This window comes from Lactuca serriola, chromosome 6 (genome assembly GCF_051521515.1).
Source record: "Lactuca serriola cultivar US96UC23 chromosome 6, Lser_US96UC23_V15, whole genome shotgun sequence".
In the NCBI taxonomy this organism is placed as follows: domain Eukaryota; kingdom Viridiplantae; phylum Streptophyta; class Magnoliopsida; order Asterales; family Asteraceae; genus Lactuca; species Lactuca serriola.
In genome coordinates, this window is record NC_136413.1 from 58,013,961 (window position 1) to 58,074,908 (window position 60,948).

General features: G+C 34.3%; 3 protein-coding genes and 1 pseudogene across 3 annotated transcripts; all 4 read left to right on the top strand.

Moving 5' to 3' along the window:
* The first annotated feature begins 11,599 nt into the window (after positions 1-11,599).
* On the top strand, positions 11,600-13,362 carry LOC145058560 (UPF0481 protein At3g47200 pseudogene; annotated as a pseudogene).
* An 18,436-nt stretch (positions 13,363-31,798) lies between these two features.
* On the top strand, positions 31,799-33,225 carry LOC145059794 (uncharacterized). The gene is made up of 2 exons (XM_079007578.1): positions 31,799-32,358; positions 32,460-33,225. Exons 1-2 carry the CDS (start codon positions 31,799-31,801, stop codon positions 33,223-33,225), a joined length of 1,326 nt encoding a protein of 441 aa, XP_078863704.1.
* Positions 33,226-41,806: 8,581 nt separating this feature from the next.
* Positions 41,807-43,463, top strand: LOC145058636 (UPF0481 protein At3g47200-like). Its single transcript, XM_079006522.1, has one exon. It carries the CDS (start codon positions 41,891-41,893, stop codon positions 43,256-43,258), a length of 1,368 nt encoding a protein of 455 aa, XP_078862648.1. The 5' UTR covers positions 41,807-41,890; the 3' UTR covers positions 43,259-43,463.
* A 3,914-nt stretch (positions 43,464-47,377) lies between these two features.
* Positions 47,378-47,938, top strand: LOC145059322 (uncharacterized). The gene is made up of 2 exons (XM_079007175.1): positions 47,378-47,535; positions 47,632-47,938. The coding sequence occupies exons 1-2, from the start codon at positions 47,440-47,442 to the stop codon at positions 47,749-47,751; spliced, it is 216 nt and encodes a 71-aa protein (XP_078863301.1). The 5' UTR covers positions 47,378-47,439; the 3' UTR covers positions 47,752-47,938.
* The last annotated feature ends 13,010 nt before the right edge of the window (positions 47,939-60,948 follow it).

Here is a 60,948-nt window from a genome sequence, read left to right on the forward strand (position 1 = left end):
TTGGTAAAGGTACAGTGGGAGCATCGAAGAGGGTCCGAGTGGACGTGGAAGCCGGAGGCGGAATTGCAGGAGCACTATCCAGGGTTGTTCACCGCAGTAGACTTCGAGGACGAAGTCTAGTTCAATTGGGGGAGAATTGTAATGCTCCAACTCTCAGGTGATAATTTTGTGGTTTTAATTTTCATAATTTCAAGGTCTACTCGACAAGTTGGATTCCCTCACTCGTCGAGTAGAAGCCGATTTGGGCAACGTGTTTAAGTGACCTACTCACCGAGTCCAAGATAGGACTCGATGAGTAGGAGATGGAGGATAAAACCCTAAATTCTGGGGTTTTTCACCCTATTTAAATGATCATAAGCCTCCTTTAGCCCCCTTATAGCCTCTTGAGAGTCCAACAAACCCTAATCCGTATATGTGCTTCATTCTTGTGTGTTTTAGCTTTGGAAGGTGGATTTTAGTGAGAAGAGCTTGGAGAGCAAGTGGCTAGAAGCAAGGAACATGTGGGGATCTGATATCTACCTTAGTTAGCATCTTTTAGAAGGTATTAAGTCGTTACCTTGACCTCATTTCCTTCTAGATCTCATTTGATTAAATATTAGGGCTTTTCTCGCATATTATGAAGCTATTCTTGGGTATGAGCTAAGATTTGAAGTTGTAACTTCAAATCTGAACTCTCTTTGGTCTCTAAGTCCTTAAAGCTTTCACCTTTAGCAAGTATGAACCTATCCTTAAGTGTAAAACTCCATTTCAAGCTTGGTTTTGACATTATAAGACCTTAGAGCCTTGCATGCACGTAAAGTTTACAACTTTACATGATAAACATGCCTTGGGAAGCTGGATATGTAATATGGAACATTAAAATGACTTAATAAGCATCTGAATGGATAATGGACTGAAGGGACGCGGCGATTTGCATGGTCAACTCAGCAAGTCCGATGAAGATTGTCGTGCATGGACTTTTGCATGGACTCGGCGAGTCAGCACGGTGACTCGGCGAGTCAACTAGGGTTTTTCCAACTTTTAGACATGCTTGGACTCAGCAAGTTGTAGGGAAAACTCGACGAGTCAGTAGGGGGATTTCACGACTACTTGAGTTCTAGAAGGACTCGATGAGTCAGTGTCTGCACTCGACGAGTCGGGTCAACATGGACTGTTGACCTTGACCGTTGACTTTGAATTTGACCAAGGGTTGACTAATTGACTTCTGGGGAATTTGGGGAAATTGGAAATTTACAAGTATGGTTCTATGGTGAATATAGGTGGTGGAGGTTGTAATGGTGATCCGAGAGTTTGAGCTTATCTTTCAAGTCGACACTTGCGAGGTGAGTTATCCCCACTATAAAAAGGGGGGGTCTAAGGCACCAAGGCCGTCCCATTAGATATGATATCCTAGCAGTGTGTAGTATGATGAGTATGTATAAGTTAGTGTTGCATGTTAGTTGCTATGCCAGTTAGGTAGATCTATAGGACTACCTGCAATATTATATGATTATTTGTATGTGCATTAGTTGTGTTATATGTCGACATATTATGAGGGATGGTTTGAGGTGATACTGCTTTGTGCGGTAACCAACAAACCCGGGAGCATTCCAGATACGAGCTGAGGGAGACTTGTATTGTGGGCTCGATGGCAATCCAGATGTGAGTTGTAGGCCCGGAAGGCAATCTAGACTCACACTGTGGGCCCAAGGGTAATCCAGTCTTTAAAGATGTGGACCAGTACATGTTGTTATTTATATATGTGTTGTGTGCAGTGTATCGGTATTTTGGGGGAAATCACTAAGCTTTCGGGCTTACACTTTTCAGTTTATTGTTTCAAGTACATCAGGGGATCGCGGCAAGGCAAAGGCATGATCGTACAACTCCTCATGTTTTGTTTATGTTTCTGGGAAAACTCTGACATTATACATTTTGAAAACAAGTTTGTAATGATATAATGGTTTTGAAATGTTTTTAAAAGTTTAAAATTGGCATGATTTTATGGGTGTTACAAAGAGTACCAGGGCGTCCCAGATAGACTGCAGGCCTAAGAGGCGCACTAGTTAGGCCGAAGGCCTAGAGAACGGTCCACATAGGCTGAAGGCACGGTGAGGCGTTCTAGTCATGCTGAAGGTTCTGTAAGCATTCCAGATAGTCTGTAGGCCGGTGCGGTGTTCCAGTCAGGCATAAGTCTCTATATGCATGTTGTGTGTTATTATGTTTATGTTTATGTGGTGGTACCTTGGGGGAACTTACTAAGCATTGGCTCACAATTTTGGGTTATGTTTAAGGTAATTCGGATGACCGCGAGATGGAGAAGGTGTGACCGTACACATCCTCTTGTTTATGACTTATGATTTTGGGTGACTCTGATGTTTGAAATGTTTTGAAAACTATGATTTGTAAACAATTTATGAATTTGGGTTGATTTTAAAAGTTTAAATTTCTTGTGATTTTAGGGATGTTACATACATGCTATGTTATGTGTATTTCAGTTTTTAAAAAGGAAGTTTTCTGCAAGTATTACATTGGTTATGGGATGATATACATATAAGAATGATTTATGGTTCTAATCCTATGGTCATAGTGTGAATTTTTTAGCTCAATAAAAAGAAGAGCCGGAAGAAAAGCGTAGAAACAAAGCAATAAACCCTAGTTGCTTTCACTCCTTCAGTTTTCAATGTAAATTCCAAAAAAGTTGTCATTGCTACTCAACTCCCGTCGTTGTTCTAGAATGATTTTTTTTTATGTTTATTTTGCTTCTATAAGATGAATTCTAAAAGTGAAGCCAATCTATGCCATCTAGTTTTAAAAAAGTTACTAATTTCATTAAAAGATTACGAAACTATTAGCTTGGCTAACGATATTCCCATCCAAAAGATAAAGTTCACAAATTTAATTTAATGAAAATTTTCTATAAGTTAAATTAATCAAATGTAAATCTTTTTTCAATGTATCATATTGTTTTTAGACAACTATCAAAATTTATTGTTTCATTTTCGGCTTTTTACCTTTTTTAATATATTTTATTTAAAAGGACTTTTTTGCCTTTTTTAATTTATTTAAACTTAATTTTAATATTTTTGAAATTTATTTAGATATTAATTTATTTTGTTCATCAACACACATACTCAAGAACATAACTCTACATCTGTGGGTTTGATCTTCAGACTCAAAGTATTTCAGTTTGATCTTCAACACACACAAACTCTGGATTTATGAGTTTGTTCTTCAACACGCATACACTCGTGAACACATACACACTCAAGAACACACTCAATGTAACATCTGCTATCTTGGATGAATCGAATTAGGGTTTTGGAGGGCTAAAGATTGGATTTGTTGAAAAAGGGGTCCTCACGACGTGAGGTATGGATGATCACGACGTGAGGAGGGCTACATGAAGACTCCATCCAGGACTAAGCTCACAAACGTGAGCAATAATAACTCACGACGTGAAGAACGCTGCAGCCCAAGCCCACGAAATTTTAGAGTTTCCCACGTATTTAAACCCTCTTAATTCGGTTTTAGGGTTCTTTTCTCAGCCTCCACCTTCCACTAACCCAGAAAACCCTAATCCTAACATATTTGGTGATTTTGGATCCATTTTTGGTGATTTCGTGGCTAGAAGAAAGAGAAGAAGAGGTCCTAGAGTGTTGGTTCAACAAGGAGGTTTCATCATCATCATCTTGTGTATATTTTAGACTATTGTAAGTATTCAAGACCCAATCTTTATGAGCTCAAATTTCTATATCTAAGTTCTAAGCTCTTTTTTGCATGGTTATGTTGGATTGCATGCTTGGGATCCATAAAGTTGGCAACTTTATGGAACAATGAGTCATTCTCCATGATTTAGTCTTATGGATTTGAAGTATGGTTATAAATTATGGATCTTTTTGAGTTTGGGGCCATTTCTTGTCATTTTGACCTAAGATGGGTTTAGGACATGCATGAGGCATACATGTCCATCAACTAATCATTTTTATTGGCATTTGGAGTCCTTTTTAGCTTCTGATAGAGTTGGGGTCGATAGCTTAATGGATTAAGGACTAATAAGTTAGATTTTTAGCCTCAGACTGTACTCACGATGTGAGACACAAGGTATCACAAAGTGAGGAGTGCTTGGTCCTATTTTTGGCTATTTGTTTGGGGCTCACGACATGAGAAAGGCTTCTCACGACGTGAGGGCAACTCGTTGAATTTCCTTTGACTGAGTTGGCTATGTTGAGTCGTGATGAGCTGGGATTTGACCTTGTGAGTTCTCACGACGTGACCAAGGTCTGACCACGACGTGAGATGTGGTTTTGGACCTTGTTGGGTCCTAGTTCTATGGCTTTGGGCCTCTTTGTGCTTAGGCCTATTTGGATCTTTTGGTTCCATTTTGGATATTGGATTTTCTAGTTTAGGCTCATGTTGAGTTTGGGACCAATAAGGATATTGGGCCATGTTGGGCTTTTGTTGCTATTGGTTTGGGCTTTGGATTTTGGGCCAAGTGAAGAGAGGGTAAAATGGACTTTTACCCTGAGTATTGGTCAGTCAAGCTAGGTTTTCAGATTTGGGTTGAGGACCAATCATTTATTTGATGTTGTTAGTGCGGGGAGTTTCCAGATCGGTCGTTCGAGCTTTTTCTGTGATATTTAGCAGCCGGAGGTGAGTCTTCTCACCATATCCATGGGTCGAAGGCACCAATTTCAGACCAATACTTGTTATGTGGGATGATAGTTGTCTTTATGATACTTGCTTGGAAGACCCCGGGGGTAGCCCATGACATTTGTATGGAAGACCATGGGGATAGCCCAAGACACTTGGATGTCAGACCATAGGGGCAACCTATGGCGTTTCAAGGAAAAACCATGGGGGTAGCCCATGGCACTTGGATGTCAAACCATAGGGGTAGCCCATGACATTTCAAAGAGAAGACCATTGAGGTAGACTATGGTATTTCAGGGAAAAGACCACGGGGGTAGCCCATGGCAATTATGTGTATGGTATGTTGTATTTTGGGGAACTCACTAAGCTTTGTGCTTACGATTTTCAGTTTATGTTTCATGTAATTTGGTTTTCAAAGGGAAGAGCACGAGATGATCGCAGGGCATACACCACTCGATTCCGCATTTTGTGATTTACTTTGATAATGATGATATATTGATAAAAATTTGATTACCTTGGTTTTATGAAGATGATATGATTTAATGGATTATTAATTCAAAAATGAAAAATTTTTATGGTTTTATTTTTTGGACATTACAAGTTAGTATCAAAGTCTTGGTTTGAGGGATATGGGTGAATCAAAGGTGACAAAGAGAGAAGATGGTCTCGTTTTCATTTTTGAAAATCCTCAAACCCTTCATGGATTTAATTTTTGATTCAATGGCTCTGAAAGAGAAAGAGGAGGTGAAGGCAGAGAGAGATATAGACAATGGAGAAGATGAAGGAGGAGGAGATATGTGGCGGAGATGGAGTTTTGGAAAGAAGCTGACGATGTAGAGTATGAAGGTGATGCTAGTGATGCAACGTTAAAGTGACGATGTGGAGGTTGAAGGCGACACCAATTATGCAGCGCATGAGTAGTGGTGTGCAGGTTGAAGGCGACACTGACACAAAGGTTTGGAGGGAGTGGTGGTTGTCGGTGGTTCTCAAATGAATATGTGTTTCTAAGAATTAAAAGATTATTTTGAAATTGAAAACAAAAAATAAAAATTAAAACACAATCAAATAGATGTGAAATAATAATTTGAGATCAATTATATAACAAATGAAACAACAACGACCAATCACGCAAGAAATAAAATCGTCATATGGACCAACGCTTAGTGTGTCTGATAGTTGTACTAAACCATAAAGACCATCTGCATGATTTTACATTGTTTCTAATTTAGATAATATCTAAATTTGATTATCAACTTAAAGTGCAAAATTTTCATGTTTTTACTAAAAATTGATTTCTATAACAAGTATGTCTAACTTTTATCAACCTTTAGTTGTAACTATTGTGTAATCAATTAAACCAAGCCTTGTTTTCATGTTTTATTTTGCTGTTTTTAGTTTTAAACGACAAAATCTCAAAAAAATCATTCATTGGATTATATCTACTAATTTAGGAACATTGTTAAACCATTTATTTAACTCTTTTAGAAGATTAAATGTATAAATATTAGTTTTTGGAATGTAAAGATGTTATTTCACACAAAAATATAAACTAAAAGAACTCATAAAATAACTTTCTTGGTAATATTATCAGAATTGATAACTTTACATCCAAATTTCAATTGTTTATTTATATAATGTAAATAAATAGTTATTTTTTGGGATAATGACTTAAAAGAGTAATATATTATTTGATTTGTACATATTTAGTCACTGACTTTTTTTTCGTCCACATTTACTCCTTCAACTTGTTAAACTGTACACATTTAGTCCTTATGACCGGCTACTCCAGGTTAGCCGTTAAAAATGACTTAATATGGTAATATATTTCTCATTTTGTACACATTTAGTTCTTAATATTTTTGTACACATTTAGTCCTTAATATTTTTTTGTTGCAAAATAAGTCATTTTTGTTTTTATACTCATTCAGTATTTATGAATGATTTCTTTAGGTTTTTCTCGCGATATCTTACGTGGGATAACCATATAGCGGTGAGATAGGTTGAGTTGGTCCTGATATATGATGTAGGCCAAGATACCCGGTACGGGTCGGTTGTAAGTCGTAGGCACAGAGGCTCAAGAAGAGCGGTTGGGTTAAGGCGGCATGCCGACAAATCCTGGGTATTCTAGTCCGATGACTGATTGGACATATTGCATGTTGGCATTCCAGTCCGATGACTGATTAGGCCAAGGTATTCCAATCTGATGAGTGTGGGCCCATTATGCATGATAATACGTTTGTTGTATCGGGTATTCAGAGGAAACTCACTAAACTTTGTGCTTACCCAGTTGTTTATGTTTTCAGGTTCTATCGTTGATCGTAGGAAGGCGAAGACATGAATCTACACACTCATCAACAGTATTGAGGATTTCATGTTTCTTATATTACTCTGATTTTCGATAAATGTATTTTGGAATAAACGCTTTTTCTTAATAATGGATTTATAAGCAAATATGAACCGATTTCTTGACCAAAGCTTTAGTTTTTTTGAAGAATAAAACCCCAAAAACGATTTTATGTTCGATTTTTGTCACACCCCCAAACCGAATTGGCGGAAACATTCGGGGGTGGATGACGTCATGTACAGTATCATAACTATGCATATAGTAAAACAAGCAACAACATCCATTGCATTAATAGAAAAGTTAAATACATGTGTGTTCTTTAGTAAAGTTTAAACGACACCAAAAATGTATAATCAAAATAATGACGAATCTTGAATCCACTCCGTCCTTCAAAAGCTGCATGGGTGTACTTGTCTACTGATTCCCTGAGAATACAAGTTATTTTGAAAGAGAATGTCAACATAAATGCTGGTGAGTTCATAAGTGTTTAGTGTCATTTATAGTAATTAAAAACTTTGAAATGTTTGTATTAAAAGCCTTGAAATGTTTGTAAAGTTTTCCCAGAAAATCCTATATTTCCTACTTATAATGAAAAGTGGCCTTCTACCCAAGGCCCGACTGTTTACATGTTTGTTCTCGTATAAAATGTAATGTTTGCATATATACTTGGAATAGTATGAAAAATATAGTAGTACTTTATATCTGTATAAAGTATGTGTTTCTCATTTATTACTATCTTTTATTAGGAAAAGTAGAATGTTTTAACCCAGTAGTACCACTTCTGAAATGTGAAATGGAAAAAAAATGAAGACTCATGGTCGTATTAAATGTATAATACGCTTTGGGGAGTCTTAATGCCTTTAAAACCGATATGGTTAATTAAAGATTTAAAATGTGATGTAGTTGTAACCATGCTGATTGACGGCTGAATACACGACGACCTTCCGACGTCGAAAATATTGAGGTGACATTTTGTCACCCTTTGGCCTTACCGGCTGGGACTGTAGCTAGCAGTCGAGGTATGGGAGTGTCTGTCCTGTATAGATCTATACACACAATGCCCTCTCTCCCTCTAGGAGACTTTGGTTACAAATGTGATACAACAATGTATTGTTGTATCATGAAGTAGTATTTCACATTCTAATTATCATGTTCTTTCAGTACTTGTATATATATATATATATATATATATATATATATATGTATATGTATATGTATATGTATATGTTCTTTCCTATTCTTGTATATGTATATGTATATGTTCTCTCCTGTTCTTGTATATGTATATGTATATGTTCTCTTCTGTTCTTTGTATATGTTTTCTAAACTATACCTATTATAGTTTTCTAGTATGTTTGTTTTGTTCTTGATTTATAGAAAAGACTTAATTATTCAGCTTAAACCATTGAGTTAAGTATAACTTTTAAAGATAAAATTTTATATTCCTATACGTATTTAACATGTATAAGTATGAGTTAATCGACAGTCGGGCTAGTGTATCCTACCCTAAGCCTACAACCAAACAAGGAACGGGAGTCAAGGTTATCAACAATAGTCCTAAGCCCATTAAAGCATACTTATACACTAATACATAAATGAATATTGTTTTGAAAGTAAAAGAGTTTGAAAAAGAGTTTAAAAGTAGTTTAAAATGGGTTTTACAATAAAGTCTGACAATGTTTTAAAAGTAGTTTGAAAATGAGTTTGAAACGAGATATTTGACAAGTATATAAATGTTTATACTAACACAAATTTAATTGTGTTTAACTTGTATTCCCCCTTAAAAGCATTTAAAATAGTTAAAAGGTTGATTGCAGGGGTATGAACTCACCTTTAGTGAGTGATTCAAATGTAAGATCGATTGTAGGATGTTAAGTGTCAAGTGAAGTCTTGAGCACAAACAGATCCTAATAATCATATAATGAAATATATATGGGTATAATTAGTATATAAGCAACTAATCATGCAAGGAAACCACCTTAGGGACTAGGAAACACTTGTATTGAAGTGTTATAATCACAAAGGATTGCATCAAAGGGGTTTACGGCCACAAAATGGTGTGTACGGCCTGTATGTGTATGGCCCTTGTGGTATATAGTCATGGAGTGTACGCCCATACACCCATGGAATAACTTGCAAAACGGGGTGTTTTATGGCTCTAACTAGCATCCACTTAGTGTTCAGGGTCCTATGTTGGGACATGGGGTGTGTTTGAGGCTAAATCATGGAATAAACAAGGGTTTACGGCCATATTAGGAGTGTACGGCCGTACACCCTTGGTGTTCATGCATTTGATGATGATTTAAGGCCAGAAATCAAGTATTTTTCAATCCCAACTAGAAGATATAAGGGATACTTACACTTTTGAGGGTCTCTATGGAGTTCATGACCACCAAGAACTAGTGTGTGTTCTTGGTGTTCTTAGTAAAAGGTGAGATTCTTGAAGATCTAGTCAAAAGAGGTAATTTCATGGATGAAATCATAGATCTTCATTAGATAAAGTAATATATCACTAATCAGTTGAAGGAATGCTTACATTCTTGAAGATTAAGGTGAAAAACTTGATGATAGTTGAGAGAGAATTCGAGTTCTTGAGTTGGAAGTATGAAAAGGGAGGGAAAAAGATGGGTTGGCATATATATGTGCATGAGTTCACGGCCATGACTGGTGTACGGCCGTACACTCCTCTTGAAGGAGTGTTTGGCCCGAATTCAACTTTTATGACTTAAGATAACTCATCCCTAAACCCAAACCTTGATTATACTAGGCTTATAACAATCAAACAGACTCTAAACAACGCTAAAAGATAATAGAAACGAGCTTGACTTGATTGAATTGAATATTATAAAAGATAGAAATTTCGGGTTGTCACAATTTTTGAAGAGCATACTGTATTTCCAGAAAGGAAATCGAAGATTTATGAGTGTGTGTTCGTGTTCATCTTTTTCTGTGTTCGTGTTCATCTTTTCAGATTTTGATTTTTAGATAATAAACATAATAACACATACGCATAAGATCTGGGTATGTATTCTTGAAAATCGAATGAAGATATATGAAGATTTGAAAATCGAATGAATATATCTAAAGATCTGAAAATCGATATGTGTGTTCTTGAACAAAAATCGTGTGTGTATGTATTGTTAAACGATGTGTGTTCTTAAACAAAAATCATGTTTTAATATGATTCAAGTTCCATTTGTGAAAATGAGATGTTACACATAAACATCAAAAACCCTACACACTTGATCAATGATTGTCTCACATTCATAAGTATTGAATGAGTACAAAAACAAAAATGACTTATTTTGAAACAAAAGAATATTAAGGACTAAATGTGTACAAAAATATTAAGGACTAAATGTATACAAAATGAGAAATATATTATCCTATTAAGTCATTTTTTCTGGCTAACCTGGAGTAACAGTCATAAGGACTGAATGTATACAGTTTAACAAGTTGAATTGGGTAAATATGAACGAAAAAAATTCAGTAACCAAATATATATACAAATCAAAAAATATATTACCCTTTTAAGTCATTAAACTTTTTTTTTTTGAAAATAACTTATAAACTAATAAACTAATGGTATCACAAGTTGATGGAAATATGTTTCTTAATTAAAGGGTAATGTTCACCCAAGTAGCATTACTTATTAGATGAAGAATACGTACACATGTACCTACCACTATTAAGACATGAAGAAAACTCATACATTGAGCCCACACAAAACTTGATAGTTGATTCTTATATTGTTTTACTCCGACAACATAATATTTGTATAATATTAATATAAACTAATAATATAACAATCAATTTGATTTTAAACATTTTATTTATATTAAAATATATTAAACTTTTATATGATAATTTGGATCCTTAATGTATATCAATTCTTTATTTTCTAACCCCTATAAATACTAACACAAACGTCAATAAAATACTCATGTGAAACGTTTAAATTCATCTTATCTTAGCAAGAGCATAAGTGGTAAGATGAAAAAACTGATATTAAAATTAGAAAAAATAATGTAGTGAAAACTTTGCTAAAAATTCAGACAATCGGTTATGATAAATTGTATTTACAAAACAAACTCTTATAACATAACTTCCTTTAAATTGTATTGTTTTGCGGTGCAGATTATGATTTTCGCAATCAATATGATAAGACAATAAATATTTTTTTTAAAAAAAAAATTATATTTCCACATAAATTTTTGTAGTCATCTGCAAATTTCACAGTCAACGATGGCAAAACGATATTTTTGTTAATTTTTTTTGCAAGCCAACAATATTTTTGAAGATGATGACATGCAAAATTTATAGCTATTTTGGTATTTTTCCTATTTTTGTAAGTATTTTGTAATAAAATATTAAACGAAGAAAAACTATTATGCTTTAATGACTATACTTAAAAGTGTTTTATAATGAACACACAAAAATGATAATATTAATGATTTTTCATTATTAACAAACAATTACATCAATTTGAGTATTATTTTAATATTTTGATTTATAAATAAACTCACAAAAATATCAACGACCATTCCATCTTGGAATTAATGTAATAATTATGTCTACGAAATTGCCAGTTTGAAGTATTCTATCGATTTGAGACCCCACGCGATTAAGCCTTCTTCTTTCATTGGTTTCTTCTTCCACTTGTTCTTATACAATGATCGGAACCCCAAAGGAAACTTCATGGAATCAACAACGAAAACCCTAAACTATTGACGTTTATCGACTTAATATCTTCATATATTCACCTTTTAATCACCTCCAATCGTTCACTTGTAAACACAGTTCAACCAAAAAAAAAAAAGATGAATCAAAATCTTGTTATCACAATAGACCAAGAGGTGAAGTTCATGAACACCCAAATGAAAAAACCACCAAAATTACTACACAAGTCAGCTGGAAATGACTCATGTTGCATATTCAGAGTCCCCCAGAGTCTTTTCGAGATCAACAGGGAAGCATATCAACCTCGAATCGTCTCAATCGGCCCATACCACCATGGAAACAAGCACCTTGAGATGATCGAAGAACATAAATGGAGGTACCTGAATGATTTGATCCAAAGAACAGGTAAGTCAATTGGATATTTCATGAAAATCATAGTGTCAAAGCAGGATGAAATTCGACAAAGCTACTCAGAATCTCTTGATCACTTTTCCGCCAATGATCTTGCTAAAATGATGGTGCTTGATGGGTTTTTCTTGATTGAATTGTTCAGAAAAGTTGGAAAGTTGGTTGAGACTGATACAGATGATCCAATTTTCAGAATGGTTTGGGTGTCTCCATTTTTGATGAGAGATCTTTTGAAAATCGAGAACCAAATCCCATTTGTTGTTCTCCAAAAGTTGTTTGATGTATCTAAAGATGGGTCTAAACCCGATGATCGCACACTTTCAACTTTAATCCTTGAGTTTTTCAATTACACAGTTGATAGAAAAAAAGAGATACTAAATGAACACAAGAATACCGAAGGGAAACATTTACTAGATTTTTTCCGAAAAAGTTTCATAAACCCTAAAGAACAAAACCCAGTTCCCACCTTTGACATATCCAAAAACTCTTCCCAAAAACTTATCCAAACCCCGACCAAACTCAAGATCAATAACTCTTACCTTAAACTTATCCCCCCAGCAAACAAACTCAAGATCGTTGGAGTTACGTTTAAGGCAAGTCATGAACCCGATAGCTTCTTGGACATTGAGTTCCGAAATGGTGTTCTTTCGATTCCTCAAATAAACATGGACGATTTTTACAGTTCGTTCTTTTTGAACTGTATTGCTTTCGAGCTGTGTTATTTTCATTGCTCCAAACATATTACAACTTACGTTGTGTTCATGGGATGTCTAATGAACACTTCAACTGACGTGGGTGTGCTTTCGGAAGACAAAATTATTGAGAATTATTTTGGAACGGATAAAGAGCTAGCGAAATTTTTCAAAAGTGTTGGAAAAGATGTAGCTTTTAATATAAAAGATAATTACTTGACAGGTTTGTTTGAGGAAATAAATGAGTATTGCGAGAATGGGTGGCATGTGCATTTGGCTGGGTTTAAGCATACGTATTTTGAGAGCCCATGGGCTGCAGTTTCAGCTTTCGCGGCCTTTTTGTTGCTTTGTTTTGCGGGTTTGCAAACATTTTATACTGTCTATCAGTATTATAAAGCTAAGAAAGGGTAGAGACGGGAGGGTGGTGTGAAGATGGCGATTGATTGGTGGATAATGTTGTAGTTTTAATAATGAACTTATATTTGTAATAAATTCATCGTATATGTGTTGGTTTCAACATATTTTCTATAGGTTGTAAGTTTCAAAGGCATGTTTGTATATGGCATTCTTGCTACGTTTAATGGTATTTACATGCTATATTTATGTGTATTTTAATTTTTTGAAAACGAAGCTTGTGGGATGTATCACGTTGGTTGTGCGCTTTATATATATATATATATATATATATATATATATATATATATATATATATATATATATATATATATATATATATATATATATATATATATATAGTGAATATACCCTTAAGGGTATATAAGATTAGGTACTCAAACTCACCATACTACGTCATTTTGTATTATATATACATTGTAATTGTCCAGTATTTCTTATAATTCAAATTCTTACTTGATTTACTTCTAAGATTTTATAAATTTCACATTTATCTTATTCTTACATAATTTTTATTTTCAACTATAATATATATAGCCTAGTAGGTGTTCGGCAAAAAAATGTGATGTAAGAGGAAGATAATAGTGAAAATTCGAAAATCTTGAAAGTAAATCAATTTAGGGATTGAAGTTTAAGAATATTATAATTAATATATCAAACAAAATGATGTATTATGGTGGGTTCGGGTACCTAAGCTTATATACTCTTAAAGGTATATTCACTTTTCCCATATATATATATATATATATATATATATATATATATATATATATATATATATATATATATATATATATATATATATATATATATATATATTATCCACCGGCCATTGAAAAAGTCAAATTAAATAACACAAGATCACCTACGTTCTCGGTCAATGGCAGCTGTTCAGCATCCCTCAATCTTCGTTCATCTCTGATTTAATTGAAATTTTGAATTGAACTCTCTTCAACAATCTATTTAAAAACCCTAGCACCCATTTCAGCTTTCATTGCCTCCTCTTCTTTCTCTCTCCTGTCATCCACGTTTTCTCTCAAAGCCCTGGGCAACAGGAAAGTGCAATGACAAATCTTACATCCTAGAGCATCCTTCGGTAAACTGATGTACCTTCCCCGCTTCTGTTCTTAAATTTGTGTGAGTTTCTTTTGTTTCGTTTGAGTTTTGGGTTGTTACTACTTATAAACCATGGTTGCTGATGTTATTTCCACCTACAGAACTTCCACAAAGACCGCCCTATTTTGTGTTTTGGGGGTTTTTTTGAAGACTATCGTCGACCATCACCGCTCCATTTCTAAGGAAGCATAACAACCACCACCAGTCTCTGCCACTGTCACCATTGATGTCTTCCGGTCATTGGTTCTAGGTAAGAACAAAAATATCAAACCTTAACCCTTTTCTACTCTTATTTCCCAACTCAAAATTTTTGTTACCGATGACATCATTAATCCGTCGTTCATTCTCCAGACGCCCCTCTCCAATCGGTTGAAGTTATACAATCCAGATAGTTAGTTTTCCTTTTGATTTGTTATTTTCTCTTTTCAATGATTTTTATCTGTTTCCCTTTATGTCAACTTCTAGATGTGTCGGTGGTGATGGTTATCTGGTAAATTAGAAAAAATGAATCAATGTGTTTTGAATGTGTAATATCTCCGGAATCTACGTTGTTTAGATTCTGGAAAGTGGTTAGTGTACTTTGTTTTTCTTCATCCACAAACGAGGTCTGATTTTTTTTTTTTCAAATCATTTGTGTGAACGACTAAATTACTGTATGAAATCCTTCATTATTGATAAAAAAAAAATTGGTTATTGCAGAGTTCCAAAGAAGTCATTAATTAACAAGCATCATAGCACCCTTACATGACGGTTGATTGAAAATGAATGTTCAAGAACAGAAATGGGAAGAAATTACAGTAAAAGGGTAATTTGGTCTTTCTTTTTTACTTTCAGTTTAGGTAACCCATCTTCTAAGTGTAGGTTTTAGCTTTTCTATGAAAATCTAAAAGGTTGGAATAGTGAGCTATTCTTGGGTGTGATTTGAGTTTAATAGACAATGTGAATATGAATGTAACGACCCAAATTTCACGTCAAAAAATGTCGTTTTAAAAACATTACTTTAGAAAATATTAATAGTTAAAAACATTGTTTGATCAAACCATACCAAAATGTAAACCATGTCTAAAAGTCAAATCATACAACCATCAAAATAACAGAGTATAAATCCCAGAGAATCTCGTAAGTGCGGAAAACAGTATGTGTGCATGATGTGCCGCTACCGCGCCGGCTCCTTCCCTTTCGACGAAGAGGTATCTGAAACCAAAACTGCAAACTGTAAGCACAAAGCTTAGTGAGTTCCCCCATTGTACCACATACCATACAAACAAATAACACGCATACTGCCAGACTATTCTAGGGTGCCTGACTACCCGGTACGGCCATTCTGGGGTGCCGACTACCCGTGTCAAGCCATTCTGGGGTGCTAACTACCCATGTCAAGCCATTCTGGGGTGCTGACTACCCATGTCAAGCCATTCTGGGGTGCTGACTACCCATCGGTCCTAACAACCGACCCTCGAGGACTAGTCCCCTCCTACTACCACTATCGCAAATAACATAACAGGTCGGCATGCAAACATATCATCACGTACTGTTAGACATTTATGGGGTGTCTGACTACCCTCCGGTCCTAACAACCGAACTCTACTATTATCACATATAACATATCAGATAGTAGCAACCTAGATGATATCACAAAGACAATCATCTAACATACGACTCCTACTGGTGGGCCGGCATTGTGGCCGTAGACCCACCGCTACTGGAAGGTAACTCAGCTCGAAGTAGCTGCTGATCTGAGCGGGAACTGACTGTCTACTGCTGCTCTGGAAATCCTCCGGCTGCAATTCCCACAACATACTCAATCAAACACTGCTAACTGTCCTTTGGGTAAAATGACCATTTTACCCCTGATCATGACCTAAGTCAAAATCAGAGTCAACTTCCAGTTGACCCGACTCGCCGAGTTGGCTTTCCAACTCGCCGAGTCCCTACCCAAACGTTTGCCCTGAATCCCGTTCCTACTTGTCGAGTTAGGCGACGACTCGACGAGTTCTCCTTCTTAACAGATACTCAAGTCCTTCATCCTACTCGCCGAGTTGTATGAACAACTCGTCGAGTTCATCTTCATCCGATGAACACTTATGCTAAGACTCGCCGAGTTGTAAGAACAACTCGCCGAGTCTGTTCTTGATCTAAGGAGACTGCCTTGAACTCGCCGAGTCAGGGCATTGACTCGCCGAGTTCCTCCATAGATGAGTTCAGCTTCCGACTCACTGAGTCACACCCCGTGACTCACTGCTCACTCGACACTACGAAACGGGGACAAACTCGGAGACTCGCGAACAGACTCGCCGAGTCATATGAACGACTCGCCGAGTCGTTTCCATGCACCCACTAAATACACAGATTTGCTCGATTCCAGTCCATGCCATTCACATATCTGGGCTTCTAGGACACGAATCACACGTAAAGTTTCCAACTTTACGTGTAGATATTCACCAATATGGATTTTAGGGTTCAAAAGGCCTCAAAAGGGTAGATCTAGGGTGAACAAGCAACATGGGTCCATAAAGCTAACAGATCTAAGCTCCTGGAGCTCAATCTTGCCTAGATCTAGAGGCCAATCCACTTATTACGCACCCTCAAGCATACACAATCTTGGAAATGGCTCAAAAAGGACTTCAATGGAGCTATAAGGGACAATAAGCTTAAAAACAGAGGGGAAACGAGCTATACCTTAGGGGAAATGTTGGAATGACACAGAGATGCTTGGCCTCCTTCTCCTCTTCTTGATTCCCTCTTCTTTTCCCTCAAAACTTCAAGAATACCACCAAAAACACTTCAAACTCACAAGGAAGCACGGTTAGAGAAAGATACAGGGCTCTGAGGGTGAATGGGGACGAGGTTGGGGCGGATAAGTTGTTTAAATAGGGTGCAAACCCCTGAAACTTAGGGTTTCATCCAACAGCTGTGACTCGCCGAGTCCAGGATATGGACTCGCCGAGTCGACAACTTAAACGTGTCCCGGGTCCCGCATCTACTCGGCGAGTCAGACCTGTGACTTGCCGAGTCCAAGGCTAAAAGAAGAGAAATACTCAAATAAGATTTACGTACCAGGAACCAGGTGCTACAATGAATTAGAATTAGGATTACTGTAAATGAAAGGGTGGTCGGGTTAGGAAGTCTGTAATTATTTTTAATCCGTAAAACTATAAAATCAAAGTTATCTTATTTGCTAAACTTTTGGTTCTCATGATTGTACAGCTCTTAAGTTGAACTCAAAATAATTACTCACATTTGGTGCCCTTCGTGTCTTAGATGGTCCTGAGGTGAAGATATACATGTATTGATTAACTTTAGATGAACTCAGGTAACTGTTTTTCTTTCATTTTTTCTTCTTTTAAAGTTTTCGAAATATACAAATATGCATTTAGTTAAAATAACCAACTATAGTATGGTATGTTTGTTTTATTATTTATGACATATTTTAGACTTTTTTACCTCAACTATAGTCTTCGGTGGCAAAGTATGGTGCAAGAACTTGGAATCGACACTACATTGATCACTTTGGCAATGTCCTAGATCATGTATAAATTATAATCCAAAGAAAATTGAAATAGCCTGAATTGAGTATGTTAAAATTATGCAAAAAACGGAAGCGTACAATTGCAAGTACATTGCTATTACGGTTATTCAAGTTTTAGCAACAATTCTAAAGATGGTTTTGGCAATGTCCGAGATCACTAGAAGTGCTTGCCTTCATCATAGAAAACCTTTTTTAATAGGTTTGAGTGAGAAATTTGTCGCAGAATGAAGAACAAATATTTTTAGACATGTTATAGGGGTTTCCCTAAAAAGGGAAAATAGGAGAAAAGAAATATATACTAGCTTTGAAAGAGATAAATCCGAAATACTCATAATTTGATCAAATTCATCAAGGAAAAATGTGGAAAGTAGGAAGTTTAAAGTTTAAAAGCAAAGCATTGGAAAAAGTTTAAATCTGGAATTTCAAGTTTGGATCTCAAGGGTAAATGTGGAAACTTAATTTGTTTGTTTCTAAGCTTATTATGATGCTAAAATATAGAATTTTTACTATCTATCATATGCATCTCTTTTATTTTGACTTCGTCCATGGCTTGTTGAAAATGTAATAATGAAGTTGTTAAATAAATGAAAATTATAAGAAAAAATGGCAGCTCGCTTCATTTGTTTCTGACAACTGATATCAGCAAATTTAGAAGCCTTCTTAAGGCATTTTTTGCAGGTCACAAATGTTGGTTCCAGCCTAAACTTCATATGCCTTCAACAGAATCACATGGTGAAGTCAAAAACCAAAATTCATTTAAAGGAGATGACAACATGGTGTTTTAAAGTGGTCGTATGTAACCTACTATAATTTATTTTTTAGGGATATATACAGTAAAGTCCCAATATTTTCATCGATTTGACAAGGAAGTCCTAAACTTTATTTTTTTTACAGTAAAGTCCAAATTACCGGCAGTTTTTGACACTTTTACCCCTTTTCCCCAGTTAGCCGGTAATTAGGACTTTTTTGTCAACAAAATAAAGTTTAAGACTTTCTTTTCAAATCGTCAATTAGGACTTTACTGTCAAAAAAATAAAGTTTAGGACTTTTTTGTCAAATCTTTGAAAATTTTGGGACTTTAGTGTATATATAATTTTTTTTGTTAGAAATTTAATGGTATGATACTCTTTAAGCATAAGAGTTATTGAAACATTCTCTAATCAGTTAAATCCTATTGAAATCCTTTACGTTTACTTCTTGTTAAATTGTTTTTTTAATCTCAACAAATCGACATTAAAAAAAATTGAGATAATCAAGAAAGAAAGAAAGAACCAGGGTTGTGTTGGCTTTTTGCAGTCTCAAAAATGGAGAAATAAGAAACCGAAAAAAACGAAATTGCCCTTCTTTCGCTTCTCCACATTCACACCCTTTTGACTAGGCATGTGCTGTTTGTGTTTGTACAAGAAAGTCCTAAACTTTATTTTTTTGACAAAAAAATCCTAATTACCGGCTAACCGGAAAAAAATGGTAAAAGTGTCAAAAACTGTCGGTTATTTGGACTTTACTGTCAAAAAAATAAAGTTTAGGACTTTCTTGTCAAATCGATGAAAATATTAGGACTTTATTGTATATATTCATATTTTTTATTTGTATTATTCTTTCGATAATCATAGCAACCTACTTTATTTTATTTGTTTACTATAGCATGCTATTTTAATTTATTTTTATTAAAAAGTAGAAGTGTGTTTTGTGCACTACACATGATTTTTGAAAGTAGGATGTTATAAGAAACAATTCAAAGTATGCTGCCGTTTATTGAACAAAACATGATTTATGAATCTGCTCATATATTTACTTCGCAATTTGTGTGTATGTAATATGTATTTTAGGGAGTTTTATGCTATGAGTATACCCTTAAGTTGAAACTAGATTTCCCCTGGATTTTTCTTAGTAATAATATCATATAATATTTTTATATTTTATATGAATTAACTATAGTCCAGAAAGTTTAGCAAGCATAAACAGTAAATAAATAATCAACTAATTTGAAATATTTTATTATTTTATATTTTACTCTGTATAATTTATAAACAAATAAATAAATATTATTTTTATCAAAGAAAAATATAAATGAATATTATATTTATGCTATAATTAATAAACTAGCAACAATTAAATTATATATCGTATTTTTTAATTACAATATAATTTATATATGGTTGTGTTTTATCAAAATATAAATTTCATAATGATGGGCCGGTCTTAATCTAGGATACCAAGTGTATAGGGTTTGATCTCATGTGGACCATTCTTTTTATAAAAGTCTAACATGATCTACAATAAAAAATATGACACATGCCGTCGAAAAAGCAAAAAGGAAAAGATGACAACATCATCAAATTCTAATCTAATTATTCGGGTAAGTATTAAAAATAAAAAATTCAAGAAATATATTTATTAGTCTTCATTGCACTTCACGTGGGATCAATGTTTTAAAGACCAGTTTTTTTAGTTGAGTTGGTATGGTGACCGGTTTCCGGTTTAACCGGTTCGACCACCGGGTCAACCGGTTTCTATAATTTTCATCTTTTTTTCTATTTTTCTACACATACATACATATATAAATCATGAATTTGACTTTTACTAGTTCAAACATTAAAAATATACATAAAAATAAGTTGTACATCTATCTAAATACAATAAAATAACATATAACTATAAGTTTTTGTGTTTTACGTCAATCCATATACGTAAAAAAGAAAATACAATATAATACCTAAACAAAATATAGTTTTAGATGAATACAAACACATCAAAAAACATTATAACATTTACCATATGTTTTTAGTTAGAAAAAACTAAATAGATTTAAAAAAAATCACCAAAATTTATTATGCAAATAATTCTTTTCCATGTGTTTTTATTCGGTTTAACCGGTTCAACTAGTTTATTTTGACCGGTTCAACCGGGTTTTCCTAAAAACTAGCCGATTCAATCCGGTTCAGAAATCGACATAAAACTGGTAATAGTTAAATCGTTCTCTCCCCCGGTTCACGGTCCAACCGGCCGGTTCAAACCGGTTTTTAAAACATTGCGTGGGATACATAAAAAGAAAATAGAAGATGTCAAATTCATATTTATGGACTTATTGTAAATGGAAGGTGGGGCAAAAAAAAACAAATTGGCAATAATGTTTGTGGCCTAATGCTTGTGTTATACATTTGACAGGAATCATAGAAGAAAAAAAAAAAGAATAGCCCCTATCATAAGAAAGGGAATAGTCCAACATTAAGCAATAGATAAACTATTTTATCATTTTATATAATAAATTATTTGTGAATGAATTATGTTTTCTATAATATAATATGTTTCACAAATCAACTATTAAAAAAAAACCTAACTGCTGAACAAAAATTAACCACCCCACACATATTTTTAACCTTGATCAACAACATTTATTTATACCAAACCAAAAATGTAAACGATATTTGTTGATATAATGCATTGTGTTATTTGGACTATAACATGTTTCTGAAAAGATATTTCTAGCAAAAAACAACTTTTCACTATAGCCGCATCGCAAATCGTCGACATCTCTTCCGTCGAAGGAATCAATCTACAACAATCAACTCTCTAAAGCCACCACTACAACAATCTACCGGTCTTAAAATCGTTTTCTAATTAAATTTCACTTCAAAAAAACCGAACATATTATAACTGAAATCAGTTTAATACAATGATTTCAAAAAATCGAAACCGGTTCACAATCGATATAAAAAACAAATTGTTTGTAGAAACTAATTTATGAAAAAATTATTCGCACCCGTCGTTTAACGCGGGTAAATGGCTAGTGTGTGTGTATATATATATATATATATATATATATATATATATATATATATATAGAGAGAGAGAGAGAGAGAGAGAGAGAGAGAGAAAATGATCATTTGAAAACTTAGAGTTTCCTGAGAACCCGAGAACTGAAGGTGGAACGTTGGATAAAAAAAAAGGAAGAGTCGAGATGCAAGGTGGCGTTTTTGTAAATAAGTAGACAAAAAAAGAGGGGTATCTTAATTAATTCAGTCAGGGGTATTATAGGAATAAAAGTATAACTAAATGATTTCTTAAATTTAATATCTGAGAAAATAAATTTTCATCTCTCTCTATCACCTCCCCGTTTTCCTCTCTCGCTCAAACGTACAATCCATCCTCCGACGACTCACCTTCGTCAAATAGCCTCCAACCTCCTCCATCATCAGGCGTCGATCACCTCCCTCCTCCCTTCACCGGCCACCTCTACCTCTGTCGATCGCCACACTCATTGATCTCACGTTGTTCATAGAAAAACTCCACTGAAGACGCTTTGATTTTGAATCGGTTTGTCCGTTATTATTGCACATCTGTTCTCCCTTGTTTCTCTATCATCATCGGATACTCCACTACGATCGAGATCTCTCTTCTTCCTCTGTCGTTGCACCTTCATTACCAGATATGTTTCTCCTACACATCGATCTGATTTGGTAAACGCCTTCACCGAGTCCCTTGACCCATTTCCCATATAAGCCAAATCTGAGACATGCAACGCTTCAAAACCACAGATCTATGGTCATAGGGCATGCTTAACACGTAAAGTTGCAAACTTTACGTGCATGCATGGCCCTATAAGCTCAACAATACAATTCCAAGCTCTTTAAGAGGTCATGCACTCAATGGGGTCCTCAATCACTTCAACCACAACAACTTTATGCTTCTAACATGTCCATAAGGTCTAGATCTGAAGTCCTTTCGGATCATTAAGCACAAACACATGGAGTTTGGTGTTTTAGGGCTTGAAAACCACCAAATTGGGACAAAATGGTATGTAATGTCCTAAAGATCAAGGTAGAAACTTTACTACCTGAATGGAAGCTTCTCCCAGTGTAGATTTCGGATCTACTCCCTCTCTTGCACTCTTCAATCTCCTATTTTCTTCTTCTAAGCTTCAACTTCCTTCACCAAGCAAGAACTTACTCACAAGAACAATATGGGGGACTAGGGACTCTCACTACAGCTCTCTGGAAGTGTTAAGGACAAAGGGCCGAGTTAGTGTGCTTAAATAGGGTGACAATACTTGGGTTAGGGTTTTTGCCCAAACAGGGGCTACTTGCCGAGTCGGGGAACCGACTCGCTGAGTCCAAGGCCCTGCGTCTCATCCTGCTCCTACTCGGCGAGTCGGTCTTTCAACTCGCCGAGTCCAAGGCAAAAATGCAAGAATTATGAATTTTAAATTACAAGAAATACGTACCGGGAACCAGGTGCTACACAAATGAACCTAAACATCTCTCTCTCTCTCTCTCTCTCTATATATATATATATATATATATATATATATATATATATATATATATATATATATATTATTTAGGGTTCAATTCACAATGTAAAATTTTCTGTTTCTTGGACTCTGAGATTTAAGTTTTTTTAGACAATGTTTGTTTGGCATGTGGCGTTGACAACATACATCAATAATGTTTGTAGCGGAGATTTTGTGTATGTAAAAGAAAACAAAAAGATAATTAAAACGCATTCCTATTATTCCTTTTTTGGCTTTAAATTGTTATAAAAATGCTTCTAAAATATAGCAAATGTTATCCAAATACAAAATATGCTTTCAAAATGTAATACATTTTAGCCAAAGTTTATGAAAATAAAAACTATGTCTCGAAATGTATATTTGAAAAAAAAATTACATGTGTTTACAACTATACACACATGAAAACAAATACATGTGTTTGAAAAAAAAGATTTAAAAATTAAGATAAATTTGTAAAACAATAAGAAAAATATTTCTTATAAAAAGAAAGCTATAACAAAGTTAAGGAAAATTTGTTTAAAAAAATTGAACAAAAAAGTCTTAATAAAAGTTAAAATTGGCCGAAAATGTAAATAATAAAATTTTGGGAACAAATTCATAACAAACAAAATATGGGTTAAAACTATAAAAGTGAATAATGTTAGGGCCATAAAGGAAAAATTAAGGGGCCAAATTTATAATTTTTATTAAAATTTTAGGTTAAATTGTAAAAAGAATGAATGAATGACCGTTAAGTAAAATTGAAGGTGTATGAATTGTGTAATATTCATCAAATTGTGTTTTGGTATAGTTATATACTTATATAATGGCTAGAATGTGTGTGTGTGTTTTTTTTTCTATTTTACTAGGTGTGAGACCCGTGTATTACACATGTTGATTAAATAATAGTTAAATATCAAAGTTTATACATTAAGCATTTTCAAAATAAAATTTCGAAATAAATGCAACCAAAATGACAAATAAATAAGTAATTCAATCTATACTAATAAAAAAACTATTGAAAGAGATGAAAATAAAATGCTACTATGAATAAATCAATGGGAGTATGTAACAAAGTCACATATTTAGATTTATGAATGGTCTAAAGTAAGGATGAGAATTTAGATCGAAAACTCGAACCGAACAAAAACCCGAATCGATTAGGCCCGAATAAGGATTTCGATTTGGGTTTCGGGTATCTATATTATGTTTATTCGGTCTGTATGTTATTTCTCTTGGGTTACCCAAATAAGATCTTATTCGGTTCTAAATACCCGAATCAAATAAGCATTTCTCGTCCCCTTTCTCTGATCGACATAAATTAAAATTACGATTCACACTTCTATCCTCATCGCTCAACAAAAAACCCCTATCCTCGTTCTTGTCGTTTCAAAATCGACCAATCTTCTCAACTATTTCCAAACTCAAAATCTCTTCTGTCGATCCTTCTTCTTGTTTCAAACTTTCAAAAACCGATCATTCCTATTGTCTATAAGGATTCACAAATTCCTACTTTGTCAAATCATGAAAAATTAGGCTCCAATTCAAAAAACTCAAGTAAGAAATTAATTATCGTTATGTTAATCTATTGTGTAAATGTTATTCTTTCAATGTATTATCAAGTTATGTTAGTCTTTCATTGTTTTATATTGATGTATAAAAGTACATTGTTATTCTATTATTCGGGTTATAGAATCCTAATACAGTTTTTTTTTCTGGTTATATTAGGTCATTGATAATCTTGCACATGTTATTCGGGTAATAACCGAACCAAACCGACCCATATTGGTTAATCGGTTCAGTTTTCAGTTCATACAATTACCCTTATTCGAATTTCGGATTATTTAGGTTCGGGTCGGATCGATTCGGTTCGGTTCCAAACCGAATAACATCCCTAGTCTAAAGGGTAAATGATAAAACTTTTAATGCTTATATATGAAAAGGCTAAAAAAGAACTTATGCCTAAGTAATGATATTCCTTTAATTGTTTTAACTTAAATTCATCGATACTTCCTATCCTTATGGCTATTTTTGTCACCATAAGTTCAAGTACAAGTGATCAAACACATTTTGTTATAGTTTTTTTGGAAATATTAAACATTAATTAAAGAAAAATAAAAGGTTATATATAAAGATAGTAGATCTGTGCGTTCTCAGTTGAATCTAGTTACTAATAATTATGTATCGTTTTAGTGAATACATAATTGTATTAACTGATTTCAATTTTATTAAAAATATCTAGGATTTTATTATGGTATACACAAAATATCTTTATAAAAATGGAACTTCGTTGAAACTTACTAAATTATTAATTAAATAGCAATAACCATTAAAAAAATCTCAAATAATTTTAAAAATCAATAATTACAAAATACATTGATATATTGTGAAATCATTACTAATAGAGTATAAAGAATCAATGAACACATAATAAATAATATAAGAGTAAAAGAATTAAGAATACAAGAATAAATGCAATTCATACAATAGAGCAATCTATAAATTATCTGACGAAAAAGAAATTTTATTAGAAATTACACTCATGAGACAAAGATTATGTATAGTTTTTTTACCTAAACAAATTTATTTCAAAACACAGAGGTCGATACATATCGAATTTAGCTAAAACCATTGAACTGAGCAGTGTAGACGTTGGCCGTAGCTATCACTGTAGTTGCGGTGTAACCTCAAAACTTTCTTCAATAACTCATAGACTTGGCAAATTGCTAAGGATCGGGTGAGACATGATCATGGGTGGACACAAGATTTTGTGGTAGTATGTGTTGCCAATGACATATTTTATAGGGTAAATGACACAAAAGACACTCTTTTTACACAAAAATTCGATTTTGACACCGTGTTTTTTTTGTGTCAGTTTTGACACTGTGTTTTCCAATTTGTTACAATTTTGACCACTTGACCGGTTAACCAGATTGCATGCTGACGTGGCATGCTGAGATGATATGCTGACACGTCAAAATTGAATTTTTTTTTCTCAGCATGCCACGTCATCAAAACTGACACGTCATCATGCCACGTCAGCATGTAACCTGGTTAACCAGTCATGTAACACCGTAAAAATTTGAACAAATTTTCACTTTTGAAATCCATAAAATATCATTTGTAATCATAATTAAAAACATTGTGTCAACATTGTAGCAGTACAAAACCCAAGATCAAAATACATAAACACCGGTGTGCGTGTGTACGAGCTATGTCGGCACCTTCCCGCGATCATCACTGGTACCTGAAACACATAACACTGTAAGCATAAATGCTTAGTGAGTTCCCCAATATACCACTCTAACACATAATAGCCACTCGAGGTTGTAACTCTGTTGACCCTCAGGTCAATGTGTCTTAGTGGGGCCCTCCAGCCCCAACTCTCTATGGGCCCTCTGGCCCTAACTCTGTGGACCCGAAGGTCCTAACTCTGTAACTCTGAATCATGCATATCACATATCACAATAAATCACAACACATAAATAACATGCAATTACACTGGCATATAACTTTAAAATAACATGCAATCACATAACTCTGTTACCACACTAGGTAAAGTATAGTGAGAAGACTCACCTCGGGTATCTCGATAAATCTCTGACTCGATAAACGCTGGTCTAGCCTCCGCCTAATCATATAAAATAAATACCCTAATTATTATAACTCTCAAGGCTAGACTATGTCCCCTTATGACACTCTCAGAAAGGTAAAAGACCATTTTACCCCTCTCATAACTCAAAAGGCCCCACAATAGACCATACCCTAAAAGTCAACCCAAAGTCAACTTTCCGGGTTACGCTGCGCGTACCAGATGTGTACGCTGAGCGTACCCGGCTGCATCTCAGGATCGGGGAACGCCACCCAGTACGCGGCGCGTACTGGGATTACGCCCGGCGTACTCCCCAACTTCAGCCCCTTAGTTCTTGAGGTCTTAAACAGTTAAGACTCACGTCTAATTTCTAGATCTGACCACATCTAAGCCTCTTAATCCATAAAGTTGATGAGTCTATGCCTTTGCATGGCTGAACAAGCCACCAACTCCCATAATATTCCATCCTCTAACCCTAGAAGGCTTATTACTCAAGCATGACCTCAAACTAACACTAAAGATGGAAACTTTATGGTTCTAAATCACTAATACAACTGAATAGGGACAGATCTCGGACCATGAAGCACTTTGCACTCATAAAGTCTCCACCTTTGGGGTTTTTAGCCCTATAAATGGCACATGCAACAACAAATCAAAAGAAGAGGAAAGTTTTGAACTTTATACCTCTAAGTGTAGCCCCTTGCTCTGTAGATCTCAGATCCAAAATGGCACCTCAAGCTTTAGCTTCCAAGAGCTCCTTTCCTTCTTCTTCACTAAGTCACCAAAGCATAATTAGCTCCAATAACACTCACACACACTAAGGACGATGGGAAGCTCTCTTTCAGGGTTTCACTCACTGATATGGAGGCTGAGAAATGAGCCTTAGCACCCTTTAAATAGTGCACAAGACGGATTCGGGTTTTGCACCTGGGCTGGGTACGCCCAGCGTACCTTGGCGACTCCGCGTCCAAACTAAGCACACAAGTACGCGCAGCGTACGCCTCTGGTACGCCCAGCGTACTCACTTGCTATGTTCCCTCCACCCAAGGGCTAATTATGACTAATTGACAAAGAATAAGGGTGAAAGAAATGTACCTGAATCTCGGGGTGTTACAGGTCAAGTGGTCATAATTGTAACAAATTGGAAAACACAGTATCAAAATTGACACAAAAAAAAAACACGATGTCAAAATCGAAATTCTGTGTAAAAAGAGTGTTTTTTGTGTCATTTACCCTACTTTATAGTAGAAAAAAGAAAAAATTCAAAATTTTTGTGCTTTAAACAGGCATGGTAGGTGTTGTCAGTACCACTATGGGCACCTATACAAAACCACAACTAGACATGATGTCAAAAGGCAAGTGTCAATAACAAAAATGTTTTTTTTTAAATAGAGTGCATTATGCAACAATATATTGCAAAAGACAATTACAAATTGCAAAATTCCATATATTAGATAATTAGGATTTCACTTCGATTTTGTGATGTGAAAAACAATTTTCAATTCCTAATGAATATTAAGGGTTTGATAATTATTTATGCTAAGTCAAAAGAAAAAAAAAAAGAAAATCAAATTGTTAAATGTCTTTATTTATTTTGGTAGTTTTGTGATTGTTTGACATATACGTCCTAAAATTCAAAATTTAAAACTTAACTAACCTAAGTAATACTGTAATACCATTATTTAAGTTACCATGTAATGAGGTTTAAATTTAGAATGTTTAAATTGGAAGGAATCTATGCAATAAAGTTAGGCTTAAATATAAATATGAGTTGGCATTTAAATTAAAATGGAAAATATGTGAAAATGACAAGTGGAATGATAATTATTCTAAAAATTTCTAGAAAATGTCATGTGGAAAAGTCATTAGGAAGAAGACATGTAGCAAAATCATTTTCATTTATTAGGTTTAAATATGAGTTGTCTTTGTGAAACTCGCTTGGAAGACCCCAGGGGTAGCCCATGACATTTGTATGGAAGACCATGGGGATAACCCATGACACTTGGATGTCAGACCATAGGGGCACCCCATGGCATTTCAAAGAGAGATTATGGGGTAGCCTATGCCACTTGGATATCAAACCATAAGGGTAGCCCATGACATTTCAGGGAAAAGACCACAATGACATTTCAGGAAAAAGACCACGGGGGTAGTCCATGACAATTGTATGTATGGTATGTGGTATTTTGGAGAACTCACTAAGCTTTGTGCTTACGACTTTCAGTTTATGTTTCATGTACTTTGGTTTTCAAAGGGAAGAGTTCAGGATGATTGCATGACACACACCACTCGATTTCGCATTCTGTGATTTACTTTGATAATGATGATATATTGATAAAACTTTGATTACCTTGGTTTTATGAAGATGATATGGTTTAATGGTTTATTAATTCAAAAACGAAAAACTTTATGGTTTTATTTTTTGGACGTTACAAGTTGGTATCAGAGCCATGGTTTGAGGGATATGGGCGAATCAGAGGTGACAAAGACAGAAGATGATCTCGTTTTCATTTTTGAAAATCCTCAAACCCTTCATGGATTTCATTTCTGACTCATTGGCTCTGAAAGAGAAAGAGGAGGTGAAAGCGGAGAGAGAGAGAGAGAGAGAGAGAGAGAGATAGGCGATGGAGAAGATGAAGGAGGAGGAGATATGTGGCAGAGATGGAGTTCTAGAAAGAAGTCGATAATGTAGAGTATGAAGGTGATGCTAGTGATGCAACATTAAAGTGACGATCTGGAGGTTGAAGGCGACACCTATTATGCAGCATCAAGGTAGTAGTGTGGATGTTGAAGGCGACACAAACACAAAGGTTTTGGAGGGAGTGGTGGTGGTCGGTGGTTCTTAAATGAATATTTGTTTATAAGAATTAAAAGATTATTTTAAAATTGAAAACAAAAAATAAAAATTAAAACACAATCAAAAAGAGGTAAAATAATAATTTGAGATCAGTAATATAAAAAATGAAACAACAACAACCAATCATGCAAGAAATAAAATCGTCATATGGACCAACGTTTAGCGTGTCTGATAGTTGTACTAAATTAGTCTTTTCTGACCAAGCATAAAGATCATCGACATGATTTTACCTTGTTTCTAATTTAGATGATATCTAAATTTGATTATCAACTTAAAGTGCAAAATATTCATGTTTATACTAAAAAATGATTTCTATAACAAGTATGTCTAATTTTTATCAACGTTTAGTTGTAACTATTGTGTAATCAATTAAACCAAGCCTTGTTTTCATGTTCTATTTTGTTGTTTTTTGTTTTAAACGTCATTCATTGAATTATATCTACTAATTTAGGAACAATCTTGAACCATTTATTTAACTCTATTAGAAGATTAAATGTATAAATATTAATTTCTGAAATGTAAAGATGTTATTTCACACAAAAATAGAAACTAAAAGAACTCATAAAATAACTTTCTTGGTAATATTATCAGAATTGATAACTTTACATCCAAATTTCAGAGTTTTTTTACAAAAAGATAGGTCTGACAATTGGGTTGGGTTTTGGCCAGTCACGGGTTGACGGGTTGGCGCGTCAGGATACATTGACCCAACCCAACCCATATAATATATAGGTTGGCGGGTTGAAAACATCAACCCATATAACCTGTATAAGTATATGGGTTCGTGGGTTCGTGGTTAGTGAGTCGAACCCAACCCGCATAACTCATTTAATAAGCAACACATTTTAAAATGAAATTAAAAAATACAAACAAAATAAAGTCATAAAGTCATAAACTGGAGTGATGACGACGAGTGGTGTGCGACAACCGGATGACAAGAAGACGAGTGGTGTGCGTACAACACTGCGACAGTCGATGCCTCGATGCCTTAATCGACGGAGACACGGAGTCGATCATGAGTTTGGATACTGAAGATTGATTTTCTTTTTGATTAGGTGCTTCTTAGTGGCTAAGTCACGCTAAGTCGACTCGAAGATGTTTTGCAGTTTTGGAATTCGGAAAATGATTAAACGATAATCAAATATTCAAAACTGATAAATAATTAAATATATTTTTAAGCAATATATATATATATATATATATATATATATATATATATATATGTGTGTATATATATATATATATATATATATATATATATATATATATATATATATATATATATATATATATATATATAATCGGGTTTGCGGGTTGACCCACGAACCAAAACAGATAACCCAACCCAACCCATGAAATAAACGGGTTGGCGGGTCAAAAATCTCAACCCAAGCCCGTTTATTTTCGTGTTGGGTCAGTGTCACTAGTACATAATAGCTTTGGTAGTGCGAATATATATATATATATATATATATATATATATATATATATATATATATATATATATATATATATTTTGAGGCGGTTATTTTAGGAAACCGCCTCATCAAATCGATGTAGCACTAAAAAACACGAAAACCGCATTAAAAGAGCAACAAAAAATTCCTCCAACAGATTTATTAATACGGTTCACCAAAAATAAGCATTAAAAACGATTTTTTGATGCTATTTGCTATAAACGCACTATTAAATTATGATTTTTTTGGTGCATTTTTTTCTAACCGCTTCATTAAACCACGATTTTTTGGTGCCATATTCCAAAACCGCTTCATTAAATTACGATTTTTTAGTGCCATATTCGAAAAACCGCATCAATTATGATTTTTTGGTGCGTTTTTTTCTAACCGCTTCATTAAACAACGATTTTTTGGTGCCATATTCCAAAACCGCTTCATTAAATTACGATTTTTTAGTGCCATATTCGAAAAACCGCATCAATTAAAAGCTAATTATTCTCAGTGCAAGGGTTTCTTTTCTTTGTAAATGTGAACATTCTTCTTCGACGAAATCCCTCTGCAAGTGACAAAAACTCAAAATAGCCTCATTAAATTGTCTAGTTATCTTCATTAAAGGTAAATTAAATTTTATTGTTCTTTTGATTTTATATTACCTGTTTATTTATTAAATGATTGTTTAATTGTTATTTTTAAATTGATTTTTATAGTTTATTAAAATGTTAAAATTTACATAACCTGTTTGTTGAAAATCGATATATTACATTGTTTGTTTGTTTATTTTAATTTTCAGATGACTCGTGATTATTAGATGTACAAAGCTTCATGTTTTTCTGAACTTTATATAGAGGGTGTTCGAACTTTTATTAGGGTTGCCAAAGCAAATCGCGTGAATAATGGAAATGAATCGATTTCTTGTCCTTGTAACCTTTGTAAAAACTTTAAAACGTTTAATTTTATTGGAGAAATAGAGTATCATTTGTTGCAAAATGGTTTTGTGCCTAATTACACTTGTTGGTCAGGACATGGAGAAACACTTGTTGATTGTGGCACATCGTCGAGCAATATAAATATTCACAATAGTACATACAACAATGATTCATATGTTGATGAAGATGATCATCATTCAAATGACCCAAATGACAATTTCAATGAAATATTTGATGACATGGAGACTAACATGGATGATGTTGAACAAGAAAAGTTACAACGCGTATTTGAAGAAGCGGAAACACCGTTATATAGCGGTTCCAAATTTATGAAACTCGATGTGGTATGTAGGTTGATTAACTTAAAGTCGAAAAACGGATGGACTGATAAAAGTTTCACAAGTCTATTAGAGGTTTTGCATGACATTCTTCGGAAGATAATGTATTACCCATTTCTACATATCAAGCAAAAAAGCTAATGTGTCCGATGGGATTGGAAGTTGAAAGAATACATGCATGTCCAAATAATTGTATGTTGTACAGAAAGGAGTTCGAGAATAAACATAATTGTGTTTTTTGCGGTGCATCGAGGTATAAACGGAAAAAAGATTCGGATGAAGTAGATGATGATGTGACGAAAAATGGACCACCGGCTAAAATATTATGGTATCTCCCTATTATACCAAGACTAAAAAGGTTATTTTCAAACGAAAAAGAAGCAAAGTTACTTTGTTGGCATTCGGAAGAACGTGTAACTGACGGAAAACTAAGACATGTTGCAGATTCACCTCAATGGAGAAATATTGATAAGAAGTATCCTGAATTTGGAAAAGAGATGAGAAACATACGGTTTGGGCTGAGTTCAGACGGGATCAATCCTTTTGGGAACATTAGCAGTCGTCATAGTACGTGGCCGGTTCTTTTATGCATTTACAATCTTCCACCATGGTTATGCATGAAACGAAAATACATTATGATGTCGTTGTTGATTCAGGGGCCGAGACAACCTGGTAACGATATTGATGTGTATTTGTCTCCTTTGATTGATGACTTAAAAACTCTTTGGAGTTCGGGTGTAGATGTGTATGATGCTTATAAGAAACAACACTTTCAATTGCGGGCCATGATTTTTTGTACTATAAGTGATTTTCCAGCATACGGTAACTTGTCAGGATACAAAACAAAGGGTAAGAAAGCTTGTCCAATTTGTGAAGATCAAACAAGCTCAATATGGTTAACAAATTCCAAAAAAACTGTATACATGGGACATCTTTCAATTGCGGGCCATGATTTTTTGTACTATAAGTGATTTTCCAGCATACGGTAACTTGTCAGGATACAAAACAAAGGGTAAGAAAGCTTGTCCAATTTGTGAAGATCAAACAAGCTCAATATGGTTAACAAATTCCAAAAAAACTGTATACATGGGACATCGAAGATTTCTTCCTAAGGGTCACCGTTTTAGGAAGAAAACTATTGAGTTTGACGGAAGTATTGAGATTAGAACAATGAGGAAACAATTTGATGCATTTTCACGAGTTGCAAGTTTAAATGTTGTGTTGGGAAAAAGATTTCGTGTGGATAAAAATGCCCTTTGGAAAAAAAAAGTCAATTTTTTATAATTGCCTTACTGGAGATATTTGGATGTTAGACATTGTCTAGATGTTATGCATATAGAAAAAAATGTATGTGAGAGCTTGATATGCTTATTATTAGAGATGAAGCATAAAATTAAAGAGGTTAATGCCCGAAAGGACATGGCCGAGATGGGGATACGTGAAGATCTTGCCCCCGAACAGAGTGCTAACGGTGTTTATCTCCCACCTGCTTGTTATGCTACATCAAAAGAAGAAAAAATAAAGTTTTGTCAATGTTTACATGATATTAAGGTCCCATCAACTTATTCTGCAAACATTAAAAGATTTGTGTCGATGAAAGACTGTAAATTGTTTGGAATGAAGTCTCATGATTGTCATGTTTTGATGACACATATGATTCCTATCGCAATTCGTGGAATTTTACAAGATGATGTCCGGCATTCTATCACTAAGCTTTGTTTGTTTTTTAACAACATTCACTCAAAGGTTATTGACGTAGAAGATTTGGATCAATGGGAGAAAGACGTTTATGTTACACTTTGTGAACTAGAGATGCACTTTCCACCCTCATTTTTTGATATAATGGTTCACCTCATATCTCATATCGTACAAGAAATTAAGGCTTGTGGTCCTGTATTCTTACGATACATGTACCCTTTTGAAAGATACATAGGTATCCTAAAAGGTTACGTAAGAAACCGTAATCAGCCAGAGGGCAGTATTGTTGAAGGGTATACTTGTGAAGAGGTTATTGAGTTCTGCCAAGGTAATCCTATTAATAATATATTACAGTTATAACAATCTATAATATTTTATATATAATATTAATATTTTTTGTAGGCTATATGAAAGATGTCGAAAGTGTTGGTGTTCCAAAAACTTGTCATTCAGGTCGACTTGAAGGAAAGGGAGGAGTCGGTTGCAAAATAAACATGCCAACTTATGAAGAGTTACAAGTTGCACATTTAGTGGTCCTAAAACACATGAAATGTCTTACTCCTTACGTTGATGAACACATGGACATGTTAAAGTTGAAATACCCGGGTAAGGAAAAAATGTGGTACATAAACAATCATAACAAAGAGTTTTCGAGTTGGCTGGAAAAGAAGGTAGCAGAAACGGATGTTGATGAAACCGTGAAAAGGTTGGGACGTGGGCCAGATTGTAGAGTTAAATCTTATCAAGGGTACGCCATTAACGGTTATACATTTTACACCAAAGATCAAGATGAAAAAAGTACAATGCAGAATAGTGGAGTTACAATGATAGCATCAACAACCGAATTCGATAGACGGGATCATGATACTTTGATAAGAATAGCCAAAAATTCTTATTACGGTGTTATACACAAAATTTGGGAGTTGAATTATTATGACTTCGTTATTCCTGTGTTCAAATGTAAATGGGTGAATAATCGTACATGTGTTCAAGTTGATAAAGATGGTTTTACACTTGTTGACCTTTCAAGTAATGGCTATGTATCTGAGCCATTCGTTCTCGCAAAACATGTCACACATGTTTTCTATATCAAAGACCTAAGCAAGAAAAAAGAGCACATCGTCTTACAAGGCAAACGACGTATTATTAGTGTTGGTGATGTCGTTGACGAAGAAGAATACGACCACTTTGATGATCTACCACCATTTTCGGTTGGTATTGAACCCGGTAATTACGATAATATTGAATGCACAACATTTGTACGATCTAACATAGAAGGTACATATGTTGATTAAGTGCATGGATTGTTTTTTTTTCTTTTTTGAATGTTGTTTTTACATGAATTTTGTATGAAATACTATCTATTGATAAATAATAACAATATTGCCCTTATCTTTTGATAATTATAATGTTTGTATAATTGTTATAAGAAATATCAAATAACATTTAAAAGTATCAGTTACTAAATAGGTAATCTACTTTTTTGGTGAAAACCGCCCTAAAAAATAAACAAACCGCTTCAAAAAAAAGATATACTTCTAGTTTTTACGTGGAAACCGCCCTAAAAAATAAAAGTAACCGCCTCAAAAGACAAAGACAACATCAAAAAATAAAAAACCGCCTCAAAAAATACGCATAAAAAGAAGCTAAAAATAGCATCAAAAAATCGATAAACGCATAAAAACATATTGAGTTTTGATTGAGTAGTATTTTAGAAAAGATAATTATGTATTGCTATTTTCTTTTTAGAAAAACTAAATTATTTAATTTAAAAAAACAGCGAGTAATATTTTTTTAATTTTTACATTCAATTAATATACAAACTATTGTTAAAATGAAAAAAAAAAATATTATTGCTAAGTCCACGATGAGTCATGGGTTTGCGACCTGACTCGCCGAGTCCATGAACTGACCCGCCGAGTACACCTTGTGACATCTCTATTATGTCGATTACAGTCCATTCCAACACCTTCAATTCATAGATCTGGACTTCTAATGCCAGCTTTGCATGTAAAGTTGCTAACTTTAGGTGCATGCAAGGTGTTATGAGGCTAGAACACTCAATCCAACTCTGGATCTGTAACGACCCAATTTTTAAGTCCAAAATTTTTGTTTAATTAACTGACTCATAAAAATATTCTTAAGAAAATACTGTGAAATCACATCATCTCATAGACCGGATGTTGGGGGCTATTTCACCCCCTACTAGTACCACATAGCATGTAACACATAACCATATTCTATCTAGTATGACTGGGTATGACCACCCCCTTTTGGCCTTTCCTTCCTAAAAAACGATTTAGCTCACTTAGGGTTTCTCACATAAAAGATATATATATATATATATATATATATATATATATATATATATATATATAAGTTATGTTTTTTATATTATATGTACAAAAAAAGTTGTATGATTCACAGGTTATGACAGAATGTGAATTGCTAGTGAATGTGGCTGATACTCAATTGATAGTAGCTAATGGTATTGCATGGCCAACATCTGAAACGGTCATACATTCACAACCAATAAGTACAGGTTGTGTGAAAGTACATGTTGATGAAATCGTCAAAATATATGAGAACTTGCCTGTGCATGCCGTCACACAGACGGAAGAAGTTGAATATGTTAAACATCTTCTACATACCATCGTTCAGTGGCCGAGATATGCAATAAAGGTATATTTATATTTAAATATAAATATATATTTTAATATATGTTTATTTAAATATTACAAAATATTGTAGCTTGTGAACAAGACACCTAGCAAATCAAATAGTGGCACGGGAATGGGGTCGAATCGCGCCTCACCACACATACATGTTGATGACATCATGACGACTTCAGTTTATCGTCCACAAGTATTCAACCAGTTCACTCTTATTTTTTGTTAATTAATATTATTTTGATAATATTATAACAATTTTTAATTTTTTTTTGTTATTTTAGTTTGAGGAAAACCACATTGCTTATCAACATGAAATTAATGAACATTTTCAAGGTGGTTTAGTTGATATGGTTAGTCTTAAAAAACTTGTTTTATGCTCATTTTTAGACATATTATGTTTTTTTAGATGTTTTATGTTTGTATATAATCCTATCTAATTACTAATATTTTGTGTTTGTCTGTAGATGTTATCTATGAATCCACCACAAGTTCATTTAAATGCACCCGAACCCAGAGCCAGACCCGAACCCGAATCCGAATTTGAATCCGAAATCGAATCTGAATCCGAATCCGAATCCGAAACCGAACCCGAACCTGAATTCGTTACACATGATGAACCTGAGTTGTTTACATCCTTGAGCAAATTACAAGAACAAAGACCTCAAATTCAATCTGTTGGTTTTCAAGTAGTAGAGTTTTTTGGGAATGCAAATGTTGTTAATATTTTTTCACCCAAAGGGATGTATCGCCGTAGGGTTCAAATTACCATCCAATATATCGAGGTATTACAACTATTTTTAAGAGATTGGCTTGATCAAAGCGTTATTCATTGGTTTGCAATGTAAGTTATTATTATATTTTTTAATATGGTATTATAACTTTTTAGATATAATTAATTTTTACTAACATTGTGTAATATATATAGGCTTCTTTTTAGGTCGCCCAATTCTGAATGTGCTTTTTTTGATCCGCTTTGCATTGCACGCTTAGATACTAAAACAGACCTGTCGCCCGTCACTAAACATATCGAAGAAGTATTTTCGTATCATAAAGGCAAACGATATTTTCTTGCTCCATATTTACAGGGGTGATTTTTTTTCCTTCCATAATACGTTCACATACATATACACACTACACTTATATAAATACACAGTACACATATATGCTTACTTGTTAAATAATTCTTATTTTTGCAGTATGCATTGGTTGCTTTTTATCCTATGTTCTGAAAGCAAATGTGGTTATATTCTTGATTCTTTATGTGAAAAGAACCAAGAAAAGAAAAAAGACGCTTACCACTTTCCTTCTTTCATTGATAATGTTTTCTTGGGACGAGTTAATAAGTGAGAAACAGTAAAGGTATGTTTTCTATTAATTTTTATCAATATATTTCAAGTGGTTTGAAATAGTTATTGTGAATTAAATACAGTGCTACAAACAAAAAGGTGGATGAGAATGTGGATTTATAGTAATAAAACATATGAAGGAGTTTGTTGAGACCATTCAACATGATTTTGAAAATAAAGTAAGTATTTTGTATAGATTTAAAATATCAATATTTTGTGTGTGTGTGTGTATATATATATATATATATATATATATATATATATATATATATATATATATATATATATATATATATATATATATTGTTTGTTTGTTTGTTGCAGTTATGGAAAAAGAAGAGTTTTGTTACGCCGGTTAAACTTGAAGATATGGTCTCAGAAATAATACCTCGTTTAATTAAGATGGTGAACGATAGTTGGAAAAGAATTTTCTAAGAATTATAATGTTTTGTGTTTTATAATAACTAAAATGTAAATTAGAAATTGTTGGTTTTTTGTATAATGAAGTTTTGTTAAATACTATGTTTTTGTTTATTAATGATTTTTAAATGATATATTATTTTTTATAGTGCGGTTTTGTTTTTGTGATATATATATATATATATATATATATATATATATATATATATATATATATATATATATATATATATATATATTATTTAATAAGACGGTTTCTTATTTTTTGGCTCCATTATTTAATAGAGCGGTTTCCGATTTCTGGTGCGATTATTTAATAAGGCGGTTGTTTATTTTTTGGTGCTAATATTTAATAGAGCGGTTCCTTATTTATTGGTGCGATTACTTAATAGGGCGGGTTTTGATTTTTTAGTGCTAATATTTAATAGAGTGGTTGCTGATTTTTTAATGCGGTTTGTTATTTTAATTTTGATATCTTATAAGGCGGTTTCTAGTGTTTTTTAATGAGGTTTTTAACCCGCATCATCAAATATACTATTTTTTAGTGCCATATTTTTTGGTGCGGTCAGAAAACCGAATCAACAAACTATATTAACCGCATCATCAAATCTCTTCTGTACTAGTGTGTCGTGTTACGGGTTGGGTCGAAGATTGTCATCCTTACATAAAGATGGTAGTTAAAAAGTATTTACTAAATTGAGTTACTTTTATATTTATTTAACTCAACATAGTTGTTAATTATTTATATAAAAATCTTTTTTGGTTAATTCTTTTATGTTTTTTAAAATTTTCAAAACAACTTATTATTAAAGAACATTTCGCTGGAGATGCCATGACAAACTGTCAAACTCCATCCAATACCCATTGTTCATCGTCACTGGATACTTTCTTCATCTGTCTCATTTTGGCCTCATCGTTCAAAGCCCTGTCAAAAACACTTTCCGTTTCCATGGTATAAAGTAAGGAAAACATATGCCGTTTTGGATTTCCATGATACAGGGAAAAAGAAGACGTCGATTCCATTCACTTCTTTTTCCATTTCCATTTCCGACTCGAACTATTACACAAAAGAGAGCCTATAAGGTCACATGAAAACGAATGGCAACCTGGTTATTTTTTATTTTTTATTTTTTTTTCTTTTTTCTTTTTGCTCAGATGGAGAAGAATCGAAGAGAAGAGAGACCGGGGAAGAAAAGACGTAATTGGTGTTTGGTGGGACCACTTCTTCTCCACCAAAAACCAAGCGGCCACAAAAAATATACCGATCTACTGATCTATAGCTGTCTACTCCATCCGCAGTCACTCATTATGATGAAGCAATATATTACAGACTTACTGTGTGACGTCTTTAATACAAATTAACAAATAACAGACCTTGTTGACAGAAACCAGCGAAGTAAATTTGGATAAGAAGTTGAAAAGAGGAAGGAGGAGATGATCAAATTAAGCACACCTCAATGAATTTCTCCGACGCTCCTACGAGAATCTTAGTGGGAACTCCAAAATGATTGTGTTTTTCCTTGTTACCTACAACTCATGACAAAACCGTCGGCCGGTTGCACCACCGATCATGGATAATAATGTTGGATTGTTGTGCTGATTGCTACTCCAACTAGAGATCATAACTTTGGCGAATCAATAAACTTTTAGCTAATTTCTAGTTTGTCCTTGCAAAATTCATCACCACTGTTGAAGAAGATGATGAATTTGGATGTTGGAATTCATCTGTTCGAAAAACTTAGAGTGATTCAAGAGTTTATGATAGTTTAAGATTTACCTCGATGCTTCCGACAAGAGCTTTCCTGAAAAGGTAATGGGATGTTGATGGTGGAGAGGTAGGTTGGCAGGTCATGATGGTCTTGGTTGCATGCATATATACCACAAATTCCATGCTATCTTTTAGTAAATACTTTTAAAAATACAATAGAATGGTAATTATTTTTTTAAAACACTATCCTATTGCACAAAACTCCAAATTTCATAGCAAATTGTTTATTTATATAATGTAAATAAATAGTTTTTTTTTTTTTTCAAAATAACTTATAACCTAACGGTATCACAAGTTTGATGGAAATATGTTTCTTAATTAAAGGCTGATGTTAAGCCAAGTAGCATTACTTATTAGATGAAGAATACGTACACATGTGTACCTACCACTATTAAAAACATGAAGAAAACTCAGAAAACTCATACATTGATCCCAACACAAAACTTGATAGTTGATTCTTATATTGTTTTACTCCGACAACATAATATTTGTATAATATTAATATAAACTAATAATATAACAATCGATTTGATTTAAAACATTTTATTTATATTAAAATATATTAAACTTTTATATGATAATTTGGATCGTTTGTTTAATCTTTTAAAATATCTTTTAGCTTTTAGGAAAAGATAAAAAAAACAAAAAATATTTGGTAATCTTGTAAAAGCTACTTTTTTATATAAACAAAATGAACTTTTTGAAAAAGTCATAGAAACTTTTTCACAACTTTTCTAAAAAGGATTTTTGCCCTTTCAAAAGCTTAGCCAAACACCCCTTAATGTATATCGATTCTTTATTTTCTAACCCCTATAAATACCAACACAAACGTCAATAAAATACTCATATGAAATGTTTAAACTCATCTTATCTTAACAAGAGCATAAGTGGTAAGATGAAAAAAGTGATATTAAAATTAGAAAAAATAATGTAGTGAAACCTTTGCTAAAAATTTCAGACAATTGGTTATGATAAATTGTTTTTACAAAACAAACTCTTATAACATAACATCCTCTAAATTGTATTGATCTTCACAGTACAGATTATGATTTTCGCAGTCAACATGACAAGATAATAAATATTTCTTTAAAAAAAAATTACAGTTCCACATAATTTTTTGTAGTCATCTGCAAATTTCACAGTCAACGATACAAAAACCATATTTTTGTTAATTTTTTTTTTTTTTTTTTTTTGCAAGCCAACAATATTTTTGAAGATGATGGCATGCAAAATTTATAGCTATTTTGGTATTTTACCTATTTTTGTAAGTATTTATAATAAAATATTAAACGAAGAAAAACTATTATGCTCTAATGACTATACTTAAAAGTGTTTTATAATGAACACACAAAAATGAAAATATTAATGATTTTTCATTATTAACCAACAATAACATCAGTTTGAGTATTATTTTAAAATTTTAATTTATAAATAAACTCAGAAAAATATATATCAATCACCATTCCATCTTGGAATTAATGTAATAATGTCTACGAAATTGCCAGTTTGAAGTATTCTATCGATTTGAGACCCCACGCGATTACGCCTTCTTTCATTGGTTTCTTCTTCCACTTGTTCTCATACGATGATCGAAACCCGAAAGGAAACTTCATAGAATCAACTACGAAAACCTTAAACTATTGACGTTTATCGACTTAATATCTTCATATATTCACCTTTTAATCACCTCCAATCGTTCACATGTAAACACAGTTCAACCAAAAAAAAAAAGATGAATCCAAATCATGTTATCACAATAGACCAAGAGGTGAAGTTCATGAACACCCAAATGAAAAAACCACCAAAATTACTACACAAATCAGCTGGATATGACTATTGTTGCATATTCCGAGTCCCCCAGAGTCTTTTCGAGATCAACAGGGAAGCATATCAACCTCAAATCGTCTCAATCGGCCCATACCACCATGGAAACAAGCATCTTGAGATGATCGAAGAACATAAATGGAGGTACCTGGATGATTTGATCCAAAGAACAGGTAACTCAATTGGATATTTCATGAAAATGATAGTGTCAATGCAGGATGAAATTCGACAAAGCTACTCAGAATCTATTGATCACTTTTCCGCCAATGATCTTGCTAAAATGATGGTGCTTGATGGGTTTTTCTTGATTGAATTGTTCAGAAAAGTTGGAAAGTTGGTTGAGACTAAAGATGATCCAATTTTCAGAATGGTTTGGGTGTCTCCATTTTTGATGAGAGATCTTTTGAAAATTGAGAACCAAATCCCATTTTTTGTTCTCCAAATGTTGTTTGATGAATCTAAAGATGGGTCTAAACCCGATGATCGCACACTTTCAACTTTAATCCTTGAGTTTTTCAATTACACAGTTGATAGGAAAAAAGACATACTAAATGAACACAAGAATACCAAAGGGAAACATTTACTAGATTTTTTCCGAAAAAGTTTCATAAACCCTAAAGAACAAAACCCAGTTCCCACCTTTGACATATCCAAAAACTCTTCCCAAAAACTTATCCAAACCCCGACCAAACTCAAGATCAATAACTCTTACCTTAAACTTATCCCCCCAGCGAACAAACTCAAGATCGTTGGAGTTAAGTTTAAGGCAAGTCAAGAACCCGATAGCTTCTTGGACATTGAGTTCCGAAATGGTGTTCTTTTGATTCCTCAAATAAACATGGACGATTTTTACAGTTCGTTCTTTTTGAACTGTGTTGCTTTCGAGCAGTGTTATTTTCACTGCAGGAAACATATTACAACTTACGTTGTGTTCATGGGATGTCTAATGAACACTTCAACTGACGTGGGTGTGCTTTCGGAAGACAAAATTATTGAGAATTATTTTGGAACGGATAAAGAGCTAGCGAAATTTTTCAAAAGTGTTGGAAAAGATGTAGCTTTTAATATAAAAGATAATTACTTGACAGGTTTGTTTGAGGAAATAAATGAGTATTGCGAGAATGGGTGGCATGTGCATTTGGCTGGGTTTAAGCATACGTATTTTGAGAGCCCATGGGCTGCAGTTTCAGCTTTCGCGGCCTTTTTGTTGCTATGTTTTGCGGGTTTGCAAACATTTTATACTGTCTATCAGTATTATAAAGCTAAGAAAGGGTAGAGACGGGTGGTTCGAGGGTGGTGTGAAGATGGCGATTGATTGGTGGATAATGTTGTAGTTTTAATATTGAACTTATATTTGTAATAAATTCATCGTATATGTGTTGGTTTCAACATATTTTCTATAGGTTGTAAGTTTCAAAGGCACGTTTGTATATGGCATTCTTGCTACTTTTAATGGTATTTACATGCTATATTTATGTGTATTTTTTTTTGGAACCGGCGGATATTATTAAAATCACGGCCTAAAGGAAAAAGACGGGGCACAAAAGAAAAAAGAAAACAAAACTTACAAAATGTCAAAAGGGGAACAAACCCAACGTTCCCATCTGAAATTTCCAAAATTAGTCATATATTTCAATCAACTAAAAACCATAGAAATCACATTATCCGCCAACTTTGAAGAGTTCACTTGGGTTCTGTTCAACCAAACGTCGTTCCTTGCTTTCCACATACATCATAGAAACCCATAGCAGATAGCAAGAAATATTTTTCTTTTTTTTGGACAGTTCCCCATGAGGCAACAAAATTAACAAAATTTGAAATCGAAAGGAACCTTTGAATAGAAATGTCACACCAATTGAAAATCCAGCATAAGGAATCAAAAGCAATCGGACAATCCAAGAGAATATGATCTGCAGTGTCCACACCATTAAAGCACATTTGACAGGAAGTAGAAGACGTGATGATACCTCTTCTGGAAAGAGTCAATGCAGTAGGAATACGCCCCATACAAGCCCTCCAAACAAAAATAATGCACTTGATAGGAACTAAGTGAAGCCAAACCGTGATGTTATTTATCAGGATAGTCAATTACTGTAAATGAGGGCCCTAAAATCGCATACACGGAAAGACCCATCAACAGTTAACCTTGATCTCCAAGTGTCAGGCCCATTGGATCTCACAACCATCCTTGTAACATCCAAAATAGAATTCAACTCCTGAGAATTGTTGGGTTTCTGCTTCCAAGCCCACGAGAAAACGCCATTCACCCATCTGTCACCTAAAAGGCAAGTTTTCATCTTGTCTAACGCATATAAAGTGGGGAATTTCACTACCAAAGTCCCGTTCTTTAGCCACTCATCTAGCCAAAACAAAAAAAAAAAAATTCCGTCCCCTACCTGAAATTCAAAAATATCTGAAACATCAATATCAATATTGTCAAGTGTCGAGAAGACATTGACAATACTACTCCAAGTACCCGAGAGATTTTTTAGCCCAATAGTGAATAGACTTCTTTTCATATCTATGAATACTACCAATCACTCGAACCCTAAATCATATATATATATATATATATATATATATATATATATATATATATATATATATATATATATATATATATATATATATATATATATATATAGATCCGGTAAGAACTTTTTTTTAGTAGGAAGATAAGAAGTTTTTTTTCTACATATGTTTTTGATGAACAAAAAAAATGAATCACTAGATGATTCACAAGAAAAAATTCTCAAAAAAACATCTATATGATTCATTTTTAAGTAAATTAAGAAAAATTCACTTTTATGACAATTTTAGTGAATAACAACAAAATCATTATATAAATGAATCATCGAGATGTTTTTTTGATAATTTTTTCTTGTGAATCATCTTACAAATGAATCATCTAATGATTCATTTTGTTTGTTCGCGAAAAAAATATGTAGAAAAAAACTTCTTACCTTCCTACCAAAAATTTCCTTCTTATTTGATCTTGACTCTCTCTCTCTCTCTCTCTCTCTCTCTCTCTCTCTATATATATATATATATATATATATATATATATATATATATATATATATATATATATATATATATATATATATATATATATGATTTAGGGTTCAAATCCGGCAGTCATTCGCAATGTAAAATTTTCAATTTCTTGGGCTCTTTGATTTAAGTTTTTTTTAGATAATGTTTGTGTGGCCTTGACAACATACATCAATAATGTTTTCAATAAGGATTTGATATACAAATAGATCTATTAGTTATATTCCTGTGCTTTGTAGCGGAGATTTTGTGTATGTAAAAGAAAAAAAAATTAAAACGCATTCCTAGTTGGCTTTAAATTGTTATGAAAATGCTTCTAAAATATAGCAAATGTTACCCAAATACAAAATATGCTTTCAAAATGTAATAAATTTTAGCCAAATTTTATGAAAATAAAAACTATGCTCTCAAAATTTTCATTTGAATTTATAACTATACACACATGAAAACAAATACGTATTTGGAAAAAATATTTAAAAATATATTAAAAAAATAATTAGGTCAAATTTGTAAAATAATAAAAAAATACTTATTATAAAAAGAAAGCTATAACAAAGTTAAGGAAATTTTTTTAAAAAAAAATTGAACATAAAAGTCTTAATAAAAGATTAAAATTGCCCCAAAATGTAAATAATAAAATTTTGGGACCAAATTCATAACAAAAATTAAAAATATGGGTTAAAACTGCAAAAGTGAAAAATGTTAGGGCCATAAAGGAAAATTAAGGGACCAAATTTATAATTATTATTAAAATTTTAGGTCAAAATTGTAAAAAGAATGATTGAATGACCCTTAAGTAAAAATGAAGATGTATGAATTGTGTAATATTCATCAAATTGTGTTTCGATATATATGGACCGGGGAACCGGCTGGAACCGAAACCCGATGGAACCGGTCGAGCTGGGACCGATACTATAATTTCGTCAATTTTTGAACCAGGACCCGGTAAGAACCGGTCATTGGAACCAGCCCAAAACCAGGAATCGGACCGGATAACTCACCCGAATTTTTAAAGTTACACAACTCGCTCAATTTAACTTTTTTTTTTTACCTAAATCTTTTTCCTACATGTAGATTATGATTTGTAGTTAAGTTTTGACTATAAAAACGCTTGATTTAGTTAAAAATTGAATGAGTTACAAGTCCCGCAAGGAAGGGTGTTTTGATTATAAAAACGCTTGATTTAGTTAAAAATTGAATGAGTTACAAATCCCGCAAGGAAGGGTGTCAAATCAGAATTTTTTTATTTTTCAACAATTAATTATAATCTGACTTTATTGTTCAAATGTACATAACTCACTCAGTTTAACTTGTGACTTTAATATTTTTCCTACATGTAGATTAGAATTTATAGTTAAGTTTAGACTATAAAAAAAAACTTGAGTTGATTAAAAATTGAATGAGTTACAAGCCCAGCAAGAAAGGGTGTCAAATAAGAATTTTTTTTTTTTATGTTTTAGCAATTAAATATAATCTGACTTTATTGTTCAAATATGCATAACTCATTCAATTTAACTTTTTTTGACCTGAATCATTTTCCTACATGTAGATTAGGATTTGTAGTTAAGTTTAGAATATGAAAACTCTTGATTTGGTTAAAACTTGAATGACTTACAAGCTCCGCAAGGAAGGGTGTCAAATTAGATTTTTTTTTTTTTTTTTGATGTTTTAGCAATTAAATGAAATCCGACTTTGTTGTTCAAATGTGCATAACTCACTCAATTTAACTTGTTTTCACCTCAATCGTTTTCCTATATGTATATTAGGATTTGTAGTTAAGTTTAAACTATAAAAACGTTTGATTCGGTTATAAATTGAATGAGTTACAAGCCTCGCAAGGAAGAGTGTCAAATCATAATTTTTTTACGTTACAAAAATTAAACGTAATCTGACTTTCTTGTTCAAATGTGCATAACTCACTCAATTTAAATTTTTTTGACCTGAATCTTTTTTCTACACGTAGCTTAGGTTTTGTAGTTAAGTTTAGACTATAAAAACGTTTGATTTAGTTCAAAACTGAATGAGTTACAAGCTTCACAAGAAAGCATGTCAAATCAGACCGGTTCCAAAATCGAAAACCTGGCAAAAACCGACCTGAAACCGGAACGGTAGAACCGTCGGGCCGGTTCGGTTCTTGATTTTGGCCGAAGCCAGTTCTCGGGTCGGACAGGTTCCAGCCGGTTCGGTCCGTTTGCTCATGTCTAGGTATAGTTATATATTTATATAATGGTTAGAATGTGTGTGTGTTTTTTTGTTTTTCTATTTTATATGCGTCAAAACTTTTTTTGAATTTCTTTTTTTAAAGAAAAATAGTTATTTCAAAGGAATAAAGGATAGTGTTTAAACACACCGAAGCCACATAAAAAGTTCCAAATTTCAAGTGAGAGGGAATTCGGAGATCAGATGGATGGATTACAGCAAATAGGGCTCCCGGTGCTCGGAATCGTAGCAGCTGCTGCCGTTACTTTCTATGTCGTCAGCTTCTCCGAGCTTCGAGAGGTAATCTCTCTCTCTCTCTCTCTCTCTCTCTCTCGATTCATACTTTATCCGTTTACAAAATCCAAATCATTTCATTTTCGCAATTTCGAATTTCAGAAATCGTTGAACAGAGATTGGGATGACGATGGATCTGAAAACAGAGGATTTAAAACGTCTTTGAGCTCTAGAGAAAGAAGAACCAGAAGAAAAGCACAGAAACAGAGTAATAAACCCTAGTTGTTTTCACTGCTTTAATTTCAATGCTAATTCCAAAAAGCTGCCATTGCTACTCCCATTGTTGTTCTGGAACGACTTTTTGGTGTTTATCTTGCTTCTATAAGATGAATTCTGACTGAAATTCGAAGCAAATATGTGCGATGTTGTTTAGAAAGATTACTAATTTCATGAACAGATTACGGAACAATTACCTTGGACAACGATATCCTCACCCTAAATGCAAAATTTTCGTTAAAGAAATCGAATGCAAATCTTTTTCCACTGTATCATATAGTTTCTAATTTAGATAATACCTTAAATCTTATTATCAACTTAAAGTATAAAATTTTCGCGTTTATACTAAAAATGGAAAATTTATTAAGAAGGTAATTAAGTTTCAAAATTTAATAAAAAATATTATCCAAGTTCAGCTAGTATAAATATAATATAAATATACTAATATTAGTGAAGTAAACCCTTTTTACACGCAATATCATCTAAATATATGTTTTGTTTAAATTACATATTGTGATAACAGGTGGTGATTGAGTTAATAAAGGAGGTTTTAAAGAAAAATAATTATATTTTTCTTTTCATTTTTTTAAAAATAGCCAATTTCTTCGGAACGCTTAAGGTGCGTTTGGTTGTGGAAAAATTTTCAGTTTTCTAAGAAAATTTTCCAAGAGAAACGGAAATTTTAAAAACGCGTTTGGTTCGTTCAGTTTTCCAAGGTTTTCTAAGAAAATGAAAATTTTTAGTTTTCCAAATTGTATGTAAATTAGAAAAGTAATTTTTACAGTTATCCAAAGTTTTTCAATTTTCTAAAATGAAAAATAAAAATTCACCGGTTCCAACCAAACGCATTTTCATTGAAAATTGAAAATGAAAACTCAACCCTATTTTCTGAAAACATTTTCATAGAAAATGAAAACAGTTTTCCAGTTTTCTAGGAAATTTTTTCAAGAAAAATGGAAATTTTGAAAACGCGTTTTGTTCGTTCCCTTTTCCAAAGTTTTCCAAGAAAATGAAAATTTTCAGTTTTCCAAATTGTATGTAAGTTAGAAAAGCTAGTTCTACAGTTTTCCAAAATTTTTCAAATTTCTAAGGCGGAAAATGAAAACTCCACCACTTCCAACCAAACGTGTTTTCTAAAATTTTCATTGCAAACTAAAAATGAAAACTCAACTCTCTTTTCTGAAAACATTTTCTTAGAAGATGAAAACAGTTTTCCACAACCAAATACACCTTTAGGGTGCATTTGGCTGTAAATTTTTTTCCAGCAGTTTTCTAGGAAAATTTTCCAAGAAAAATGAAAATTTTAAAAACGCGTTTGGTTCGTTCAGTTTTCCAAAATTTTCCAAGAAAATGAAAATTTTCAGTTTTCCAATTTGTATGTAAATTAGAAAAGTGATTTTTACAGTTTTCCAAATTTCTAAGATTGAAAATGAAAACTCCATCGGTTTCAACCAAACGCGTTTTCTAAAATTTTCATTGAAAATTCAAAATGAAAACTCAACTCTACTTTCTGAAAACATTTTCTTAAAAAATGAATACAATTTTTCACAACGTAACGCACCCTTAATTCCGGAGTACAGTTCATATTCCGGAATACTGTTTATCTTTTTTCAGTTTTCTTTTATTTTTACTTTTATTTTTTGGTTTTTTTCAAAGAAATTATTTGTTTTTTTAGGATTCCGAATGCTACATTTTGTAATGTTTAATATTATCATTTTCAACAAAATGTCTAATTTTATGAACTTATATTGAAGTTGCCATCAGTTCAATCACTGAAATCAGTCTCATTTCACCATTAGGTAGTTAGACTTTGTTTCCTGCAACCAAGCTTTTCCTTTCCGAAATCGAGAAAGAGCGAAAGGTCGACTACGACAAAAACGTAGTTATTCCCCCTTTAATTTAAGAGATAGGGCAATCGTCGACCGCAGTCTTCTCTTTTCTCTCCCAATGTGCATGATCTTTTCAGAGCACGGGTCGGGAGGACATTGCAAAAACGCCAGTGGAGGTCTGGTCTCAAAGTCTAGTCTTAACTAATGGCCAGATTTCCCTCTCCTCGGGGGACGGTAGCTCCTATCTGCTGGATAAGGAAAAGGGAGAATATTGGTCCGACATCAAACGGCGGCATGGAAGAAAGAAAGTAGTTTTGTTCTAAAGTCGAGATTTTACATTCCAACAATTACCTAGCCCGGTAGGTGGAGGAAAAAGCGAGTAGAACTCGCTCTCTTGCCACGCCTTTCACTCACTCGCTTGAGTCGGACTCAGTTCATATTATTATGTTTATTTAATTTTTTGTTAAATTATGAAAAAATAATAATAATAATTTTTTTCTTGAAATTCTGGAATTGTTCTTCGGATTTCGGACATGTCTTGAAATTCCATTGTTTTTTTTTTCCGAAATCCAAAATTTTAGTCCGGAATATGAACAATACTCCAAAATTAAGCATTCCGAAGTACTGTATATATTCCAGAATTTTAGTTCGGAATCCGGAATGCCATTTTAGAGTTAGTAAAAAAAATGTTTTTTTCTTGATCTGGAATACCTCATCCCAAGCAAGTGTTTATTTTTGAAAAAAAAGGGTTATATTTTTCAAATACATCTTAAAAAGTGGTTAAATTACTTAATTTTCCAAAATTTAAATGGAAAATGGAAACTATGTGCCTTGGACTGATCTGTAAAATGACTTTGGAATGTAACTAAGTTTCAAATTTATTCAAAACAACATTATTCAAGTTTAGCCTAAACAAAAAATATCACGGAAGTAAAAATGTGTACACATAATACCATCCAAGTAACTTTTTCTTCAAATCACAACTTAGGCTATACAAAATGCTTCAGGCATCAAAGATGGCAACATCATTACAATCACCACTCCATCAATAGCAATAAATGGTGCTCACTAGTAACTTGGAAAAAGACAAGGAAAAAGAGAGAGACAATGGGAAGAGAGAGAGAGAGAGAGAGAGAGAGAGAAGTCTTCTCTCTCTCTCTCTCTTATAACCGATCATAAAGTTATTCACGTCACTATATACTACTCCCTCTAGGAAATGGTGTTCCACTAGTGATTTGGTTGTCACATGATCTCGCAGACCATTCCATATAGCCATGGTAACTAGTTTCAAGTAAGTCGTTGGTAAGCTACAAGGAATGTGTTGCTACTTGGTATTCAGGTACACGATAGTTGGTCAACAAGAGCCTCTTCTAATGGGCAGGCTGGATTGCATGCTACAAGGAAGAGACAAACACTAGATTAGAAAGTTATATTGAGGGATGGACCCTGGTATGGCTCTCCGATGTCTAAGGTGACGTTTGTTTTTTCGAAGCGAAAATGCTTGAAGTCTGTGAACAACCTCTACAACCCTCTATAGCAGAAGAGGGGGACCACACGACTGCATCATGTAATAAAAAGTATGTTTGTTTTTTAACCTTTATAGACTGCTGCAATAAGTTAAAGTAAGGTGTGAAGAGGTTTAAAGCAGATGGTCAAGTGTTGCGCCACGCAGCACACACGCAACAATTTTTAAATAAGACTTCTTCTGAAAAACAAACAGTTGCGAAGGGCCAAGTGTACTGCGTGGCGCAACAATAAGTGGTCAGAAGTGATTTTTTTAGAAAAAACAAACAAGACCTATATCTATGAGACCAACATTGAAAAAATTAACAATATTGATGGACCAAAAGTACTCATTTTACTTGGAATGGACCAAATGAATAAAAACAACCCTAAAAAATGACCAATATTGGAACAATAATATGTCAATTTTATTGGTTCTTTGTGTGTGGCATGAGTTGGGTGGAAATTCATGAACGAGTATGTAAACCAACCACTTACCCAGCTAAACATAAGAACCAATTAGGAAAAGAATGTTCATGGGAAAAAAACAGAGACCAATCTTCTAAAAAATTAGAGAAACAAGTTCCAAGAGAAAAAAAGACTCTATGGAGGTCTAATAAGGCCTACTTTGGCTGTCATTGATTTTCTTTATCATAGTATCCCACTTCAAATTTTCCTTATTTTAGCATTGTACTTTGGAACATTTATGTATTTAGTGGAGCATCCCACCTGAATCAAAGTTACGACCCATGAAGAAATGAGCTTATGCATCTCCACATCAACATATTTACTTGACATGCTAATGTTATGAATGTAATAGTTTTATTATCAATGTATTTGGGCAATGTATTAACGTTATGAAAATCTATTCCACTTAGTTTCTTGGTTTTGCAAGGACTATTCCGTAACTTTAGTTTTTGAAAAAAAATGTTTTGTAACATCCCATTTTCACAACCAAAATTTTTCATGTTTATTAAGGTAGAACTTCCAATTATAAATCCATTCTAAGAAAAACTATTTATTCCCAATTACATTGATCAAAACTCAGGGTATTATAATAAACGTGGAGTCCTCAATGTTGTTGATGAGTGTGTACAGTCCCTCCTTCGCCTTCCCACGATCACCAATAGAACCTGAAACATAAACAACTAGGTAAACACAAATCTTAGTGAGTTTCCATAAAATACCCCACCCAACAAATACACAAGCATGCATATCGGGTCCGCAGTCATCGGACTGGAGTACCCCTAGCCCACAGTCATCGAACTGGATTGCCCTGCACACTGGGTCCACAGTCAAGAGACTAGATTACCCCTGAGCCCACAACATAAGTCTGGATTGCCCTCCTACTCTTCAGTTTATGATTGATTGCTCCCGAGCCCACAACATAAGTTTGGATTTCCCTCCCAACCCTCAACTTATTTCTGGATTGCTCCCGGATTTGTTGGAGTACCACACGAAGCAGTACCACCTCAACCCAACGACACTATGTCGATATATAAACAATCGAGGATCAAGTAGGCACATAATACAAGAAAACACCAATCATACAGCTCACTACCGCCTACTAGACCTTTCACAGCACACTACTGTGCTACCAAATAATCTCCATAGAATACATAGCCATTAGTAACCAGATGTGAAATAGCCACCTGGACAAATGATCCTACTCTAGAACCACAACCAAACGAGGAACATGTAAGAAAGCCTAGATCAAGAGTTCTCAGGTTATCCTATATGACTTCTTACAGCCCTTAGGTCACCCCACTAGACGATAACCAGCCTACTGGTACTCTAACCAGCATACAAATAATCATGCAGAGCAAAAAGATCACTACAGCATAACAATGTTCTGTATACCAGGATACATAACCTAGTGTGCCAACATTGGTGCCTTCGAACCACAAGTACAGTGAGGAAAAACTCACCTGAAATGAAGAACCCCAAAACACTGCGACACACTTCCCTTTCTGCACTTCTTTCTTTCGCGAGCCCATCACCATAAAAACATGGAAGAATCTTAATCAATAGTCCAAAACCCTCAAATTTGACCGAAAGTCCAACTAGGTCAAAAGTCAGTGGTCAATCTTGGTCAAAGTTAACACCACGTTGTGGCCTCCCATGACCACACCGTGTGGTCACAAGGTTAAACAGTCAATATGCAGGGCATCGCCATGTCGTGGCCCTCCTTGGCCATATCGTGGTAATGCTAGAACAAGACAGTTATAATTTTTGACTTCTCTACCCATGGCTACTGGAAAATTTTCATTTCTCTCATTAAGAACTTAATCCTTCCAGATCTAAGCTCATACTTCCAGATATACTCTCCCAAACTGACTTAATGGATAAAGTCTCCAACTTTATCCATTTAGACTCCATTTCAAGGCTAGATCTAGCATTTAATATCCATTAGGTCCTTAATGAGGTTGTAACTTGAACATGGAGACAGCATACACCAAGCATGGTCCTTTTCTCAATCAACAACAGCCGAAGGACCTAGGAAAGCCACTACATGATCTGGAGTTTCTTCAAAATCGAAGAATATCCAAGAAAGGGACAAAACAACCCAATTATGACCTAGAACTTGAATCTAGAAGAAAAGGTGCCAAGGTATGAACTTTATACCATCAACAACTCAGAAATCTATAGAGAATGTTGGATCCACACTTGCTTCTTGTCCCCTTTCTTCCTTGTGAACTTCCATCTTCAAAAACTCTACCAAAAACCCAAGATCAAGGCTCCAAATTGATGAAATGGATTCTCAAACATGCATGAAGGCTAGGGTTTTGAGATGGGGAGGTGGAGGCTGAAGAAGATAACCTAGAAATAGAGTTAAGGTGTTAATATATGGAGGAAAGCCTAAAGTTCCAGAATAGAGTTGCATCGGCTGCCACGGCATGGTCACTTATTCCACGTCATGGCATCCCCAAAACATGTGTTTCATTAAACCTCACGCCATGTCGTGGGCATCCATGCCCCATGTCGTGGCAGAGCAGTTTCTTCAAAAACCTTATTTCGATTCTTTAAGTCTTGTCCAACCTTCTTTAGGAAACGGGTTTTACAATTCTCCCCCACTTAAATTAGATTTTGTTATCGAAATCGGTCCTTGAAGTTCCCTTTCAAACACCCTCTAAACCCCTTGTGAGTATTTCAAGCTTGACTTCTTCCTAGCGGTTTGAGGTCACTTACATACTAACACCTACCATTATCAACAACCAAGGTTCCAAAACTAGCCCATGAGCCAATTCGAGCAAAGACGCAAACGGTCTAAATCACAAGTATCACAACATCTATTGATCAGTTGATCACCTCACGATACCTATGCATACTTTAACGAGAATCAAGTGACCTGAAGAAAACACTGCTCATCACAACATCCTTAATCCACAAGAGAAATAAATATGCTCCTTAGTCTATGATCTGTTGGCTCTGAAATCATATCTGACCTTCAGGTAGATAGAGCCACACAAATTGACTGCCACTCTAACCGAAACTCCCAACCTAATTCGTCTAAGGTCTCCTGGCCTTATGTCGTTCACGAAAATCCGAATAAGGAACTACATCCTACACCATAGTTTCCAACCTCACACACGGATGTGTTATTGAGAAGTCCTTACAAAACTCAGCAGACAAGGCTAATCCGCCCTTTCTTTCAACTATGCTGACCGAAATTCACAGATTTCATCGGTCCTCGATCTTCTCGGCCATATGTCGTCCTTCTGAACAATGAGTCACGGAACTCTCAGTCAATTGTCGTTATGCTAATCCTGCATATAAATGCATCAATGCAAGGAAACCCAACGACCACATACTAAACTAGACCAGGCTCGTACTTGGCTCTAACAACCCTACTCAACTATCTACTAACAACATTCGGGCTTACCCCAATCCGCTAACCAATAACAGCACTCGAGCTTACCCCCGATCCATTATCCAATAACATCACCTAGCCTTACCCCTAATCCACAATCTAATAACAACACTCAGGCTAACAAGACTTATCTAACCCTGCCAGGCCTTTGGGCCATAACTCAGACTTCCAAGACCTAATAAAACAAGAACATATAAGGAAGCCCTCCTTACAACCCTCAACCTGGGCTCCTAACACCATATAGTCTAAATTACAAGGACTCCCTATAGGTTACTATCATAACTAAAACTAATAAAACTCGAAGGAAAATTCAACAGCTGATAATGAATCCGGTGCAAAAACAAAAGATTAAGCAGTTACGCAAAAGTCACGAAAAGGAGAAATCTGGTTGCAATCTGAACCTTGGTATAAGTTCTTCCTGCTACGAGGTATCTACTCTCATCCACTTGGAATATGATAGACTCTAAGAACTTCACAAATATAAACTCTACTACTTGATCCCAACCACTGGTATCCAGTTACACATGGAATTCTAAACCCACAACAACATTCACCGACATCCAACATGCCTGCAAAAACCTCAAGGATAATACTCAATCCATTCATAATGACTAATCAATAAAAACCAGAGTTAATCAAGATAATTCCATTCAACTGATCTGTGACAACCCGATACTTTTGAATCAGTGTAATGACCTAAAAAGTCAAGAATTGTAATCTCTTTTAATGTAATGAAATTTGCATCAAAATTTGAATGTTCAAAAGTCTCTATTGGGTTACATAAAATGATAAACATCGTATCAAGGGTTTCAGAAATATAAAGAACACTAAAATCCGAATTATAACGAAGAAGTTATGACCAATCTAAAAGTCATAGTAAAAACTGGCAATACTGATAAACGTAAAACGCGAAGTTTCAATACAATTATATTTAGTCTTAGGTATCTAAATGAAAGTTGTAGATATCGTTAAACCGTATGCGTATATAAAAAGAACATCCAAATCTGACTTCGTATGAGCAAGTTATGATTTTTCCAAGTTTCGGATATAGTAGCAGACAACTAAAAGATCGAGAGATTTTTAGCCGATACAACCTAAATGAGAATCGAAGATCTCAACAATAGTAGCACAACAGTATAAAGTCTGACGAGAACGGACATCACATGAAGAAGTTATGGATTTTTAACGGACTTTTCGTGTCCGAGCTTGTTAAAAATAAATAATAAAAATTAAATTCAAAATTTGCCGACGGAGTCTAAACAAGAGTTGTAGAGCATAATCTCACCTACGCGTGGATATAAAGAACGTTAAAAACGGAGCTCGTACGCGGAAGTTACGAATTTTACAAGTTTGCGACACAAAATCTGAGGCTGTCAGGCCTACCACGACGTGGTGAAGAAGCCCACGACGTGGTATTGTGACTGATGGTTGCCAGTTTCTTCAGCAAACGTCTCGTCAAAGGAAGAGGATAGAATCACTCACCAAGACGTGGTGAGGTGTACCACGACGTGGCGCCCAATATAGGGCTATAAATAGCAACCGAAGGTGTTGGGTTTCATTGCTCATTTCTTCTCTCTCTCTCTCGTGCCGAAGCTCTGCGTTTAAACCCCCCGAAGCCATCCCGAAGCCCCATTCTTCATACCCAAGTTCCGAAGGAAGGTTTTTCACTTCTGAGACTCCCGAAATTCCCGAGAATCCCGAGAAATTCAACTTTCCCTAGTCGAAGTTCTGCTCAGTTATCGTTTCACCTTCTTCTATCTATCAAGTGAGTTCATACCCCTACAACTATGTTTTCAAATACTTTATAAATGCTTTTATACACTTTTAAAGGAGGGGGGATACAAGTAAACACACGGTTACTCTCGTGTGGAAAACAATAAGCTTTTACTACACTTATCTTTATATAACAAATCATATGTGATTCTTAACTATCATATGAAAACGTTCGCATGCAACACCTATTCAATAACATCTTGTCCTTTAAGAATAAAAACATGTTTTCATACGAATATTAAACACTTTATTTATATTTTGGTGAATAAATGTTCAATAGGGTTATTACAAATGTTATACTTACATACCAAGCTGATATTGCACTAGGGTTTATCATACAATGAATCATACATTTGAGAAAAACTATAATAGGTATAGTTTACTAGATATTCAAGAGGTTTTACATACTATAAGTACTATATCAAAGAAATACTTTCATATACAAGAACAAATGAGCTTTTCATATGTAAATCTATTTGATACTAAGTTTTGTGAGACGTTCAGCTTCACGTACTTTCGAGTATGCAGTTAAAGTCCTGTATTATATACAATAATCTCTTGTAGGGAGAGCGTGATACTTGTGTATAGATCTATACGAGATTGACAATCCCACACCTAAACTGTTAGCTACAGTTAGACCGGCAGGTCTGGGGTGACAAACGTCATAACACTCCAATGCCTGAAGAACGTTGTTACAGACAGTCTGAGTCAATAGCATGGTTGTAAAACTCACATGGAGTATTAAAAACACGTTGATTTACGGGGTTATCAAATGCCTTAGCGATTTTATACATACATAAATCTACTATTCTAGGCATGAAAAACACTATTGCATTATAGTTTTTGGAACTTTTAAATTACCACACACTTATGGAAAAATATTGAAATTTTAGAAACAACATTCAAAACAGTCGGGTCTTGTAGAAGACTACTTTAATACTAGTAGGAAATATGAGATTTTCTAGGAGTTTTCAAACATCTAGAAACAAATTTATTCAAATTTATACAAACATTGACATTAAATACTTATGAACTCACCAGCTTAAATGCTAATCTACTCTTTCGAATCTGCTTGTATTTCTCAGGGATTTAGTAATACAGGTAAACTTCAGCTTTTGGAGAAGTGATGCTAAGGCGTCAGTTTTAAACTCATTTTGTCATCATATTGTAATTTGTTTTTGAAACAAGTATCATCCAACAATGTAACTTTCAAATTATATATATGATGGTTGTGTTTACTTTCTTTACTATGTATTCAATTGTTTCAATACTACATGAAGTCATCCGCCCTCGAACGTTTCCGCCGTTCTGGTTTGGGGGTGTGACAGATTGGTATCAGAGCATTGTTTATAGTGAACTAAGTATATCGAACCACATAAGATATACAAACTATAAATGCGTAAGGGACTAAAACTCTCTGACAAAATGTTTTTAGACCTAAACCACGTTTCCTTTAACTTAAATTATTTGGGTCGTAAAAGCACAAATACGTGCATACAATGATTTATTTTCATAGTTAGAACTATACAAGAAGTATTAAGACAAGTTGGACACTACGACTAAGCCTCGGAATATGTAATCGGATTTGGGACAAATATAGCCTGATCAACTATATTTATCTGAGATCGGACTAATGTATGTCGAAGAATGGTCGTAGTGAGCAACAAGTCAAAACTTACCAAAAATGACATTAGTATCAAACATACAAATTTAAATACTATAGGAGTATTTGGTAAATACAATAGTTTAACTTACGTGTTTAGATTTACATGTATTAACTTCTAGACAATTCTCATACCTCTATTCTCATACAGATACAATGGCTGGATTCTATCCACAAGGGGATCCCTACTACCCGAATCAGGGCAATGGGGGATGGATAGAGGAGGACCCCGAAGAGGATGAGGAACCTATCGAGTTGGAGGAAGGGATGACTCTGGGACAGACTCAGAACCAGAAGTAATCAACCCACCAGTCGCTCACCCTCCCGCTATTAGGAGAAACTTTCAGGGACCAACTCCCGGTTGGGGAAGTCACCTTCACCATTGGAGCCAACAACAAGGGTTACGTCCTCCCTATGGTATGTGTCGGGACTTCTATGACGTCAGGGATGTAGGTTCAGCCGACCGAGCACTCCCAGTCATGGTGGGCAAACTAGCCAACCAGTCCTATCAATTCGAGGTTCAAGCTAACCGGATTCGTGAAGTCAACGTGGAGGTACAAGTTCACACTTCCGACATCCGTCGACTAGACAGGGCACAGGATAATGCCCAACTCCGAACCGACACATTCCAGGCACAACTGATTCCAGCCCTCTCTGATATAAGGGAACAACAAGCTGCCTTCGATAGGCGTCTTATGGAAGCAAAGCAATCAGACACGGAGTCAAGCTCCAAGCGCAACCTATGTCGCAAGTAGTACTTGCCGAATCCCAAAATTTTGTTATAGCATAGGAACTCTGGTAAAAGTCTTACTTTTCTTTAACTTCTGTATCGGAGATCCTTAGAAGGGTCGAAATTTTCCTAACTTCAAATGTAACTCAGCATATGTTTAATATATATGAAAAAATTCCTTTATGTGTTAATTCTTTGAATACCATTCAGATTCATAAGATTATCTATCACTATACACACTTTTATTATGAGTCAAGCTCTAAACCTTGGGTAGGTCAATCGAATTTATAAATTGATAAAAATAACAAATTTATTAACACACAACTTCCAATCATTAAAAAACTTATGTTCTTCATTTTATTTCTTTAGCAACACGATGTCGCCCCGTAGATCTACACGTCGTGTCAACAACGCAACACCTCCACCACCACCCCCTCCATCGACGGAAAATGTCGTATTGATAGCTACTGTAACAGCTGCAGTGACAACAGCAATGGCACAAATGAGTAATAATGGGTCCGGAGGAGGAGTAAATAGCTCTACGAATGGCGAACGTCAAGGTCGTTCAGGGGATTGCACCTTCAATGAATTCACCAATAGCAAGCCCATGACTTTTAACGGATCCGGAGGGATAATGGCTCTATCACAATGGATAGAGAAAACAGAAGCGGTTTTCGAGATCTGTGCATGTCTGGAAGTGAGCAAGGTAAAATTTGCCGCTTGTACGTTCTACGAGAGAGCTCTGACGTGGTGGAATGGCCACGTCAAGTCACTAACACTGGTAGTGGCAAATTCTATGGGTTGGGAGAATCTAAAGCAAATGTTAATGCAAGAGTACTGTCCAAGGGGCGAAGTAATGATCTTGTGGATCTCCTCATCACTCTGGAAGTAATGATCTCGTGGATCTCCTCATCACTCGGAGCTGCCCTCAGAGTGCCACCAACAACTGATTTTGATCCTCCGATAGTCACCATACTAAAAATATACAACGGGAAGGTCAAACATAAAATGCAATGCTCAACACACTATGTTGCCCTCCTGTTAGTTCCTTAGTAGCCTCGAGGTTCCCCCTGAATCTCACATGGATCCTATGCTTTCAGTAGAAGGGGCCATACTACCTTCCACACCTAGCCGTAGTTGATTCAAAAATCATCCTAAGATCCTAAGTCACTGCACTAGACCACTCCTAGGTATACTAACACCCACATACTCCTACGAGCTACACTAACTTCCTACAGAATCCTCTTATTATTATCCCCACTCCCGCACTGCTGGTTGCTTTTGTGCATGCTTGTTATACACAATATGAGGTCAAATAGATTGTCGAATAATCGACTACATACTAAGTCCACAACCAAACGAGGAACGTGAAGTAAGGCAAAGTCAGTCACTCTAAGGCTATATAATAGAACCGCATACAACTATACAGCATACACGTTGCAATCACACAATCAAATAACATATTACAAGCAATTCCCTATACCATAAGGCATCACAAAAATCAGGTACTTCTACCCACCAGTTCCTAAAAGAGCTTAGCTTATCAACTAGCATGCTTTTCTAACAATTCACATATCAACAAATTTAAATTCATCACAAATAACAAGTATGGGTATTTTGAGAACCACTCTCCTACCTGAGCTCTGGCTGACTGTACACACCAAATCTTCCTATAAAACTACAGTTAAGTCAAAGTCCACATTCCCCATCCCAAGCCAACAATCAAACAAGAACATGACAAGAGACCGAGCCCATGTCCCTAACCCAACCATCTTATTAAAAAATTCTTTTCCCAAACACGTTTTGTGAAAATTATTGGATCCTAGTTTGAGTT

What these genes read in the sequence shown, in the direction of transcription:
- LOC145059322 (XM_079007175.1), top strand. Translation starts at nt 47,440, where the DNA reads ATGGATGGATTACAGCAAATAGGGCTCCCGGTGCTCGGAATCGTAGCA. An exon ending in GCTTCTCCGAGCTTCGAGAG is followed by an intron (nt 47,536 to 47,631) that starts GTAATCTCTCTC and finishes TTCGAATTTCAG; the next exon opens with AAATCGTTGAACAGAGATTG.
- LOC145058636 (XM_079006522.1), top strand. Translation starts at nt 41,891, where the DNA reads ATGAATCCAAATCATGTTATCACAATAGACCAAGAGGTGAAGTTCATG.
- LOC145059794 (XM_079007578.1), top strand. Translation starts at nt 31,799, where the DNA reads ATGTACAAAGCTTCATGTTTTTCTGAACTTTATATAGAGGGTGTTCGA. An exon ending in GACATTCTTCGGAAGATAAT is followed by an intron (nt 32,359 to 32,459) that starts GTATTACCCATT and finishes TATGTTGTACAG; the next exon opens with AAAGGAGTTCGAGAATAAAC.